Source organism: Pleurodeles waltl, chromosome 2_2 (genome assembly GCF_031143425.1).
Source record: "Pleurodeles waltl isolate 20211129_DDA chromosome 2_2, aPleWal1.hap1.20221129, whole genome shotgun sequence".
Lineage (NCBI taxonomy): Eukaryota > Metazoa > Chordata > Amphibia > Caudata > Salamandridae > Pleurodeles > Pleurodeles waltl.
Genome location: NC_090439.1, coordinates 679,607,953 through 679,680,041, shown reverse-complemented (window position 1 = coordinate 679,680,041; position 72,089 = coordinate 679,607,953).

The window sequence follows — 72,089 nt, the reverse complement described above, 5'->3', positions numbered from 1 at the left end:
GTTGAGTTGTGTTTTTATGGTCTACACAACTTTTTGGTTCTACAGAAAAACTTTCCAACAGGAAAAACACTCTATAAAGTCGATATTAACCTTTGTAAGCATTTTTGAGTTATTAGAGAGAATCGTGCCAGGATAATAATTTACAGGGCCACTGTAATTAAGTGGCATGAGAGAGCCAAATTATGCGGCAGGGTTTAGTAAATTGTGCTGCAGGTAAAGGCAAATTATGTGGCATAATGCAGGACATTTTGTAATATTACTTCATTATTTCAACATATTTAAACTTTATAACATTGTCTGGGCATTGGTTGCACCTCGTTAGTACTATTTTAATACCCAAACATAGCAATAAGATGCCCAGTTTTGCAAAGGGCCTTTCACTGCGCGACAACACTTGTTGCTGCACGATTAGTAACTTTTGAACCGTTTGAGCTACAAATACAATTTTTGGTTAAAATCTGCAGATTAAGCAGCACATGATGGAATATGTGGAAAGTGCAGCAAAATCTGTAGTTATGCGGAAATCACAGAGGCTGCACAATCACATAATTCCAGTGGCCTTGCTTAAAATATAAGAGTGTGTGCACCAGATACTAATATATGTATGTTTGCTTCTTTTGCTTCAGAAGATGGACTGTCTGTAAAGTATACAGTATGAAGGGTGCAGGTAATATGATCTTTAGCACCTCCAGACCTTGTATTTTTTTTAACAAGTAGTGTCTTTTTTGACACATGTTGCATACAATACACACTGTTCTTAGTAGATTCTTTTGAATACTGTTTGGTGTATTTCCCATGCGAATTTCACTGTTTACAAACAGGGTGGTATAGTATCAACACTGTTCATAGACTAAACACTGTTTACAGTTCTCAGAACTTTATTTCTTAATGTAGCTTCGATGTGTGTCTGAGGTATGATACAGATAAAATCAGTCCCTAGTAGGGCATTTGTGTGGGAATTGGACTTCACTATTTTAGCTTTCTTTGACCAGTTGTTTAGATAATGAACTACTTGTGCAATGAGGGTTTCCTAATATCTGTGGTTGATTGATAATGTGAACTATGCCTCCTATAAAGTTTATGACATAGGGTTAATGTTGCATATAATGCTTGCTTTCAAAACCTAAGAGAGTTGTTTTTGTGTTTGTAGAAATGGTGACTGATCTTGTTCTGAGCTTTTTTGTAACTACCGTCAGACCTGTAGTGCTATAGTAATTTGTACACCTGCATGCAGGAAAACAAAGTTTGATGATGTCATTAGTGATGCCATCAATTAGGTAATTTGAGATGTCATCAGTGATATAATTTGAGATGTCATCCGTGATGTCATAAATTAAGTCATAGAAAATGTCAGGAGTGATGTTATATGTAAGGTCATAAGCAGTGTATGGTGAGGATTCAAATTATATTAGTGGTGCTAACTATAGCTGGTGATTTTTTTTTTTTACTTCAAAACATTAACATTGTAACATATATATATATATATATATATATATATATATATACATATATATATATATATATATATATATATGTTCACTTAAAAAAACAAAGGTTGTAGGGATGCTATAGTTAGATCAACATTTTACTCACACAAAACCATAACAATTCAGCAGTTATACTTATGGTTAGCTCAAGTAACTATAACTTGTATCCTATGGTAACTATAGCTAGTGCCCCTGCCATGCACAATTTTCTCCTAAATAATTTTACTGCAACTATTACATTGATATTATCAATGATGTTATCAAAGATGTTATGAGTGTAGTAATATGTAGGGTAATTAGCAGTGCATGGTGAGGGCGTGAGTCATAGTTACCTTAGGGTGTGAGTTATAGTTACTTGAGCTAACCATAACTATAACTGCTGAATTTCTATGGTTTTGTGCAAATAAAATGTGAGCCTAACTATAAAGTCCCTGTAACCTTTGTTTTTTTCAGTGAATTTCTATTTTTTTAAACGTTAAGTAATTTTAATTACTTTGCGTTAATCCAACCACCGACACACGGTGGTGGTTGGTTGCAGGGCCTGTGCTGGGGCCTCCCCTCTACAAGTACTCTACAAGTACCAACTCAAGGCCCTGCAACCAACTTCCAATAAGCCCCAAACCCTGCGCTACGCATGATCTTCGAACATGTGCTGTGGGTGTTTGGACGCTGGCCCTGCCCTGGGCCGACCCCCTATAAGCACCAAATCCCATGGCATGCATAGCCCATTAGGCAATCAAACCTGCCCCACACACGGCCCTGGAAAAGAAAAGAAAAAGGGGCATGGTAGAAATACTCTGAACCCCTAGCCTTGGTACTGGTGTCCCCCTTGGACACTGCCACGGCAAAAAAGCTTTTTTTTTAAATGTTGTAAGGAATTCACACCGAATTCACAGCAAATCTTTAAAAAAGAAAAAAGTGTGGGCTTCCATGCCTGTTTTTAACTAAGCCCCCAGATGGAACAATATAAAAATGAAAGGAGGGGAGTACACAAGGCCACCCCTCCTGTCTCTCTTATGAGCCCCAGGGACCACCTCCTCCCGGGGACTTTATTCTTATAAAGGAAGGGGGACCCAAGGCCTCCCTCCATTGGGCTCTTTGAGCCCCAGGGACCACCACCTCCCAAGGGCTTTAATTTAAAGAAGGAGCAGAGCTGAACGCACCCCCCCCCCTCCTGGGCTTCACTATGCCACAGGGACCACCAATTCCCTGGGGACAAACAACAACAAAATGTAGGAGGACGTGGACTCCCAGGGCCAGTGAACATCACCACCTCCCTGGGATCAAATACATTATGCCACATGGTCCCCATCCCTGGGCCGATTTCAGACCTAGAGACACCATCCCCTGGGGCTCCCCACTAGCACCTGGGTGCCCTGACCCCACCCAGGGCACCCAGTGTGCACCGTTGGGGACTGCAGAGGGCGCCTCAAGGTCCTCATGGTCCCAGCCACCCCCACCTTCTGTGGGAGCCAGCACTGCTTCTCCACATGGGGCTGCTAAATATGCAAGCGACAGTAGATTGACAGATCCTGCTTGCTGGAAGCAGATTTATATTTGCTCATGATTGGAGCTGTCAGCCCTCACCAAGCAGAATAAAACAGCTATCTCCGAAGGGAGGGCACCTCAGGAGATAGCAGGAGCTGGCCCTGAGGGGTGGTGGTCCCAAGGGCAATTAATGGCTCCAGGAGAGTGTGGCCCCTTCCTTCAAATAGCACGGGCCAGCCTTGTGGATGTGGTGGCCACTGGGGCCCTAAATGGCCTGGGAGGTGGACCACGTGGCCCCCTCCCATATTCCAATATATATTTGGGCTCGGGAAGTGGTGGCCCCCCAGGCCCAGGGGGGGGTCTGCGGGCCCCCATTAGTATTTATTTAAGCCTGGGGAGAAGGTGGTCCCTGGGGCATAAAAAAGCCCATGGAAATACACTAAATTTGGCTCTTGGTCCAGAAAAAGCCCTTTTGTATTAGTCAGTGTAAATCTGTTCAGTAGTTTTCGAGATAGTAAAGAAAAAAGAAATATAGATATCTAGGACACAGCACCTCCGTAGATTCAGCAGTACCTGTGCTGATATCTAAATGGCTGCCAACACATCAACCAGGAAGTGTTGGCAGTCAGTTTGGGACTTGGACTTGAGTCTGTAAAAATAACGTAAAAATAAACAAAATGGGACAGGATAGAAATACCCTGACCCCCTCCTAAGCCACTTTTGAGCCACGGGACCACCACCTCATTGTGGCTTTACTTTCATATTGGATAGTGGCCATGCAGACCCCCCTCATAGGTGGGTATCCATAGGGGGCACAAGTTAAAGTTATATTAGGGCACAAGTTATAATTACTTGAAATAACTCTAACTATAACAGCTGAATTTCTATGGTTGTGTACACGTAAATTCAGAACCTAACTATAGAATCCCTGTAACCTTTGTTTTATTCAGTGACAATAGATAGATAGATAGATAGATAGATAGATAGATAGATAGATAGATAGATAGATAGATAGATAGATTACAAAGTGGTGATAACCATTCTGTAGTTATAGTTAGGGTGAGCAGAGAAAGAGATTTTGGTGACTTTTTTTTCCTTTGTAACTTTACACCCATTTGACGAATGTGTATGAAAATTTGCAGACTTGCTGCCCCCATTTCATTTTGGGAGTACTAAAAGTTGTGCAGCATTTGGTCCAGCGGTAACTGCAAGCAAATAAAGTAAATCTTACATTATAAGGTACTTGTTTTAGCTATATCTGGGCTACAGGAGTACAGCTGTACTACCCCAGTACATTTTGATGACAGGGGATAATCTGATTCGCTAGTGAGAACATCTAAAAAGATTAATTACAGCCAAGTTGTTTTATACAGCTCTTTTACTGTGTTATGAAATACATTTTAAAACTGAGTGTAAATAAATGGATTATCCTTGTACTTGTAATTGTACAGAGTTTGCTATAGTTGCAATCTGTATAGTTGAAAGTTTGGAGATGTAGTAATGTGTTTATTTTTATTTATGGAGAACGACCGCGTGGGACTCTAGAAAGTACTGCGGTACCGTAAAAGTTTTTTTTTTAAACTCATACTTATTGCTATATATTGATGCTCCTGTTAGGTTGGCTCCTAAAATAACGTTATATTATAACTGATTATTTTCGATTTAGATATTTTGCAGTAGGAGTTGGTGCATGTTATTGAAGATGTAATTGCCAGTTGTAGTGAAATGGACACCATCAGCATGAAAAAGGGATCTGTTTAAAAACATAGGTGGTCGCCAGGGGTAATGTAGCGTCCGTACCGCCAACAGGCTGGCGGTACGGAGGCCCTTATTTCGACAGCGGCGGTAGCACCGCGGTCGCACTGCCGGGGTCGGCAGTTTCCCGCCGTTTTAGCCCCGGCGGTGATAATCCGCCAGGGAGCGCTGCCCTGGGGATTATGACATCCCTACCGCCAGCCTGTTTCTGGAGGTTTGCACCGCCAGGAAGAGGCTGGCGGTAAGGGGTGTCCTGGGGCCCCCTAACAGGGCCCCGGCCAGCTTTTCACTGTCTGCATAGCAGACAGTGAAAAGCGCGACGGGTGCAACTGCACCCGTCGCACGGCCGCAACACCGCCGGCTCCATTAGGAGCCGGCTCCTATGTTGCGGCCTCATCCCCGCTGGGCCGGCGGGCGCAAACTTGGTTTGCGCCCGCCGGCCCAGCATGGGATGTCGTGATGGGGGCCGCAGGAGTGCGGTAATGACCCCGATAATGTTGAGCAGCTGATACATGGAGGACATGTTGTGATCTTTTAAAAATGCAGACACTGCTTTGTTGACATCTCTGCACGTTTTGACATACTTCGCAGCATTTTTCACACAGTATTTCCATTATTATTTTTTGGTACAGGTACGCTCAAAGTTACCACAATACCTTTAAAACATTACCTGAAAAAAAAAAAATGTACTCCAAAGGTATGAGAGAAAAGGTAGCCACACCTTCCGCAGGGCAAAGCAGATGATGTAAAAAGGAATGATAAGAGTAATATTAAATGTCTCCAAAGTAAAAAAACGAGTTTCCAATTACTGTCAATTCAATATTTTATTTGATTTTTGTTAAAATCATAAAAGTGCAATTACATAGAAAACATTACAAACAAAAATACATATTCCTAGATATAACTAGATCCCATAGGACCAAAGGAACAAGTGATCAGTTGAAATGGAGCATACAATATAATATGCATAACACGCATTAAACAGAATGTAATAAGAAAAGGATCCCCTAGGATCAAAGGAACAAGTGATAAGTTGAACCAGAGCATAAAATATTATATGCATAACAAGCAGTAAACAGACTGCAATAAGACATTGTAATAAACACATTAGATTACTAAAGCCTTTATGACTCACTATTTTGGAACAATACAGCTTTGTGTGGATAAAAAAACACACCTGTAGGTATATTCAGGGCAGGTCACAGAAGCAGCAATAAAATAAAATGCTACAGTCCGATGCAGTTGATTCTTGCAATATTCATTATCTAATCAGCATAAAACTATTAACAAAATATTATAAAAAGAGTTAAAATATAGGTAATCACTCATTAAAACCATCCTCATATAAAATCATATACACATCACAACATGTATAAATCAAATATCAGAACTAGCAACCAACAAAAGTGCAATTTCATAAAACAAGAGCAGATTGTAGGCATATAGCCCTCTGTATAAAGACTGCAATCAAAGAACTTAGGTTCACAATTGACAGCTTCTGCAGAAAATCCACGGCCGCTTTCCACTGCCTTAAGCCAGCTTGCTTAAGTAATGGCAAAATAAACAGAGACCATAATGAAGAATAAAATTTGCAGAAGAGGGTTAAGTGCATAGTGCTCTCTGCAGAAGGTCCATCACAGGGTCAGGCAGGCAAAGTTGCAGCAACATGTTTGGCCTTGAGTGTGCGACGAGAAAGTGAACAGTACTCAAGCGTAATCTTACTAGCAAATACCTGTGTTTTATGTTACTGATCCATAATAGATGAGGCTCAATGCCCATACAGATACTAATTTGTGCATAGGCAACGGCCATGGGCATTCTCAAAATTTTGTCCAGTCTTTCCTCTGCACATTTGGTAGAGAATAATTTAAACAATGATCTACAGAAACGGTCCCTAAAGGTCCTCAGCTTCTGAAACAGTGCATCTAGTTCCAGACACATACTGATCATATATATATATATATATATATATATATACATATATATATATAGCCCAGTCGAAGCACGTAGGCCAGGTTTTCTTTGTGGCATCTTGCACTTTATTGAATGAAATACTAAATCCCTTTTGAAAGGCAACTGGATTTGTGCCGTCTCTCAGAATTGCCTTAAGAACAGTGTGAAGATTGGGGCAGGCTTCCTGGGAGAGAACCATATATATATATATATATATATATATATATATATATATATATATATATATATATATATATATATATATATATATATATATATATATATATATATATATATATATATATATATATATAAAATCCAAGGGATTTTATGGCTTTTTTCCAAGTTCAAATAATCAGCCATAGTTGAATGATTGTATGTGGTTTCCCCCTTAGTCCATATTTTCAACCACAGTTTCCTCTCAGAATAAGCTTGTGGATGTAAAAAATGAAAATGAAAATGATCTCAAACATGCGATTACGTATTAAGAATATACATCCAAAAAGAAGCAGGTGAATTTGTCTTTCTTGTATAGTCGTACAAGGAGGGAGACTATTAGAAATATTGGGCCAGATGTAGGAAAAAGTTTTGCACTCGCAAACGGTGTGAATCGCAAAATTCGGCAGTTTGCGAGTGCAAAAAAGTGGTCTGCGATGCATGAAAGGAATTCGCAGACCACAAATAAGAAATCGCTAAAATTGCGATTTCTTGCATTGCGACCTGGTTTTGCGAGTCGCAATTTGCGATTCGCAAAATCCACATCGCAAGGCGTTGCTGCAAAAAATCGCAAATTGCGATTTTTCGCAGAATGGCATTTTGCACATGCAAAATACCATGACATGAAACCAGGTGGTAACCTGGTGCAAAATTAAAAAATGCATTTAAAATGCATTTTAAAATTGAAAATGTAAAGCACACATGCCCTTTTGGCATGTGTGCACCTTACATGTCCCCCAAAAAAATTTTGGGGTGCAGCAGAGGGGGCCTTTAGCCCCCAGCACCCTGGGCTTTTGCATTTCCAAAATTGCGATTTCTGGTTCAGAAATCGCAATTTTGGAAATGCAAAAAATTCGCAGCTATGGGCCTAGAGGCCCATAGCTGCGAATGGGGCCGGTATCGCAATTTGCGACTCGGTAATAGCATTTGCGATTTTTAAGAAATCGCTATTACCGAATCGCAAATGTGATACATGGCACTTTGCGAGTCGGAAATAGCGATTTCTTAAACATTTTTAAGAAATCGCAATTCCCGAATAGCAAAGGGCCGTGATGATACATCTGGCCCATTATCTCTAAACACTTTAAAAACTGAGTACCTGGAAATGTACTATAACAAATCTTTCTTTTCAACACCATAGTGCTAAACTGAAACAAAACACATTTAATTGTGGAGAAATCCATTGCAGTGAAAAGGAAACTATTTATTTTAACAATGAATTGCATTAACACTCTTAATTTTAAGATTAAAAATATCTAAGTTAGGCAAAAGGAAATTGAATCATTTCAATTTCTCAAAGATATTGGGTGGCTGGTGAAGTCATACATCCAGTAGTGAGCCATACTTTCACGAAGAAGGCTACCCTGCATATACTAATTGGCTTTGAGCTATAAACAATGAAGAATATTGCTATGAAGTTATTGTAAGAATCTCCAGATCCTCGGGGTCTGCGCACGTTCCCAACACGTCTACCACAAGACAGCTCCAATACTCTAATTAGAATGTCACAGAGTCTAAGAGAGCCCAAGTGGGGAAAAGGGGATTAGGAAGGGAACAGCGGGGAAGGAGACCTGTGGGAAGCAAAAGATTAAACAACACAACATCAGATTCAAAACCACATTTAGATTCATAAAAACTCTCTGTTGAATCTAGGGTTCAATGATACTTGGAACATGAAATAACACTCTATTGAGTCCAGAGTTCTATGACACTCAGAACATGAAATAACACTCTGTTGGGTCTAGAGTTCAGTGATACTTGAAACATGAAATAACACTCTGTTGAATCTAGAGTTCAGAGATACTCAGAACATGAAATAACACTCTGTTGAGTCTAGAGTTCAGTGATACTCGGAACATGAAATAACACTCTGTTGAGTCTAGAGTTCAGTGATACTCGGAACATGAAATAACACTCTGTTGAATCTAGAGTTCAGTGATACTCGGAACATGAAATACACTCTGTTGAGTTCAGCGGGGAAGGAGACCTGTGGGAAGCAAAAGATTAAACAACACAACATCAGATTCAAAACCACATTTAGATTCATAAAAACTCTCTGTTGAATCTAGGGTTCAATGATACTTGGAACATGAAATAATACTCTATTGAGTCCAGAGTTCTATGACACTCAGAACATGAAATAACACTCTGTTGGGTCTAGAGTTCAGTGATACTTGAAACATGAAATTACACTCTGTTGAATCTAGAGTTCAGAGATACGCAGAACATGAAATAACACTCTGTTGAGTCTAGAGTTCAGTGATACTCGGAACATGAAATAACACTCTGTTGAGTCTAGAGTTCAGTGATACTCGGAACATGAAATAACACTCTGTTGAATCTAGAGTTCTGTGATACTCGGAACATGAAATAATACCTAGGCTAAGGAAACATGAATGGCCTAGAACTAGACTCTAATTAGGCCTCACTAAATCTCGGTACATGGAAAAGAATCAAAAATGGTTAGTACAATGTTTGATATGGAATTTTCATGAATTGAAACTTACTGTTCTAGGAATACAAGAACCTTCAGAACAATGTCCCAGAACAAACACGGCCTCATTACATGAGGATAAAGGCAATCCAAACATTCCTTGGAAAACAATAGGAATTGTACTAAAGACCTTACATGCACATAGAATATAACATCCAGAATTCTAGCACTTTAGATTCTTAGAATGCAAGAACATGAATTGCGCACATAGCAGATTTCCACAAGAGTTTGTAAATGCCATGAAATAGTTGTGCACAATGAATAACATGAATTAAGCACAAGAAATAAATTGTGCGTCTTGCTGATTCGAATGCCACCATGTGAATGCCGTAAAATGGTAGCGCACAATGAATAACATGGATTAAGCACAAGAAATTAATGTGCGTCTTGCCGATTTGCAGGCCACAGTGTGAAATGCCAAGAAATGGTAGCGCACACTGAATATCATGAATTAAGCACAGGAAATGAATTGCGCGTCTTGTCAATTGGAATACCACCATGTGAATGCCATGAAATGGTAATGCACAATGAGTATCATGAATTAGACACAAGAAATGAATCGCGCTTCTTGCCGATTCGAAGGCCACCATGTGAATGCCAAGAAATGGTAGCGTACAACGAGTAACATGAATTGAGCACAGGAAACAAATTGCGCGCCTTGCCGATTCGAATGTAACCTTGTAAATGCCATAGAATGAAGTCCGATTGGGAGCACACTACCTAACATTCCAGTCGAGTTCGCCCCTTGCATCCTGTACATGCAGTTTGAACAATTAACGCTTCCTTGAAAAAATCTGTAGTATTTCACTAAAGTTAGTGCAGACAGTACTGTTCATCTCTAGACACGTGTTTCTCGGTTAGTGCCCTTCATCAGTAGAGACCAAAGAACAACAAAAATATCTGGGGTTGCTGGAAATGCCGCCGATATCGTCTCAGGTTTAGTACCACTCCCCAGCTCACAGGTGCGTCTCCAGAGCTCGTCAGCTCAATGGCTAGAGGGAGCCTTTTAAACATGAAGTCCGATTGGGAGCACACTGCCTAACATTCCAGTCGAGTTCGCCCCTTGCATCCTGGTACATGCAGTTTGAACAATTAACGCTTCCTTGAAAAAATCTGTAGTATTTCACTAAAGTTAGTGCAGACAGTACTGTTCATCTCTAGACACGTGTTTCTGGGTTAGTGCCCTTCATCAGTAGAGACCAAAGAACAATAAAAATATCTGGGGTTGCTGGAAATGCCGCCGATATCGTCTCAGGTTTAGTACCACTCCCCGGCTCACAGGTGCGTCTCCAGAGCTCGTCAGCTCAATGGCTCGAGGGAGCCTTTTAAACATGAAGTCCGATTGGGAGCACACTGCCTAACATTCCAGTCGAGTTCGCCCCTTGCATCCTGGTACATGCAGTTTGAACAATTAACGTTTCCTTGAAAAAATCTGTAGTATTTCACTAAAGTTAGTGCAGACAGTACTGTTCATCTCTAGACACGTGTTTCTGGGTTAGTGCCCTTCATCAGTAGAGACCAAAGAACAACAAAAATATCTGGGGTTGCTGGAAATGCCGCCGATATCGTCTCAGGTTTAGTACCACTCCCCGGCTCACAGGTGCGTCTCCAGAACTCGTCAGCTCAATGGCTCGAGGGAGCCTTTTAAACATGAAGTCCGATTGGGAGCACACTGCCTAACATTCCAGTCGAGTTCGCCCCTTGCATCCTGGTACATGCAGTTGAACAATTAACGCTTCCTTGAAAAAATCTGTAGTATTTCACTAAAGTTAGTGCAGACAGTACTGTTCATCTCTAGACACGTGTTTCTGGGTTAGTGCCCTTCATCAGTAGAGACCAAAGAACAGCAAAAGTATCTGGGGTTGCTGGAAATGACGCCGATATTGTCTCAGGTTTAGTACCACTCCCCGGCTCACAGGTGCGTCTCCAGAGCTCGCCAGCTCAATGGCTCAAGGGAGCCTTTTAAACATGAAGTCCGATTGGGAGCACACTACCTAACATTCCAGTCGAGTTCGCTCCTTGCATCCTGGTACATGCAGTTTGAACAATGCCATAAAGTGGTTGCACGCAATGAATATCTAGATTTGTACTCGAGTAAAGAATCGCACGTCTTGCAGATTCGAATGCAACCTTGTAAATGCCATATAATGGTTGCGCACAATGAATATCTAGATTTGTACTCGAGTAAAGAATTGCGCGTCTTGCTGATTCGAATGCAACCTTGTAAATGCCATTAAACAGCAAGTGCACTTTCACACTCAGAAGAGCAAAAATAGATTTATCATGCTAATTAGGCCCAGGAACTCGGAATCCTACGAGAACGGGATCAGGGGCCCAGCCCACCTCCGTCTTACCGCCCAGATCAAGAATCACCAAGCAAAGTGAAAGGGCGAGGCCTGGAAGATCAAAGTAGGCCTCCGGAACAGGAGCTCAGGAAGTTGCTGCTGCTCTGCACCGGGACCTCTGAATAGTGAGCATGTGGAGCTGGGCTGGCTCCCTTATATAAAGTCTTGGCCCAGCCCACAAACCACACCCAGGCATGCTGCAGGGCAAGCTTCTAGAAGGCCCTGGAAAGGGACCACACCCTGACACACTCTGAAAGCCTGCAGCAATACATTGCAAATTAACAGTATTTAAAAGCACCTTGAACATAAGTCTTCAGGATTAAACTCTGCAATGCAAAAGGTTAAACAACAGCATATCAGCACAATGCATAAATTACGTTATCTTGAGAGTGCTGAGTTTTTGCATTCCAGTCGCCCGTAGAGCGCGCACTGCCCAGATGTCGACAGTTATACATAGATCTGTGGTTGGCTTAGAGAATATGTGACCTGTGTTCTGGACCACACGCAATAGGATGTTCAAGAAATAAGAAGTAAACATTCTGTTTACCAGTAGAATTCCACCTCTATATGCAAAGTGACAAATAATTGTATGGAAATACTGTCAAACTTTATTACCTCTTTTAAGAAAAAAACATTTACAGGGTGAAATTAAAACTTTGCAAACCTTGCCCATTTAGCAATCTTACACAGTGCAAGGGCATACTTTAGGATACCTTAAAAATTATAAGTACAATTTCACTCTTCAATACATTAAAATGCTTTCAATACATCATTCCAGAATCTGAAAACTTTATATTTAGTGAAAGACCCAGCAATACAATTGGAGCTAATTAATGATGCATTACTACAATATAATGCAGAGAAGGTGTTGGAAAGTGGATTATTGGTAAAGGCAGGTAAGTACCTAAACTTAGCAATAGGTCACTAACCCCCACTAGTGGATTATGATGAAGGCAGGTAAGTTCCTAAACTTAGCAATAGGCCACTAACCCCTACTAGGCCCAGTTAGGTCTCAAAAAATTAATCCCGGCTTAATCCTTTGACGCTTGGCAATGAGCAGTTAGGCTTAATTTAGGAGACAGGTGTGTAAAGCATTTAAAAATCACAAAACAGCAAAACATTACACTAAAACAACCAAAATCTAATAAAAGGAACCAGAGATATGAATTTTTAAAGTATAAATATTTTTTAGCACATAGAAATTAAAATCGCCAATCTGGACATCTGGTCACTCTCGACCTGGGCAATGTCAAAATCAAAATTTGAGGCCGACCGCAATGGAGCCCTGCTCGGCAATAGTGAGCAGGAGGCCTCAGTCAAAGTTTTACCTTTGGACTAATGCCCAGATTCAAGAGGGCCTAGCGACTCCTTGTGCCACATTAGGGTAATTTGTTATGATGCTAATGTGGCCCTACTAGGCCAAATTCGAAGCGCCATATTTGCAAAGTGGCACAATACATGTATTGCGCCACATTGAACCCCCTTGTGCCACATTATGACTGCTCCAGGCATAATGTTTGCAAGGGAGCATTCCCCTGTTAATGGGACCGCAAAAATGGCACAGTGAAATCTAAGAGATTCCACTGCGCCATTTGTAGGGGCTATTTTTAACGCATGTGCAGAGCCTACCATTGTTTCCAGTGGGCCCCTATGTGCTCTGCAAGATTAGCACCAAAATTGTGGCGTTAATCCTGCACAGTGCATCAATAGCATCAAAGATTTTGACGCTATTGCCCCTACCCTGCGCCATGGTGCCCCATAAATTAAATATGGCACACACATGGTGGAGGTAGGGGGGGCGCTAAGAGGTACAAAAAAGGTGGTGCTGCATTGGATGTGTTGCCACTTTTCTTAAAGTTGTGCCTTAGTCTTTTTCTTTAAGATTTTCTCACCGGGACAGAGTCACAAGTCAGATCCTACCTCTCTGGAGCCCTCTCCAGATATGTGCTGCAGGAGACTTTGGGGATGAATTCTATGTTCCGACTTAAATGATTTTTCATGATGGAAATCTTTGTCCTGGATGAACTTGAAATTGAAGCCGACCCCCCTGGAGCCATCTTTGGATACGCTGCACGGAAAGCCTTGGTCATCTTTTTATGTTCAGACTTAGAAACCTTTTGGAGCTTTTTCTCTACGACATCGGACGACCCTCTACAGCAAGCTGATTTCTAGTCGACGTCATCGGATTGCCATTCCACGAGCCCCCGGTTAGATCCTGGAAGTCTGAGGCTCCGGAGCTTTTCAGCAGGAAAAAACCTGCAAGTTAGGCCGGGTCGCATTCAACGTAAGCCGGCTTGACTCACAACTTCGGGTCGGTCTACTTATGTAGCTTTTTTCCAAGGTTGCTCTAAACTTCTGGATCTTCTTCCAGAAGGTATTTGAAGGTCCTTTAGGAGTCACCAACTCACCCCATGTTTCCAGAAGCTCTGAGTTGCTCCTTGAGGGTTAGAAATCCAACTCCCAGAATGCACTTGGCTCAAATTAAAAAATGACCGCTGGTCACTAGTCAGCTGGTCCATTTTTTCAGGGCTTGATGCATGGGACTCTGGTCAGCTATTTTCTACCTGTGGCAAAAAGGGAGTTCCTTCTTGAAGACAGGCAAAGTCCTTTTAGTGGTGAAGCCCTAGTGTGCAGCTGGTGCAGTCCTTTAGAGGGCAGTGTCCAGGTGCAGGTCAGGGGTCCAGCAGGGCAGTCCTTCTTCTTCTCATCTTGTTCCTTGTAGGATTTGAAATGGGGTGCAGCTCTGCCAGTTTAATCCTTGCTCCTGGGGGTGGCAATCAGGGGGGTCTCTGTCCAATCATGTGCAGGCCACCACTCTCTTGAGTGACCACTTCCTGGGAAGTGTGACAAAAATCAATCCCAGGGAGCAACAATCTCCAAAAATCCAAGATGGCAAAAATCAAATCTCAACGGTTAAGTTTGGCTGAGCCCACCCAATGGTGTGGCTAAGTTTCCCTTGGCATACTTCTTTCTAGCCATCTCTTACTCTAATTCGGGGGCACCTGGCTGTCTGGTTTTGCAGGAAATGGGGGAGGTCCACTTGGTGGCCCAAATGTCCTTCCCTCCTTTGAAGTACAGTTTGGCTACTCTCCCCCATCCTGTTTCACCATGTGCTGAGGCAGTTCTCTTCCCCTAGTCACTTCCTTTTTGTTCAGCCCAGACTACTTCACAGGTCATCAGGCAGCCTGGCCAATCAGAGAAGGACACTTCAGAGCTGAAACTGGTAACTTTCAGAAAGAGTTCTAGAACTCTTTCTCGGTGCAAGTTATATCAAATGCAACAGTGGCAAGTTGTTGGATTTATTGTAGCTTTTAATTTGGTACCACACATGCCACATTTAGCTCCTTTCTATGGAAAATAAGACTTTATTATTTTAAAATAAAGTCTCTCCATGTTAGCCTAAGGAGCCCATTCACTACAATGGGGGAAAATAAATGTACGTATTTTTCCCTCACCAGGGCTTATCAAACATCTTTCATAATGTTCCTGCTTATAGTTACACTGCACCCAACCTTGGGGTCACCTAGAGCACACCTTAGGTGTGTCTTATATGTAAAACAATAAGGTAGCTTAAGACTTTAGAAGTACTTTTAATTCCAAAGTCGAATTTGGGGTTAACTTTAACTTAAAATCAGCAAGGCAGGCCTGCCTTTAAAATGATACGAGGCACCTCAGCAGTGTACCTATTGGTGCACTAGCTATGCTGTGGTCCATTAACCAACATGCCCTACCATATACTAAGAACTTGTAGGTAGGTTGATACAGCCAATTATAATTAGCCTAATTAGCATAATCCATTTTACACAGAACACCAGCCCTGAGACTGGTTAGCAGTACCCAGGGCACAGTCAAAAGTCAGTAACCACCAGTGTCACTCCAAAATGTTTGGGGCTAAACAGTGCAAAAAAGGAGGACTTTCCTACAGAAGGCCCCATCAATTACAAACTATAACAAATCAAAATACTTTGGTGGTGACTGTCAGGATCGCGTCTCCACAGATATTGTACACACGAAAACTACAGAAGATAATACAATTATGAACTTCCCACAGTATAATTGGGATATTTTGCTATTTCAAGAACCACTACAGCAATTTCAAATAAAGTCTGCATTTGCTTTAAATGCACACATTATGGAAAACAAAATATAGAAGCTAGTAGTAGTTTGGATAAAACTTGCTATGTATCTTATTGTGGAAAACAGATATGATGTCTTTTCGGATCAAATGGTATGTTATTGTTGCCTTGGGAAACTCGACAATAAATGTATTCATGGTCAGCTTGGAATAATTTTGACATTTACCTATACCCCTGAGTTACAAAAATTTAATATATAGAATTTATCCTAATTCAAACCTTATATTCTTTTCAAATGATTATTAGAATGCAATCAAAATCAGGCAAATTTAATGCACAGATGTTAGTGCATGCATTAAAAGGAAAGGTGGTTTTCCTACATTAGATTTTAAGAAACGTATTGGAACTGAGGGAGCATAGTGCAAATTATAAGTATTTTTAGTTGTGTTAGTTAATGGAGTTCCCACATAAGATAAGAAAATTGGCAAGAATTGATGAGCATTTCAAAAATACAAGATGACATTTGATACTTGTTACAAAAATACCTACAACTTCCAGAGGATACAAATGTGGGGCACTTTTAAAAAATGAATACAGAACAGTCAGGAGAAATAAATCAGCACTACAATTTACTCACACATTGCGTTCTAAAGATTTAATGGGTAATGCCTTAGAATTCTATCGAATGCGAGATGCTGCAGGAAATCCTGTTAGTATTTGGAAAAGATCTTTAGAGGATCGATGATATCTAGTTTTATTTCCAACTGGAAAACGAGGGTGATATCATGATCGTCTGAATTCAATTTCTGCATCGGAATATCACTCTACAAGACTATGGGCCTGATTACGACCTTGGCGGAGGGGGTTACTCAGTCACAAACGTGACGGATATCTTCCCTGCTGTATTACTAGTTCCATTATATCCTATGGAACTTGTAATATGGCAGAGGGGATATCCGTCATGTTTGTGATGAAGTAACCCCCTCCGCCAAGGTCGTAATCATGCCCTATATTTTGAAAATCCACGTATTAGGCAAAATATACCTCATGTTTTCACTTTACTATAAGAAAGTGAATTATCTGTTACCTCTTATGCTGTTGTCCATATCACGCAAACTGGAACAGAGTTTAATAACATAAGAGATGAAGATTTCTTACATAAAGTTGAAAGTAACAGTGAGAACCTAGAATATAACTGAATTAATATCACAGCATGTCAAAGAGTTACAAATGAATACTGGGTCAGAAGACACAGAGAACTCAAATACATGTTAAGGAATTTGGGTGAACCTATTTGGTTTCTCACTTTAGGCTGTGCCAAATACCTATGTGATGATTTACACACTTTCCTACTAGAGGCTAACAACAATTTGCCAAATGTGTCTATGAAAACACTGGGGGAATTATGTTCTTTAGATCCAGCAAATATATGCAGATTTTATAATCACAAATTCCAAACCATGCTTCAGTTTTTAACAAATAACTCCCCCCCCCAAGGAGAGGTGGTTAATTTCTTCTTGCGGAAAGAGTAGCAAGCAAGAGGTGCACCTCATATTCATATGCTATTATTGATAAAGAATGCACCAAAATTTTTAAACAACTCTGATTCTGTTCTTCAGTTTATAGACCAATATGTTACTGGTGAAACACCCAAAAAAGACAAAAAGCAAACAACTGTTTGACAAAGTACTAACATTTAAAAGTCATAAATGTAGAAAATACTGCTTAAGGAAATTTTGAAACGGATCAAAAGTGTACACTAAGGCCCTCATTACAACCCTGGCGGTCGGTGATAAAGCGGCGGTAATACTGCCAACAGGCCGGCTGTAAAAAAAATGGAATTATGGCCACGGCGGAAACTGCCAAAACATACAGCCACTTTAACACTCCGACCGCCACAGCGGTAGCAACAAACACCGCAGCGGTAACCGCCAACAGCCAGACGGAAGACAATGTTCCGCCCACTGTATTATGAGACACCAATCCGCCACCTTTTCCGGGGCGGTACCAATGCCATCAAAAGCACGCGGAAACAGTACACAGAAGGGAAACGACTCACCTCTCGAACTGCACATATTTTCAATGCTGGTCTATCGCCTCCTACACCAGGAACACAAACTGCGGCAAAGACGACCACGGTGAGTACCGCACCTAGCACACAAGGGAGGGGGGAGGAAAAAGAGAGTGACACACACACGCAACACCCCCACCCCCAACACCATACACACAAACAGATGCAACAACAAAACATATACACCCCGTAACCCTCAGGAATAAGGCTAGGACAAAAGGAATTGATTAGAGTGAGTGTAATATTACAAATTTAGATAAATACGTCCTTAAACCACTAAACACTATGTACAATATATACAAATGGAGGGACAATGCCTACTCCAAAATGTCCATGGCCCACAGGGCCATAACACATAGGCAAAGGCCACACTTCACTCCTGCCTCAATACAGAGAGAACACTGCAGGGGCATCAGGTCGACAACACACAGGCATCTCAGGGGGAAGGGGAATGGGAGGGGCACCTAAGCCAGAAGATGGTACAACGCCACTGCTCCTGGAGGGGGGTACATGCCCTCTACGATGTCCTAGGAGTGCAAGGCCACAGTCTCTCAAGAGGGTGGTTTGCCCACTGCTTGGTCCCGGGGAACGCAAGGCCACAGTCCCTCAAGTGGGTGGTTTGCCCACTGCTTGGTCCTGGGGTGTGCAAGGATACAATCTCTCTAGTGGATGGTTTGCCCACTGCTTGGTCCTGGGGAGTGCAAGCCCACAGTCTCTCTAGCGGGTGGTTTGCCCACTGCTTGGTCCTGGGGAGTGCAAAGCCACAGTCTCTCTAGTGGATGGCTTCTCCACCGGTTCTGGAGGGGGCCTTGTGCCCAGTGTGCTTCATCCTGGCAAGGAGGGGGTGAGTGGATGCCTTCTCCCACTGGTTCTGGAGGGGGTTTATGCTCAGTGTGCTTCATCCTGGCAAGGAGGGGGGTGAGTGGATACCTTCTTCCACTGGTTCTGGAGGGGGCCTTGTGCCCAGTGTGCTTCATCGTGGCAAGGAGGGGTGAGTGGATGCCTTCTTCCACTGGTTCTGGAGGGGCTTTGTGCCCAGTGTGCTTCATCCTGGCAAGGAGGGGGTGAGTGGATGCCTTCATCCACTGGTTCTGGAGGGGGCTTTGTGCCCATTGTGCTTCATCCTAGCAAGGAGGGGGTGAGTGGATGCCTTCTTCCACTGGTTCTGGAGGGGGTCTTGTGCCCAGTGTGCTTCATCCTGGCAAGGAGGGGGTGAGTGGATGTCTTCTTCCACTGGTTCTGGAGGGGGGCTTTGTGCCCAGTGTGCTTCCTCCTGGCAAGGAGGAGGTGAGTGGATGCCTTCTTCTACTGGTTCTGGAGGGGGCCATGTGCCCTGTGATGCTGATCCTGGATGATGCAAGGTCACAGTCTCTCACCTGGGTGTCACACCTACAGGTGTCGCAGGGGCCAGGACGCACTACAGCCCATGTAGTCACGACTACACACTGCTCGCCGGTGGTAACAGCTTCTCAGTGGATGGCAGTTGCGGCGCTGGTGGCGGTGTTGTGTGGTACTGAAAATTCTGGACCCGTGTTATAAACATCGTCAAATCACAACGATTTTGGTATCAGCAGACCGAGAATGATTACAATAGTATGCACAAGCATCGTATTCATATTCGGGTAACGAAATCACCCGAATATCAGAGTTTCCGTCTTGAACCCTCGTGTTCCATTTACACAACAGCCATTTTGTGATTGCCCTCACATAGGCCAATGTCTAATGCTGAAAATGAGTCTGAAGGACACATACACCTTTGCTGACTCCTCTGTGACCTGGGCAAGCTGACTCCACTGCCTGAAGCCAAACCTGTTCGGCCAGTTTCTTTCCCAGTGGCCGAATGAGATTAGTATCAAGGCACAACACAACATAAAACCTTTCATCACACACAAACCATGCCTAATCTTACACACACCTGTCCCTGTTTCTTTCTTTATGACTTGCTTTACAAGGAGGAGGTGCCCGTTTATATTGGGGGTCCGTCGATATCTGATGAAAGTACTAAGCCTTGCCGGGTAATTGATTGAGGGCTGGACAAACTGAAATATGGGCTTGTCATCATAAACCTGCTATTTCTTTGTAGTGAAAATATGTGAATGATCAACTGTAAAATAAGGAATGTTTGCCCAAAGCATAATATTCTGTATAAAAGAGAAGGTTAGCTTTGCAAGAGCAGCAGTCTCCTGAGAATATACACTGTGTTGTACTTCTAGATACCTGTTACTGGCTGCAGCCAATAAACAAGATCTTTGACTTCACCAAGAAGACTCTGTGTTTCTGTAGTCTGAAACAGGAAGGACTCGAAGTCTTAGGGTGTGTTCCCTGGCACCACTGGGTTCTGAAAAACCCAGTACTTCAGTTGGTGCCCAACGTGGGACGATTTCAGCGGTACCGGTCCAAGCCAGAGGTTTGTGAGGAGCTTCGTGTGAAAATTCTGGAGGAAGGCCACCACTTCATCGACCCCTGTATGTCGACGTGGTCCGAAAGTCTTTGCTGCGAGGTTCCCCGCTTCCCGACGGCTACGAAGGACTGCTGCCCTGACTATCGCCCTGTTTTGGACCCTTGATGATTTGGTAGAGCGAAACGATAAACGAGTCTTCTGGTGACGTCATTGATACCTCAGTTAAGTATAAGTGGAGCGTCTCCCAGTCCTTAGTTTGGTTCTTAGTTTGGTATCCCCTTGGGATCTTTGATTTGGAACTTGCAAGTACCAAAGCCGAGGGATTCGTGTATTCACGAGACTATCGTATTCGATAATCCTTTGAAGTTTGAAGCTAGACTAGAGAGCGAAGATGCCTGGTCTTAGCAGATATGGAAATTTGTTTTGTCTTGGTTATAATAGGGATTCCCGATTGGAGGACTCGTGTCCGGTTCCTCCGATTGGAACTCCAACTTATGAACTATATGTGAAACATGGCATAGGCCCCCTCACATATAATGAAGTATGGATCCGATAAACCAGGAAAGATGGTGTTTTAAAATGGCCCCAATATGGTAGTTTTGACACAGAGATTCTGAATAATCTGGAGGTTAAACTTTTCAAGAAGAAAGCCCGGCCGGCGATGTTTGACTCTTTCCGCCTATGGCGTAAGGAAGCCAAACAGAAGGAAATTAAATTAGCAAAGAGAAATAAGAGGGAAGAGGGTATCTCGATAATGCAAGCTGCCATTCAGTTTAAAGATGATGAAGAAGAACAGATGAATGAGCAGTTGCACAGGCAACGTAAATTGGTGACCGATAAATGTTATCCAGTTCTTCCGCTTCTTCAGCAAGATGCAGCAAAAGAACTTGAGAAAGAATGCTACAGCACCTCCGCAACCTTTAGCTGTGCAACCTCCGGTTATTGTGCCTCAGGTTCTTCCACAGCCGCCAGCTCCTCTTCAGTTGGCTCCTACTACTATGGCGCAGCCCCTTCAAGGGCCGCCGACTTCGCTACCTGCTCCATCTGTACCTTCTGCGACTTTATGTACTACATCGACTGCCTCTTCTGGTGTTCTCCCTGATACTGCCTCTGCGTCTGCTTCTGCGTCTGCCTTGCCTCTCTCTGTTTTTCCTCCTGTTCTTTCATCAACTTCTCCTTCTGTCCGACAGAGAATGACAGATACTGTTGCCAGCCTTATATTTCCTCTCTTTGGGTCGTCTGGTGTGACCCCAGATTCGGAGCGTAAGCAGTCGCGTAGTCAACTGCCTAATTCTCAAGAGAAAGAAATGTTGGACCGTATGGCGCGTAAATGGGTTGTTTACCCTTTAAGATACGATGTAGAGTCTGTTATGGATGTCTTCCGTCAATGGGGAGCACCAAAACAAAGATACGTTTTTGAGAAAATGTGTGCTTTCCTTTGTGAGGAATTGGAAGATAATGATTTGGAAACAAATCCGCCTGATTTGTGCCGAGTACGGTTTGAGTTTGCAAAGGGCACGATTGTGGGTCCCGATGTTGAGACAGCAGTTGCGACGTTGTTGTCCTTTAGGAATAATGATCCTTCTCAGTCATTGTTCCAACATAACTCTTCTGTTAAAAAAAAGGTGCGACAGTACCCAATGAGAGAAGTCCCTCCGGTATGGAAGGACGCTGTTGAGGCTGATGATGCTAATCACATTGATGCTGTCCCAGCTCATTTTCAGCGTGTTTGGGTACATGTTCCGTGGAAGCGAGCTGAAGTTTTAGCCCTTAAGCAGACTTTGCCTGATCCCCGTAAAAACCCTGCAGGGTATTATAAGGAATTATCACAGACTGCAGACTCATGCATTATGAATTTAGCCGACATAGACATGTTATTTGGGAATGTTGTTCCACAGCCTTTGTGGGGATTGATTCGCCATACAGATCATGCACAAGAGTTAGGTGACTCATGGGCTAATATTAGTGCTGCAAATGATAGACAAGTTGGTGGTGCCAAACCTGAGCCTTTGGTAGCAGAACTGCCTGCTAGGATCATTACTTACATGAAGACTTTAATGCCTGCGATGCGTGTGAATTGGGATAAATTGTCTGCGTGTAAGCAGAAGAAAGATGAAACAGTGTCTGATTTCTTTACCAGGTTTGAGGAAACGTTTATCGACCACAGTGGTCAAGATATGAGTACAGAAGGTGGTCAACGGTTGTTCGTCGACAAGTTTGTGCACAATTTGCTTGCCGAGCTGTGTAAGAAATTGAAGGATTCAGAGAGTTCTTGGGCCGTTTCCTCTTCAGCACAAATATTGGCTACTGCACAGTACTACGAAAATAGGGATAAAGATGAGAAGGATAGAGCAGACAAGAAAACTAAAGAATTAAAGACGAAGGTTCTTTTACAACAGGCGTATCCGCCACGTGGTGGTCAGAGTAACTATCAGCAACCTCAACAGTTCCAGAGAAACTCGCAAAGGTTCGAGTTTTCTCAACCACGTGTTCCTGTAGGTCCCAATCAGTGTTCATATTGTAAAGAAGAGGGTCATTTCACGTATAGTTGTCCTATTTTGTTACAGCGTACGAATGGTGCTTCTGGCACAAGAGGTCGAGGTGTTCAACAAGCTCCTAGAGGTAGAGGACGTGGAAGTTTCCCCCAGAACACGCGTTCCTTTCCGTCTCAAAACTCAATGAATAGTTTTGACCAGCAACATAACGCGTCTGGTAGGATGGCTCAGTATTATGCTGACGACTACTATGCAGAAGATGAGAACTTGGGAGGTAATAATTGCTAGGACAGCCATAGACGAAGAGAGGGAGTTTTTTTTAGTTCCAGTGGATCAGAATGGACCTTATGTTAAGGTGATTACCTCAGGTGTGTCGGAGCCTTTTCTGTTGGATACTGGTGCTACAAAGAGTTCTATTATGCACTCAAAACTCCCTGGCGCACCTTTGTCTGGCGAAATGAATGTTTCAGTAGGTTTTTCTGGCGCCCCGGTTAGAAACCCGATTTCTAGTCCTATGTCCCTTTCTGTTGGACCTTGTGAATTGGAAGCATCCCTTATTCTGACGACAGGTTGTGGTGAAAACTTGTTAGGATTGGATTTGTTGAAAAGATTGTATGCGACATTATGTTGTTCTCCTTCGGGAGTACAACTTACACTGGGTAGGAAACTGGTCTCTCCAATGTATTTGTCGAAGGATAAACTTCCGACCAAATTGTCGTTTCTTCCTGATACCATTTGGGCTACTGGTCCTAATGACGTGGGTCTGTTGGAAATACCGCCTTATGTTGTGACATTGAAAGCCAATGTTAAATTACCACGCATTCAACAATACAAGATCTCTAGTGAAGGTGAAAAGGCGTTGCTAGCGATCATTTATGATTTAATTGAAAAAGATGTAATTGAAGAGACAAGAGGCAACGTTTGTAATAGTCCTGTTCTGCCTGTTTTGAAACGTACTGACCCCTCTAAGCCACCTGTTTACAGGCTCGTGATTGATCTTAGAGAGGTAAATAAAATAGTTGTGCCACAGTTTCCAGTTGTTCCTGATATCACTGCCATATTGACTATGATTCCAGCTTCCGCCACCTGGTTCTCGGTGATTGACTTAAAGAATGCTTTCTTCAGCATCCCGATTGCAGAGGAGAGCAGGGATATTTTTGGATTCAGTTTAGGAGGCCGAAGTTTCCGCTTTAAACGTGCTCCTCAAGGCTACTGTGAAAGTCCATCAATATATAGTCAGGCTTTAAAAACACAGCTGGATGCAATTGTTTTACCTGACTGCGCTACCCTTATTCAGTACGTCGATGATTTGCTAGTCGCTACAGATACTGAAGAGATTTGTAAAGAAGCCACCTTGTCGTTGTTGCGTCATTTATCTGATTTACATCACAAAGTGTCCCTTTCAAAACTGCAATATTGTCGACAAGAAGTGACCTACTTAGGTCATCTCTTATCGAAGGAGGGAAGGAAACTGACCTCAGAAAGAATTCAGGCAATTGCAAAATTGAGTGTGCCAAGGACACAGAGAGAAGTACGTGCTTTCTTGGGCATTACATCATACTGCAGACAATGGATACCGAATTTTTCTTTGCTGGCCAAACCTTTGGTAGCATTGACCTATAAAGATACACCGAACCCCGTTCCGTGGTCTGAAGACTGTCAGAAAAGTTTTTCCGAATTGCGTAATGCATTGTGTTCGGCTCCTGTGTTGGGTACCCCCGACTACAGTAAGCCCTTTACACTGTATGTCCATGAGAAAGAGGGTTGTGCATTGTCAGTGCTGACACAGTCTTTTGGAGACAAGCAGCGCCCATGCGCATATTTTTCGTCAACTTTGGATCCGGTAGCTAAAGCATTGCCGAGTTGCTTGAGAGCCACAGCGGCCGCAGCTGTTTCTATTCGACAGTCTGCTGGGTTAGTAATGAATAATATGTTGATTGTGATGGTTCCACATGCAGTGGACACGTTGTCAAACAGGACCAAGACACAGCATTTAACTAGTGCTCGATTGTCAGGTTACGAGTTGACACTGTTAGCGAGTCATGTGCACATAAAGAGGTGCAATATGTTGAATCCAGCCACGTTATTGCCGATTTCAGTAGAAACAGATGATGATGAACAACATGATTGTTTTCTTAGGACAGAAGAAGAAATGAAAGGGAGAGTAGATCTTAAAGATACTCCTCTTGTAGAGTGTGATGGTACCTTATGGGTGGATGGTTCATGCTTCAAGCTTCCCAATGGTGATACGACTGCAGCATATGCTGTCACAACTTTGCATACGATTGTTGAAGCTGCACGTATACCACATAATTCAGCTCAAGCAGCAGAGCTGATTGCACTTACGAGAGCGTGTGTGTTATCGAAAGGAATGAAAGTGACCATATATACCGACAGCCAGTATGCATTTGGTGTGGCCCATAGTTTTGGACGATTGTGGAAAGAACGTGGGTTCCTGACTTCGCTTGGAGCTCAAATTCAGCATGGTCAGTTGGTGAATGAGCTTCTTGAGTCACTGACCTTGCCATTACAAGTTGCGATTGTGAAATGCAGTGCACACAAGAAGGTTACTGATGATGTCGGTCGTGGCAATGCATTTGCTGACGAAATCGCAAAAGAAACAGCAAAAGATGTGACGAATCGAATGTATGTTGCAGGCCCCGCAAGATGGGTTGGTGACGTTGGAATATGTGAAGATACGATAGAGGGTGTGAAGTCTATTCAAGCTGAAGCTTCAGAGAAAGAGTTGAGTGTGTGGAAAGAAAGTATGGGTAAATTGGATGAAAATGGTTGTTGGGTTGACTTGTCAGAACATCAGCGATGGTTGTTACCCGATGCGTATGTGCTTGCAGTGGTGACAATGGCTCATGGAATGGCCCATATCAGTGTGAAAGCGATTTGTAAGTTGTTGGCTCCAGTATGGCAAAATGCTGGAATTCCTAAATGTGCAGAGAATGTGGTCAAGAATTGCATGGTGTGTCTGAAATACAATCCTGGTAGGGGAACCCCAACTCCAGCTGGTCGTTTTGCACCTCCAATGTATCCATTCGAGGTTTTGCAGCTAGATTTCATCCACATGGAAAGGTGCAACAATCTGAAATACGTACTCGTTGTTGTTTGTGCTTTTTCAAGATGGGTAGAAGCATATCCCTTAAAAGACAACACTGCCTTATCCACAGCTAAAGCCCTTGCCAAAGAATTCTTCCCTAGGTTTGGAATGCCGAGAATGGTCTGGAGTGATAATGGGAGTGAATTTGTGGGTCGAGTGATGAAAAAAGTATGTGAGGGGCTAGGTATCCAGCAAAGATTCCACGCTGCAAATCACCCCCAATCAGCTGGACTAGTAGAGTGCTATAATGGCACGCTAAAACTGAAGTTGGCAAAGATACAAGCGAGCTCTGGCCTTAAATGGCCTGACGCTCTGCCTCTAGCACTCCTATCAACAAGAATGACTGTGCATTCGCGAGTGGGACTTAGTCCCTATGAAATCGTGTTTGGCCGCCCGGCCAACATATGGGGAGTGCCAAGACCAACAAAATTCAGTGAGATCGTACACCCTGTACTGCTTGATTATTTGTATGAATTGACGGCTAAATTGTGTGTTCTACACCAACAGGTTCACGATACTCTGCCTCAGGTCTCTGAAGCTCCAGGACATCTTATCGGTCCTGGATCATGGGTGCTGGTCAAGAACTTCCAGCGGACAAAGAATGACCAGCCCCGTTGGACCGGCCCTTACCTCGTCCTTCTCTCAACAAGATCAGCTGTTCGAGTGGAAGGGAAAAAGAACTGGATCCACGGCGTACACTGCAAGAAGGTCCCTTTTCCTCTACCGCACGACCGGTGGGTCCAGGAGGGGATCGCTGAGACTGAGACTGTGCCTCGGTTTTATGCCATTTAGCGATGCACGTGTAAAAGGAACAATTTCTGAACAAGAAAGTGACAATAATTTGCAAGAAGCTGTGCCACCGTCAATTCGATTGAACACTACAGAGCCTGAACTCTTGTTCCAGAACCAGACAGTTCCTGGAAAAAGCCGTTATAATTTGAGACCAAGAACTAAGGACAAATTATTTTTTTCCCGTTCGTTTGCTATTTTTTTTAAAGTGCAGCTCTCTCATCTGAGAAACTTTCTTATTTTTGTTTTTTTCTTTTCGAACCGCCATCCGGGTTCAGCTGTAGGGTCGTGGTTGCCCAAGTCTTTGGAGTGCAGCTGAAGACGTTAGGTCGACAGTTCTGGTCAGTCTAAGGGAGTTGCCCTGGACTGACAGAAGCATTCCCTAGCATAGAACACCCTACCACCACGAGCAGCATTTAGAGAGGATGGAGTTTTTCAAGAATGAGAGACCTGCCAGACAGATGGACTTTAAAGCCAGAATGGGTATAATAATGACAAAGAAACGATTTTTGATATTATGTTTTTTCATGTTGCTTAGTGTAATGACGTTTTTAATAGGATATGTTTTATTCTCTTTTCAAGTGACATTTGCACCCATTACTCAGCCCATACCTCCTTCTACTGTTTCCTCGCATTCTTTTCACCCCCTGCCTGAACACGAGTCTGCCAGAAGATTAGAGTTTGCCAACAATTCATTCATTCAGCTTCTACACCAACACCAATTAGTAGTGAACACAACTAACTGTTGGGTGTGTGGTCTTATGCCTCATACTACTGATAAAGGTATCCCTTATCTGGTCCTGCCTTTCAGCCATAATGGTTCTGTGTGGGCATATAGAACGGTGTTCATATACGCGTATGAAGCCAACCCCCTACGTTCTGTGAAAGATAATCCTAAGAATAGTGCTCTAGCTAAGGGTATAGTAGATATGATTAGGGAAGATATTTCCTATGAGACTATCCCGAGAGATGAGACACTAGCATATATTGGATGGAACATAACAGGATATGGAGTTACTCTGAGTGGGAACCAGAGAGCAAAGAGATCCTCCCCGATTTGGATTGTACCCCATCAGGGTCACCTATGTCTGCAAGGTAATGGCAAGAATCCCAGAGCTCAGTTAGGGAAAAGTATCTGCACTGAAACATATGTTTTTGCGTCTCAGACTTCTCCTTCGTTCTTAGCAGCTAAGGGTACCTATTTCATCTGCCATAACAGAGCCTATACATGGTTGCCCCCTGACTTCTCAGGCACATGTTTTGTTTCGTTCCTGTTACCTCCCACCTACACGGCCGCGGCAGATTACCATAAGACAAGGATAGTTCGAGGTGTCATAAGTAAAGAAGACACTTCAGTACAAGAATTTGGAGATTTCGCAAAGGGTTTTCTGCCGTTTTGGGGCCCTATGGTTAACAGCAGGAACATAAGGCAATTGACAAGGGTGGTTGAATCCACGGTAGTTGAAACCGCCGGTGCCCTTAGTAATTTGACTGCTGAGCTCCAGTCGGATCGCCTTATGACTCTTCAGAACAGGGTCGCATTAGACGTCATACTTGCAGACCGAGGTGGGGTATGTAAAGTGATCCAATCAAGTTGCTGTGTTTTCATCCCAGATAACGCTCCAACAGTCTACCAGGCCATTTCCAAACTGCATAAGATCTCCGAGTCTATTCACGTGGATAAAGGAGATTGGTCATTGATGGGATGGTTCTGGGAGCTGATATCCGCCTGGGGATGGAAGACTCTGGTAGTCATTGGGATGATCTTAGCCATTCTTTTCCTGTCCAGTCTGTGTGTACAGTGTGCTCCTGCAATATGTGGCCTCTGTGCTACATCGTGTGTAAGGAAACCTGTATCAAGGGACGAGCTAAGTAATAGGATGATGCTACAGCAACATCTCAACGACTTTATGAATACAGACCTGGACTCAGATTAGCGTGAGTATAGGTTATTGCCTATGTAAGGGCAAAAGGAGGGTCTGTGGTACTGAAAATTCTGGACCCGTGTTATAAACATCGTCGAATCACAACGATTTTGGTATCAGCAGACCGAGAATGATTACAATAGTATGCACAAGCATCGTATTCATATTCGGGTAACAAAATCACCCGAATATCAGAGTTTCCGTCTTGAACCCTCGTGTTCCATTTACACGACAGCCATTTTGTGATTGCCCTCACATAGGCCAATGTCTAATGCTGAAAACTAGTCTGAAGGACACATACACCTTTGCTGACTCCTCTGTGACCTGGGCAAGCTGACTCCACTGCCTGAAGCCAAACCTGTTCGGACAGTTTCTTTCCCAGTGGCCGAATGAGATTAGTATCAAGGCACAACACATCATAAAACCTTTCATCACACACAAACCATGCCTAATCTTACACACACCTGTCCCTGTTTCTTTCTTTATGACTTGCTTTACAAGGAGGAGGTGCCCGTTTATATTGGGGGTCCGTCGATATCTGATGAAAGTACTAAGCCTTGTCGGGTAATTGATTGAGGGCTGGACAAACTGAAATATGGGCTTGTCATCATAAACCTGCTATTTCTTTGTAGTGAAAATATGTGAATGATCAACTGTAAAATAAGGAATGTTTGCCCAAAGCATAATATTTTGTATAAAAGAGAAGGTTAGCTTTGCAAGAGCAGCAGTCTCCTGAGAATATACACTGTGTTGTACTTCTAGGATACCTGTTACTGGCTGCAGCCAATAAACAAGATCTTTGACTTCACCAAGAAGACTCTGTGTTTCTGTAGTCTGAAACAGGAAGGACTCGAAGTCTTAGGGTGTGTTCCCTGGCACCACTGGGTTCTGAAAAACCCAGTACTTCAGTTGTCAGTGGTGGGGGGAGGCTCCAGCTCTTCCTCTGCAGCCTGGGACAGCTGCCCACTGGGGCTGCTGCTGCTGGCAGTGGTGCTGCTGGCGGTGCAGGTGCAGTGCTGGTGGTGGTGCTGATGGCGGTGCAGGTGGCGGTGCTCTCAGTGGTGGGGGGAGGCTCCAGCCCTTCCCCAGCAGCCTCGGATGACTGAAGTGTCCTGGCTGGTGTTGTTTACCCAGATGCTGCTCCAGCCCCAGGCACCAGATCCATCCTGCCTGCGGCACAGTTCCTTTTACATTGGCCTTGGCAGCTGTTGTCCCCGTGCTGCCCTTGGCAGATGGTGGTGCCTCCTTACTTCTGCCAGCTGGTGTTCCCTTCCTGCCCTTGCTGGCTGGTGGTGCCTCCTTCCCCTTGCTGGCTGGTGTCCCCTTCTTGCCCTTGCTAGCTGGCTGCCCCTTCTTGCCCTTGGCAGGTGGTGCAGGCACACTGGTTGTGCTAATGGGTGCCTCCTTGGAGCCTCTCACACCTGCAGTAGCTGCGGAATCTACAGTGGCCATGGACTGGGTGGCTGAGGTGCTGGGCTGGGTTCTGCCCACCCTGGCCCGAAGTGAAGGACGGGGAGGGGCAGGGAACACATCAAGGGTGGTGAGGAAAAGCCTTTTAGGGACACCGGGGCTGGAAGAGGGTGAAGGTTTGGGAGTGGTAGAAGAGGTAGTGGTTGTAGGAGGTGTCTGTCTCCTGTGTTTGGGTGCAGGTTCATTGGCTGGATGCTGTTGGGAGGTGGATGGCTGTTGGGTGTCTGAGTGCTTGTGTTTGTGTAGTTTGGGAGGATGGGGCAAAGACACAGTCAGAGAGGACACAGGGGAGGTGTGCATGGATGTGGGGGTGGTGACTGCCAGTGAGGGATTTGCTGTGATAGGTGTGCCGGTGATGGAGGTAGTGGATGAGGATGTAGTGCATGCAGGTGTGAGTGGAGACGCAACTGGGAGGGAGGTGAATGACGAGGAGGAGGGGGACACAGCGGAGGCAGTGGATGTTAGTGTGTCTGCATCTGATGGTGCTTGTGTGAGTGCCTGTGGGATGAAGTGTGGTCCTTGTGTTTGCCTGAGCCACTTCTGTGTGTTGATTTGGGTGCATGCAGGTCTGAAGGTGTGCTTGGGATAGGCTGGGGTTGAGGGGAATGGGACTGGGTAGAGGATGTTGGAGGGGGAGGCTAGAGACTGGGACAATGGCAGCCATGAGTGAGTTGGCCAGAGCCTGGAATGCTCTGTGTTGGGCTGCCACACCAGAGTGAATGCCCTCCAGGTATGAATTTGTTTGTTGCAAATGCTCTGCTAGACACTGGATGACATTCAGTATGGTTGACTGCCCAACAGAGAGGGATCTCAGGAGGTCAATAGCCCCCTCACTGAGGGCAGCAGGGCTGACTGGGGCAGGGCCTGAGGTGCCTGGGGCGAAGGAGATGCCCACTCTCCTGGGTGAGCGGGCACGGGAAACTCGCTGAGGGGGTGCTGGTACAGGGGTGGCGGCTGTACCTGTAGGACAGGGTGACAAAACAAAAAAGGGGGGGAGAGACAGAAGATACACTTGGTCAATGGCAGCAACAACACTACTGTTGGCGTACACAACTCACAGGGAACAGCCCTATGCACTAGGCCATGCACTACCAGTTACAATGCTAGTCACCAGGCCATGGGATACAATGCCTAAAGCAATTAGTTGCACACCTAAAACCCATAGGACCCTGCCCAGTAGTAGATGCCCACTAGCAGTATTGGGGTTGGAGTGCATCTGAGCTTGCCCATCATGGAACCTACCCTGCTATGTTCCCCCTGGCCTAGGGGCACCCACTGACCCTCATCCCCCACCCAGGTAACATCTTAACGCGCGCAAATTCATGATTCTGAATCTGTACTCACCCCCTTGTGGCTGCTGTGATGCCTTCAAGCGCCCATCCAACTCCGGATAGGCCACCGTCAGGATGCAGAACATCACAGGGGTCAGGGTACGACGGGCACCCCTTCCTTGTTGGGAGGCCAGCCACAGCTGGTCCTCCGCCGTCTTCCTTTCCCAGTGGCGCAGGTCCGCCCACTGTTTACGACAGTGGGTGCTCCGCCTGTCAAAGACCCCCAGGGTCCGCACTTCCTTGGCGATGGCATGCCAAATACCCTTTTTCTGATGGGCGCTGAACTGCAGAAAAAGATACATAAGAAGGTATTATTCATACCGTCCGGACTATTATACTCATGGCCCACCATATCCCTCCCATCCCCTTACGCACAGACATTGCCCACCGAACATGCAGCACTCTGCCCAGGGCCCCTCAGCGCCCCCTACACAAGGCTTACACACACAGCACTCCATACATTCACGACCCACGCATCGTGTTCACAGTGTACTTACCTGTTGGTCTGGAGGACCATAAAGTAAACGGTACTGGCGTATGACCCCATCCACCAGTCTCTCCAACTCCTCCGAAGTGAAGGCAGGGGCACTTTCCCCAGACACTCAAGTCATGGTCACTTCCAGACACAGGCCACAGCAGCACTTGCAGTGTAGGTCCTCTCCTGTTGAAGGTCAGGTAGCAAGTGAGTGAACAGATAGAAAATGGGAGTCACGTCCGCGGTGGTGCATACCTTCACCGCCGGCATACATCACCATTGGCTCCTGGAACCCATAAGCCCCAATGATGTGTTGCACGGTGGTCGCCGACCTCCTCCAGCAACGGCGCACAACGTCAGCGGAATTACCTCATTTCCACTTGTCCTTCCTCGCAGGTCAGGCGGCCGCCATTTGAGGGGGGCACAGGCCATGATACCTAACTGCGCGACAGCAGACATAGGCACATCAACGGACCTATACGTTCACACTGAGTTTCTGTAAAAAAGCAAGGCATATTAATCTGAGTATATGTTTGAATATGACCATCTGCTCACCGTTTTTCACCCTAGAGTTCAATCGCTCAGGATGAACAGGAGATGGAGACATACCCCCGTGTACAGACCCCTGGTGGACTTGGCGACAATGGAGGACAGGCACATTATCCTAACCTACAGACTTGATAGGGCCACAATCTAAGTGCTGTGTGCCCAATTGGAGCCAGACCTGATTTCAGCTATCCACCACCCCACAGGTATCCCCCCTCTAGTGCAGGTCCTGTCAGTGCTCCATTTCTCGGCAAGTGGTTCCTTCCAAGCTACAGTGGCCATGGCATCAGGGATGTCACATTCTATGTTTTCAAACGTGCTGACCAGAGTGTTGTCTGCCCTGATGAAACACATGCGCAGCTACATTGTATTCCCCCAGGCGGAGTATTTGGCCACAGTGAAGGCTAACTTCTATGCAATGGGACCTATCCCCAACATCATTGGTGCTACTGATGGTACACATATTGCCTTTGTCCCACCCCTGAGAAATGAACAGGTGTTCAGAAATCGAAAGATCTTTCACTTTCTGAATAGTGTGCAGATAGTGTGCCTAGCAGACCAGTACATCTCCCATGTCAATGCAAAGTATCCTGGCTCTGTGCATGATGCCTTTATCTTGAGGAACAGCAGCATCCCATATGTGATGTCTCAACTCCAGAGGCACAGGGTGTGGCTAATAGGTGAGCCCATGGTCCCCACCCAGTGTCTGTTGGAATATGGCTGTTGGCCCCAAGGGTGAGTGTCTGGCTAACTGGTATCCCTCGGTATTTACAAGTGACTCTGGTTAACCCAACCTCTCATGGCTACTGACCCCAGTGAGGAATGCCAGGACAAGGGCAGAGGAACGTTACAATGAGGCACCATGGGCGAACAAGGAGGATCATTGAGCGCACCTTTGAACTCCTCAAGGCCAGATTCTGGTGCCTCCATCTGACAGGTGGATCCCTGTGCTACTTACCCAAGAAGGTGTGCCAGATCATCATCGCATGTTGCATGTTGCACAACCTGGCCTTGAGATGCCAGGTGCCTTTTCTGCAGGAGGATGAGGCAGGAGAAGGGCGTGTGGCAGCAGTGGAGCCTGTGGACAGTGACAAAGAGGAGGCAGAGGAAGAGGATGTGGACAACAGAACTACTACAATTCAACAGTACTTCCAGTGACACACAGGTAAGACACTGTAACTTCACTTTCCATTGAGGTTTTGTGTTGGACATTGTACATGGCAGCCTGATTTTCCAAAATCTATGGCCACTTACTCTACTCTTTGGCATCTCTATTTTCAGATATCTGTGCCCCACTCTGGCTCCTGGTGTGTTTACTGCTGCCCACTACAGGTCATACCTATGTATATATAACTGTACATTTGAATTGCAATGTTTACAGCTTGTTAAACTAATAAATTGTTCAATCAATTGACAGACTCCATACTTATTTATGTGATAATATGTATAGGGGGTATTGCAATGGGCTGGGTTGATGGTGGAGGAATGTCCAGGATAGAGTCCAGTCTATTGCTATCACAGATGCATTGTACAAGGGGGCACAGGGAGTGGGGCAATGACAGTTCAAGGTGGACAGGGTGACATAGTGGGACACAAGGGTGACATTCAGGGGAGTCTTATTTCCTGGTAGGGGTCTTGGCACTGCTCTCTTACTTCTGCCTGGATCGCAGGGACCTTTTGCGTGATGATACTCCTTCTGCAGGGGGAGGAGTGCTGTGGCCTGTGGCCTGTTGTTCCTGTGGCAGGGCCCCCTGCCCACTATCGTCGGCGGAGGGCTGTTCATCGGTGTGGCTAATATCAGGGGCCCGTTGATGTGCCATTGCCTCCCTCATGGTGTTGGCCATGTCTGCCAGCACCACTGTGTCTGTGCCCCCTCTCCTTCCAAAGTACACAAATGTAAGCATCCGACACCCAACAGCCATCCACCTCACAACAGCTTCCAGCCCATGCATCTGCACCCAAACACAGCAGACAGACACCTCCTACAACCACTCCCTCTACCTCATCTCCCAGACCATCTCCCTCTTCCCACCCCAATGTCCCTAAGAAGCTTTTCCTCTCCACCCTTGGCCTCTTTCCTAGCCCTCCCCCACCGTCCTTCACGTCGGGGGGGAGTGGTCAGAACCCAGGCGAGCACCTCAGCCACCCAGTCCACGACCACAGTAGTGTCGACAGCTACTGCAGGTGGGAAAGGATCCCGGGAACCAGCCAGCAGCAGTGAAAGTGTGCCTGCACCAGGTGCGTCAAGGAAGGGCAAGGAGGCACCACCAGCTGCGAAAAGGAAGGAGGCACCACCAGCTGCGAGAGGGAAGGGCAAGGGGCTTGCACCTGCAGGCAGGAAGGACAGGAGGCCTGGTGATGGGACTCATTCGGAGCCCCCACCATCAACCATGGCGGTTCAGCAGTCCGAGGCTGCAGGGGATGGGCTGGAGCCTCCCCCCACCACTGGCAGCACCGCCACCAGCACCACTGCCAGCAGCAGCAGCCCCAGTTGGCAGCCGTCCAAGGCTGCAGGGGAAGGGCTGGAGCCTCCCCCCACCACTGCCAGCACAGCCACCAGCACCGCCACTAGCACCACTGCCAGAAGCCCCAGTGGGCAGCTGTCTGAGGCTGCAGGGGATGGGGTGAAGCCTCACCCCACCCCACCACTGCCAGCTTCGCCACCAGCCCCGCCACTGCCACCACTGAGCAGCCGTCACCGCAGTGGGCAGTGTGTAGTCCAGCCTCCATGGGCTGTAGTGCGTCCTGGACCCTGCAAATCCTGTAGGTGTGATACCCAGGTGAGAGACTGTGACCTTGCACTCCCAAAGATCTGCATCACTGGGCACAATGCCCCCTCCAGAACCAATGGAAGACGCCATCCACTCACCTCTTCCTTCCCCAGAATGAAGCACATTGGGTACAATGCCCCCTCCAGAACCAGTGGAGAAGCCATTCACTAGAGAGACTGTGGCCTTGCACTCCCCAGGACAAGTCAGTGGGCAAGTCACCCACTTGAGAGACTGTGGCCTTGCACTCCCCAGGACCAAGCAGTGGGCAAATCACCCACTTGAGAGACTGTGGCCTTGCACTCCCCAGGACCAAGCAGTGGGCAAATCACCCTCTTGAGAGACTGTGGCCTTGCACTCCCCAGGACCAAGCAGTGGGCAGATCACCCATTTGAGAGACTGTGGCCTTGCACTCCCCAGGACAAAGCAGTGGGCAAGTCACCCACTTGAGAGACCGTGGCCTTGCACTCCCAGGACCAAGCACAGGGCATGTTGCCCCCTCCAGAGCATGTGGGCAAGTCACCCACTTGAGAGACTGTGGCCTTGCACTCCCCAGGACAAAGGGATGGGCATGTTGCCCCCTCCAGGACCAGAGGCCTTGTACCATCTTACGGCTGTAGTGCCCCCCATTCCCCGTCCCCCTGAGGTGTCTGTCTATTTTCAACCTGATGCCCCTGCAGTGTTCTCTCCGTGTTGTCGCAGGAGTGAGGTTGGGCCTTGGACTTTGTGATGTGGCCCTGTGGCCCACGGACATTGAGGACTGGGCAGTGCCCCTGCATTGTAAATATGTATATACTTTTTGATTTGGATGCACGCATTAATAATGTATTTATCTTATTACACTCTTTCTACTCTAATTTGGTTGTCCTTGCATTATTCCTGAGGGATACGGGATGAATATGTGATGTTATTGCATCTGGTTGTGTGAGTGGTGTTGAGGGTGGGGGTGTTGCGTGTTGCATGTATGTGTCACTCTCTTTTTCCTCCCCCTCTCCCCTGTGTGCTAGGCGGCAGTACTCACCGTGGTCATCTTCGCCGGCATTACTGTGGGCAGTACTTTGTCTTCCGTCTGGCTGTTGGCAGTTTCCGGCGTGGTGCCTCTTGATTTCGCCATGGCGGTCGTTGTGTTAAAGTGGCTGTCTGTCTGAGCGGTTTCCGCCGTGGTCATAATTTCATATTTCTAACCGCCGGCCTGTTGGCGGTATTACCGCCACTTTATCACCGACCGCCAGGGTTGTAATGAGGGCCTATATTTCTTGTTGCTCTTACAGCTTTTTAAACCATGGTGAAAAGAGGAAGAATTGATTGGAACATTCATATCTTATGAGAAAGCTTTTTATGACTACAAACTGAATTTCACAATACCAGAGTTTAAGATTTATTTAGGTGTTGGAGCAAGAAATTTTAAAAAGAAAAAAATACAAGAGGAAAATAATATGTGATACTAGAAGTACAAATAAAGGGGCTCATTATGAACCCTGGTGGTTCAGACCCCCATGCCGGCGGGGGCAAAGACTGGCACGGCGGTCTGAACCACCATATAATGAAATGACCACCAGCATGAACACAGCGGTAATCACCGCCGTGTTCATGATGACCCTCAAAGTGTCTAATAGAAGTAGTGCAGACCCACTTGGTGCCACAAATATTGACAATGAAGGAACAATTGCTATGGGTGAGGTAGAAGTTGCGATGGCAGAAATGAGTGAGGAAGGAGAAACCTTTGAGTAGGTTATCACAATTAAATTGTGATTGACGTGCAATATTTGAGGAAATTAAAGGAAGGGTTGATCATGGACTACAACATGAACGTTGTTCATGTACACGTTCTGATTGTGAGCCTATATTAAAATATATATCAGGTCAAGCTGGTACAAGTAAGAGTTTCCCTATAAAAGTGATAACAGCTTACCTTCAACAACTTACCAATTTAACCTTATCTTGTGTAGTTACAGCTCCAGCTGGTTTAGCCACACATACTATTGAAGGAATAACATTACATCTACTACTATTACTATCACTGGAGCACAATAATAAACTTGAATATTTAAAACTAATAATAATACATCTACAGAACGCTGCAGAGTTCTGAGAGACCTACAGATTTTGATTACAGATGAGGTTAGTAACTTGATGCTGGTTTCTGTGCACTTACGTATGAGAGAAACACTGAAGACAGAACATGATAATCTGTTTTTGGCAATCTACTTCAACTTACTCTTGTTAAAGAAGACCCGGTTTTAGAACTGTGACAGCTAAAGAAACAAAAAACTGCCTAGGCAATATAGGTATTGATTAAACATGATTACATCTCTCATAGAGTAAACTGACACAAAATATGACACAAACAGATGGTGTGGTATATGGGAAGATTTTGAAAGATATTAGGGTAGGGATTGTTTCAGACACTGCCAAAAAGAAACTTCAGAGAAGAAGGATATCAATTTTATTTCCAAATTTGCAAAAGTGCCATTGAAGTCATGCATTCACTTTTTTTTACAGTCAGTACCTGTTGGTTGTTTGACGCCAACCCTAAATTAATGCAATGATTTAAATATGAAAATATTAGAAATGGAAAATTAGGAAATTGTACATTTACCTTGCAAGTATTCATTTTAAAGTCATAGAGCAAATATTCCTATAACTAAAACACCCTCTACAACATTATTACAGATTGAGAAATCAGTGTCACAAACAGCCAGATTAGAAAAAGGGATCTTTATATGCAAAAATTGTTGTGTAACTTTATGATGCAATTTAGGTGTAGAATAAGGACTTGTGAATGGAGCAATTTGAAATATAGTAAAATGTATACAACTTAAAAGTCATGATGAAATAGAATATGTTATTGTGAAATTTGACAATATTAACAACACCAAACACATTGCAAAATCAATGGCAAGATGTTTATTAATCAAAGACATATACTTGAAGAGAACAATTTCTTTTATATTTAACTTATGCTGTGATAAAACATAAATCACATGGTTTAAACTATTGTCATGCATTAACATTGGCTCAAATGTTTTTAAAGAGAGCATGCCCTATGTTGCTTTGCCCCGTGTGAAAACATTACAAGGATTATATATTAATGATGTGGATGACACCAAAAAATGCAGACCTTTCTTGTGTATATAAATATAATTGTTTAAGACAAATATATACTACCTAACCAGAAGAATATCCAGCAGTTTGTAAACCTAAAATATATATGAAAATAAAATAAGGTTTCAGAAAAGATGATGCTTTACAAAATGTTAAGTCGTGTAAAAGAAAGAAGGAAACCCATACTGGAATTCAAGAATATGAGTTTTGTAGCAGTAATGGGATTAACTGCTACAGTAATGTTATTATTAATTTGTTATTATATTTACCTTTATTTAAAGACTTAGGTGGTCATTCCAAGTTTGGCGGTCTTTACTGAAGGCCGTCGTGCAAGCGGCCGCCGAAAGACCGCCAGTGATGGCAGTGTGAAGACCACCGCATTATGAGTCGCCTACACAACACTGCCCAAAATACACCCAAAAAACAACACCGTCGGCCAAAACGATGGCGTGAAGGAGGTGGGTGCACTACCAGCACTGCCACGCCGAAACATCCCGCCCCCCAAAAAACGATTCACAAATCAGCACCGCGGTCCCAACATGGCGGTAATCCATTGGCGGTCCAAACTGCTGCATGAAAAAAGGCACCACCACCAAAACACTGCACCACATTGGACAATACCATTACCTAACCCCTGAGACAGATACAAACACCTTTCCACAGCACCACAAAACATACCCCCACACATACCCAGAACCCTTTGCAACAAGAAACTTTGACAGAGCGAGGCAAGAGCACACTAGAAGGAGGTACTGCACCTAGATATCACAGGTACCATCACACTGAACACACATCACACAACACACCACTGCACAGAAACACCACAAACTACACACATATACCACTACCCAAACTCACACCAACAAACAGCACATCCAGCATCCCTGCACAACATACACTCCCACCCACAACCCAACATCCATGGCACCACGATTCACAGATGAGGAGCTGCGGGTAATGGGTGACAAAATCATCAGAGTGGAGCTGCAACTGTTTGGAGCACAGGTCCAGCTAACATCAATTGCCCGGAAGAACGGCTTATGGTAGAGGATAGTCGTTAGGGTGAATGCAGTGGGGAATCGTCCACGCACAAGGGAGGACTTAGGAAGAAGTGGAATGACCTATGGAGGAAGGTACAGGCCATGGCTTCCAGGCACCAAATCGCCGTCATGAGGACTGGTGGTGGGCCCCTACCGCCTACCCCAGAATTGTCATTGTGGGAGAAGGTCCTGGCCATTCTACATCCAGAAGAGCTGATGGGAATACCTAGTGGACTGGACACTGGTAAATCAACTGCACTCCCCGGCCAACATATCCCTGTGCACAGCATGTACCCCCACCAAACTCTCACCCCCTCACACCACTCTAATGCACTCTAATGTGCACAAGCCCACCGTGGATCCAATACTCACCCTTGCATGCCACAGCCCCGTACTGACACCATTTCCTCACAGGCCCACCTAGTGTATGGATGCCCCACACTGCAACAAGTACCATAATTACCACAATGCAACACTCCCTATCCTTCCATGACTGCTAAATCTACTTCACATCTCTGCAATTGCACGTTAAAGCAAGTCACTCCCCATCACCAATAAGTATAAGGAATGCACATCAGTACATGGCAATGACAATAGCAAGATAAACATTAACTATTCTCAAAAATAGGCCTATTGCAACATTCCATTGATGGTAACACAAGCAGTGGCCTAGTAACTGTCAATGCCAGTACTGCCCTGCAAATCCAGTCAATGATGGCATACAACCATGTGTGTCACTGCTACAATACCATCATCTGACACAATACCTCTCATTCCACAGGTTTCCCAAGTACTGCCACACAGCAGAGGAGGCCAGTGACAGAAAGCCCAAGCCTGGAAGCAGGACCAATAGGGGAGGACTCCCCTGGACGTCTGGATATGGACGACAAACCTGGCCCATCAGGCATGAGTAGTTAGACCACCACCATCAGCCTCACCCTGCCCACAACTAAAACCACCTCCCCTGTGGCAGCCAGTGCACAGCAGAGCCCACCTTCCCATAGCAGTGTCCCAAGGTCACATCAAACATCAGTGTGCCCCGCAGGACATGGGCAGGAGTCAGCGGTGCACACAGAAGACAATGACAGTCCTGCTGTCAGTGGGAGGGGGCACACTGCACCAGGGGCACAGGAACAGGGGGCAAGGGCCAGTGGGAGGGCAATTGTGGGCCAAGGGAAGAGGCAGGTACAGGACACCACTGGCCAGGAGGCTGTCTTCAGAGTCCTGGGAGCCTACCAGCAAACCCAGGACAAGATGGGCCAGATACTCACCATCTTGCAGGACATCCAAAGGCTGCAGGGGGAATACCACCATGAGGCCATGCAGCAGTTGCAGGCACTCAGTGCCACCATTGTCTCCATATTAGGGGAGTTCAAGGAATTGAACAATATCCTGCAGACATCCTCCACCCAACAGCAGGCCCCACCCAGGAGTCAGGCAACATCACTGCCATCAACATAAGCACCTGCTACTGGAATGGAGGACCAGCAGGAGGACACACAGCCCACCAGCACCCCTACCCCTGCAGCTGAGGGACCCCTCCATAAAAGAGGTCGCCCATCCAGACATACTACAGGACCTGAAGCCAAGACCAATTCCCCCACCAGGAAGTGATCCCTCTTTTAAACTCTCACCCTTGTTTGCCACTGTTAAACCCTGTTGGCTGTCCAAATCCAAGTTCACATCATACCGGGCAAATGGATCCTGTGAGACAAACAGCTGTACTACCCACTCTGATCAGCACCTAGACCATTACCCCACACCTCTGGACTGTGATGTCATACATTTAATAGACACAAATTAACACAAGTTGTGGTGCACGTCTCCTCATTGTATGTAGTGGCAATCCTGTTTCCAAGCAGCAAATATATACACATGTCGGCACCACAATATTGTTGAAGTGACAGATGTAGTGGGACACTCCAGCAGGTGTGCAAGTACATCCAAATCGTAATGATATCTAGTGTCAATGATGGCAACAGTCAATGCAGTAATCAGCTTGCAGACAGATATGTGACCTGAAGAGAAAAAATGAAATGGAATCAGGGACAATGTTGTAAGGCATGTGGACCATAGTCATACATTCACAGCATTTGAACACATTCACAGGATGACTGGCCCAGAAGCTATGTTACCACATATGTAAGGGCCTGCATAGGCACTCACACATGTGTATGACAGGAAAGATGTAACATAGGTAACATTCTCTGAGTAGTCAGGAACTGGTACTTGCCACACAGCAGCTGACAATGCAGCATGACATGCCTACACAGCAGGACAAGACTGATAAGTCCCCCTTACATTTACCCAAACAGGCTGACTGAGGACTTTCAACCTTTGGTAGAACTATAAAGCTGTACCGCAATGGCACCAGCATTCCACACATGTCCTAAGTAGCAGTGCACTTCCACTACCTCTTATGGTAAGTCAGCTGCCTTCCAGGGTCGGAAACCAAGATGGAATGCTGTAGTCCCCACACACAACTTGATGCATGCAAATACTGGCTACAAACTGGCTTCAACAATACATCTTCCATGTGTAGATGACATACAAATCGGACATACCTGTACATCATTCAAAGTAGTGAGGAATCAGGTCAGTCCTGTTGTCATATGCCTCATCCTCGTCTGCCTCCCCCTCAGCTTCAGAGTCACCGGCCCCAAACACTGCTCCAGCATCAATGCCCCCCTCCTCCAAAAGTGGGATGTGCCTTCTGAGCGCCAGATTATGGAGCATGCAGCATGCAACAATGATCTTGCAGACTTTCCCTGGTCCACCGGACAGATGGAGAAAACAAAATCTAGCTTTCAAGAGACCGAAAGTCCACTCAATCACTCCCCTCATCTGACCAGGTGCCTCATTGTACCTGTTCTCCCCTCCTGTAGTTGGATACCTCAAGGGTGTCAGGAGCCAAGGTAGGTTGGGGTATCCAGAGTCACCTGTGTAGAAAAGGGAACATGACTATAGGTAACAATGCTAGGCAGAGTGCAGACAGTGTTTGGTGGGGTACAAACATCTGACATTGAGAGCATTACACATACCTATGAGTCAGGCCCTTTCTCCCTGTAGCTGCGACATCATTGCAGGGACACTGCTGTTCCTCAGGATGTAGGAATCATGTACTGATACTGGGAATTTTGTGTTTACAGGTGTTATGTACTCGTCTGCAAGACACACCACTTGTACATTCAGCTAATATGTACTCTTCCGGTTTTTGTAGACCTGTTCATTGGTCCTTGGAGGTACCAAGGCGATTTGAGTCCCATCAATGGCCCCAATTACATGTGGGACATCTGATATGTTGTAGAAGGCTGATTTTACAGTGGACAATTCAGGATATTGTGGGAACCTAATGTACCTGTGCACATGCTTGAGTAGGGCATCCAGCACATCCTGCAGCACCTTACTGAACTGGGGCTGTGACATCCCTGCAGCCAGTCCCACAGTAACCTGAAAAGAGCCATTTGCCAGAAAATGCAGGACTGACAACACCTAGGCTGTTGGAGGAATGGCATGGTGATTTCTCAAACCCAGCAGGGGGTCTGGCTTCAACTGGATGACCAGTTCCCTGATGCACAAATGGCTCAGTTGATAGGTCACGATGATGTGGCGCTCTTCCATGGTATCAAGATCTATGAGTGGCCGGTTAACTGGTGTATTCCTCATCACTCCATTGTGGTGATATCTGGGCGAGGACACAAACAACAATCTGGGAACCTCTCACAATGTAGAGCACCAAGTATGACATACCACAGTCACAACGTTTTGTTGATGCAAGTTGGCTGTCATGTTGTGGGAAGACACATTACTCCACACTCCATTTCTAACTGGATGATGGCACATAACCCCTGTGACAATGGGCGTATACAGGACATGTAAACATACGCCTTCCATGTGTTCCACTATACGGATCAACTGTAGTGACAAGTGTGGTGATGTCACCAGACACTCACTACATATGTCATTATCCACAATGTGTGACCTAATGCATCATTTTGTGACGACATGCAGGTAATTATGCAGTGTGAACCCAGGACAGTCATGTTACATACTAATCTGGCATCCGCATGTCCGGCATGCACTGGACAGCTGGAAGTGACCTCGTTCTGCCAGCAGAAGTCGTCATGGTGGAAGGCGGTCTGAACCGCGTGCAACTCCTCTTTAGTTAACATTGACGTCTATAGGAGACTGGGACCAATGACGATCACCGCCGGCGGTGACGGTCATGACCGCTGCAGGCGAAACCGCCATTTTGTATGGGCCAGCTCACTTGACTCCTGGCATTCGGGCAAGACAGACCTCCACTTCGTGTGCTGCCGTGTCCGATATCTTGGAGCAACAATGGCATGCACTGCAGGGGATAGGGCCCCAGCCTTCACTACAGACAAACTGGAGAAACTGGTGGAGGGGGTCCTACCCCTGTATGAGCGGTTGTATTGTACTCCAGGGCAACAGGTCAGTACAACATCCTTTGTCCCACATGTCGAGTGGTATTTGACGATGTATGTGTGTGCACATTGACATGTCATGATTGATCAATTGTTTTGCATGCACATGATATGTGTGGTATATTGGCAGGGTGCATGGTCTGTGTTTGTAGTGTGTCACCAAAGGTTTCCACTGTATTGGTATTATTACATCATTTCCCCCATTTTCGGGATGTTTCCCATGCATGTATGCATTAGCATCATCTTGTGAAGGAGGAAGGGCACCTGCGAGTGGGGATGCAGCAGCCCATGGGAGCCAGGAGGCTGGTACCAGCGAAGATTAGTGGACCAGTGGGAAAGAGGGCGAGGGGAGCACCACGAGGGAGATTGGAGCAACCACCAAATCTGATACAGATTCCTCCTCTGAAGGCAGCTCCTTGGTGGTGGTGGACCCATCAGGGACCTCCCCAGCACCATCCATGTCTCCCACCCCTTTACCAGCACCGCCCTCCTTGTAGCACCCCACCCAATTGCCCATGCCCGCTCATCCAGGAGGGTGGGCATCTCCTACACCAGAGGCACCTCTGCCCCTGCCCCAGTCAGCCCTGATGCTCTCAATGAAGAGGCTATTGACCTCCTGAGGTCCATCTCTGTGGGGCAGACAGCCATTGTGAATGCCATCCAGGGACTGGCATCCCAGATGCAGCAGTTCAATGCGTTCCTGGAAGGCATTTATGGTGCCTTGCCTAGCCTACAGGGATCGTTTCAGGCTCTGGCGTCCTTGTTGACAGCAGCTAGTGTCCCTTCATCTTCCATCCTCCCTCAGACTACCTGTTCCCAATCCACAACCCCTCTCCCTACACCCGTCCGAAGCACACCTACAGACCAGCATACACCCACTACAACAGACAAGGTGTGCAAAGACAGACATGGACATCACAAACGTTCCCACAGGGATGCACACACACAACACACATCTATATACACGACAACAGACACTTCCCTCTCCACCTCCTCCCTTGCAGTCACATCTCCACTCACATCTGCCAAAACTGCATCATCACACACTGGTCCTGCTAGCAATCCTGTCATATCCTCAATCATCACAACAGCAGACTCACAGACACACACCTCACACACCACGTCTGCACTCACCACAACTACTGCCTCTGCCACCTGCAGCACATCCACCTCACTTGCACACACCACCGCAACATTCACTCAGACATCTCCCATTCCCTCTCCCTGCATCTCTACCCCTTCTCCTCCCAATGAATGCACACCCACCCACTCAGACACCCAACATTCACCCACCACACACATGCGCACATTGCACATACCAGCATCCCTATAAAGTACATCAACACGTCAGACGAGCACTCTCTCTACGTCCACTCCCAACCATCAGTCATGTGACTGCCCCATGTACCTAAGAAAGTTTTCCTTGCCGCCCTTGACCTCTTACCTACCCCTCTCCCACCCGGTGTTCCCTGTAAACGTCATGTCCCCTTGCCCTTCCCAGGCCCTTCCACCTCCCATTCCTCTGGTGCCCCCCCCGGTGTTTCCCCTGCTTCTCCACCCAGCAAAAAATCCACCTCTCCCAGTGCCAAAGTCACCCCTCCCAAGCCCAAACTGAAACATTTCCCTTCCAAATCCAAGCCACCCCATCACCTCCACATACATGAGGTGCCTGCCTGTCCCATTGATGCCCCTATGACGTGGAGGCCTATTTGCTGTCAGGAGTCAAGTTGGGGCCATGTCATATGGACAATTTGTCCTCCATTTCTGATATTGGACTTGCCATTTGGCACATCTTGTATATAGTTTATATTTATATTTTGTTGTACAATACAACTGCCCACATTTCTGTGGTTGGCAAGTTGAGGTGCTTGTCCTGGTTTCCTTCCACATGGTAGTGTGACATCTGTGTGCAACGGTGTGTGAGGTCTGTGTATGTGTTGTGTCTGTGCTGTTGCATGCGCTGGGTAGATGGGTTGTGCCATGGGCATGCTGTAATGTGTCTGACTGCTTGCTTGTGGGATTGCATGGGGTGTAGTGTGCATCCGTGTGTATGGTGCTGCATGTGCAGTTTTCCTTGTTTGTTGGCTGTACGTGATGTGTCACCTGTGTCATTGTTTGGATGTATGTTCACTGCTATTGATTGTGTGTCATTGCTACATGGTGTATGTGTATGTGTGGTGTTGCACAACGTGCCTGTCTATACCTGAGTTGAGGTGTTTGTGGTCTACTTGTCGTTGTGTGGTTATGGGATGTGTTGGTGGTGTTGGTGGTGTTGGTGTGTGTTGTGCTGTATGTTTGGCACATATCTGCTTGGCTTTGTGTGTGTATTGGGTACTTGGCATTGACGTGTTTTGTGTGTGCCTGTGTGTGGCATTCGCTGTTTGTGCAAGGAATGTGTGTTATGTGTGGGAGTGTATCACTGCCATTTCCTCCACTCTGTGCTAGGCGTACTTATGGTTGTCATCTTCATCATTTTTGGTGGCCCTGAAGGTGTATGGCGAGATACAACGCTGGGAAGACTAGCAGATCGTTTGCAATGGCGGCCGCGTCTCTGTGCCTGGAGGTGGGTCTCTCCTTTTGTACTTTCTGTTTCCGCCAGGTTTTCGCTGTGGCCAGCTAGCCCCGGATATCCTGACGGTGTGGTGACTCGGAATATGGTGGGCGGGACATTGGCTTCCACTAGCCTGTAGTTGGCTTCCGCCGCCAGATGCTGCTCGTCTGCAGTGGCAGTGAATTGTCTGTGTTGCGTTGGGTTCACTGCCTTACTCGTTATATGGTGGTGTGCATCGCCACCTTGGCTGCAGTCAAAGCACTGCTGCCAGCATGGCGGTCTGGTTACCACCAAACTCAGAATGAGGGCTTTAGGGTCCAATTATGAATTTGGTGGTCTGACTGTCAGACCGCCAATACAGCAGTCGGGAGGATGCTTCAAAGCCGGTGACCTCCCTACAGCCATATTATGATGCTCCCGGCAGGGACAGACAGCGCAGACAGTGTGGCTGCATTGGCTTCGGCTCTAAGGCAGAGCCGAGGCCAATGCTGCTGCACTGTCTGCACTGCCAGCACAGTCAGAATGCACACTGTTGCCCTTGCAGACAGGGCAATTCTGACAGTGCTGACAGGGGGGCTAACGCACTGCCCATTACATTGGCAGTGTAGGGGCCCCCTGTGTACTCTTGTCTGCATTTCCACCAACCTTTTCATGGTGGTTTCCCTGCCATGAAAAGGTCGTAGGGAAGGAAAGTCATGATCAGCATGGCAGTGCCGACATTGGCACCGTTGTAATTGACCACGGCTTTCTGCACCACTGCAACCGCGGGATCTGTGATCCTGGCGATTGCAGCGGTCTTGTGGAGGTCCGACCACCACCTTCATAATCTGGCGGTCGGACCGCTACCATGGCTACATCAGTCCTAGGACAGCCCTACTCATAATCAGGCCCTTAGTTTTGGAAAACACGGTTGTCATTTTGTAAAACTGTAAGTAATTTGCATTCAGAACTTCGTACAACAAACAACTGTGCCTATCTACAAGCGATGTCAGAGATATAGTCAGTGGTTGTAGTGGAACTGTTTCTCATCCAAAGAGCAACAGGATGCCCAGGAACTTTGTGTCTATTCTTGAAATATTAGGAAATGAAACATTTTCTCATCCTGATCTTTTTGCGACAATTGACTATTGAGAACATGAATGTTTCCAATGCTTATATGCTATGATTTCTATATCTTCCTTTTCCTGGTTATAATCTGTTTCATTTAAGAAATTGATATATGAAGCTTTGCACTCTAACTTGTGTACAAACTGAGTAAGCATTTATGTGTTATAATACAAAGAAGTGCTGCAGATAATCAAAAGATTCAAATCATAATAACCGATTTCACAGCTCCTGAGATTTCAATTTCTGAACGCACTTTTACTTGTGCAGCAAAACTTTTGCAAAATGGAGAACACACATCTTGTGGTCATTACACCATATATTTAAGAACCAATACAGTATGGACTGAACGTGATGACACAGAGTTAACATTTAAACACAGATTGCATAAAAACTTAATGGAGTGTTACATTCTTATACTAACTTCTAATTTTTTATTGTAGGAAGTGCAGTGAACATTTTTTAAATATGAAGTGCATATACTACAAACTACCTACATTAGGTATTGCATTATGTGGCCTCGATTGGTTGATGACTTATGAAGAAATGTACTGCTTTAGGTAAATAATGTAGTTACATGCAACATTTTATAAGGGCTTTTTAAATGTGTGTTTTCCCCAGTGTTGAATAATGATTAAATGTAAGTGCTAATCTGCACCCTGGTGTATCATAAATGATGGCAAAAATTAGTAACACTGCTGTTACTATCATCTGAACAACACTATATAAAAAATGTTTATTATAATATGTTTGTATATTAAACATGTTTAACTAACTTTTTACAGCACAATGAAAGCAAAACCAGTATGTCATTACAAAGTGTAGTGAATCCTAGTTTGTTTTAGCGGGATAACAGGAGTTAGTTTAGCCGTAGGCTTGTAAACTCGTGCCCCCGTCACCCAGTGACTTTTAACCTACTTAGCTTGCTCTGTCATAGTCCATTTAATTATTTATTTCCTTTAAAATGGCGGCCTTGTTTATAGTTAGGCCACTTGTTATGGGTTCTATTATCAGTGTCATTGCGCCAAGGCGTCAAGATCAAGCACGAAAGACAAACATACAGTAGGCATTCACACTTAGGGATTTTCCCTCTCTATACTTTCGAGGGATTGTTGATATTAATTGCCGTCCCAAGCATGCCTGTTATCTATTGTTATGAATAACACTTATGTCAGGGGACCTTGTAGATCTGTATAAATACAACACACTTTTAGACAGATAATCAGAGGGATTCCGACCAGAGGGCATCGCCACCATCGCTGATACCGATGCTGCAGTCATCTTGACACTGATCCAGTCTTCGTTTCCCTGCGGAGTCTGAGATAGAGACCTCATTCCAAGGTAACGAGGGTTGGGGGCTCCTCTCATGGACACGGTTTTGGCAGATTAGGTTTAACGAACCCAGCTCTTCCTTTTTAGGTAGGAGGTTAGACCTACTCTCCTTAGGGTATTAGGGCTTATTCCATCTTTTACATATACATATATTTCTTTCATATATTGCATAATGGTGGGGGTCTTTATAACAATGACTCTCCTCTTTACAATACTGTTGCTTGGTATATTCATTATCCTAATCATTGCAGTTCATGCAACTTATCACAAATTGCAGTTATGTTGAATAAAAACTATTATAACTTTACTGCATCTGTGTTATTGCCTTTGTTTGTATGAGACATAATAAATCTGTGAGAAAAGGGTCATTTCCGTTTAACCACGACAACCCTGAGATATTGTATTTTGAGTCCATGCGTAAGCGACTGCTACAAATCACCTTTTACTATTGTGTTTTCGGTGAGGTACTGCTAGTAAGCCGGTAAGGTTTGGACAACAGTTACAAATAGTTGTAGGAAGAGACTTAGGGCCTCATTCTGACCCTGGCCGGCGGCGGTAGCCGCCGGCCTGGCGGGGCCCGCCAGAATCCCGCTGCGCGGTCAAAAGACCGCCGCGGGTATTCTGGGTTTCCCGCTGGGCTGGCGGGCGACCGCCAGAAGGCCGCCCGCCAGCCCAGCGGGAAACACCCTTCCATGAGGATGCCGGCTCCGAATGGAGCCGGCGGAGTGGAAGGGGTGCGACGGGTGCAGTTGCACCCGTCGCGATTTTCAGTGTCTGCATGGCAGACACTGAAAATCTTTGTGGGGCCCTGTTACGGGGGCCCCTGCAGTGCCCATGCCATTGGCATGGGCACTGCAGGGGCCCCTAGGGGCCCCACGACACCCCATACCGCCATTCTCTTCCCGGCGGCCAAAACCGCCAGGAACAGGATGGCGGTATGGGGGTCGGAATCCGCATGGCGGCGCAGCTAGCTGCGCCGCCATGGAGGATTCCCCAGGGAAGCGGGAAACCGGCGGTACACCGCCGGTTTTCCGTTTCTGACCGCGGCTGTACCGCCGCGGTCAGAATGCCCATGGGAGCACCGCCAGCCTGTTGGCGGTGCTCCCGCGGTCGTTGGCCCTGGCGGATTTTACCACCAGGGTCAGAATGACCCCCTTAGTCACCTACAAACGAAAGTACTGTCATCCTGAGACCAGCAGTCTTGCTCAGAGCAAGAGTCCAAACTACGACAAAAGTAAGCATAAGTTTTCTTAAATTGAGTATTTTTTATGGAGGCTTAACAATCACTTACCTTCTAATTTACTCTTCAGTTGCATCCACTTACTTGCAGTAATTGTAACAGAGAAGTTTGCAATGGTACACAGCTCTTTATTTAAATGAAATTGAAAATAGTTCTAGCAAGAACAGTTTTTCTTATCTTTTATTTGATTATTTTCCTTTTTTTGTGAATGAACTGCAAGTCAAGGGGACCAATGAAAATCCAAAACACAAATGCACCCAACAGGGTATGAAGGGATGCCCTGCAAAAATGGAAATATCTATATTTTGCTATCCATCGATGTACTAAGTGTAGAAATATTTTCATGTCCATTTTCTTTCTAATATTGATTCTCTACTTTTATTTATGCTTTCAAATGGCTTGTTTAATGTTGTACAAAATAGATGTGATTCTTGTGAGTTATAATTATTTCCATTTTTCTGTAGTGTTTTTAAGGGATATGTAAATATAAAAGATACAAGACGGTATGTAATAAAGTATTGAAGAAGCGACTTAAATAAAAAGATGTAACTATGATATTTCTACTGTTTGTGTAGTTTAAAGTTGTTGTAGAATTGTAGTAATCCCTAACTATCAAGGAAGAAAAGTTGGCCCCTGAATAGAATAAATGACGGGTGGCCGATCCGAGAATCTAGACCAAAATAAGAACAGAAATCACTTACACCAAATACTTACAACTGCATACATCTACTGATAAGTGTATGTTTAAACATGTATGTTGAGCCCAACATGTCATATACATACACTTAATGTATTTAATAGTCACCTTTTATTTGTGTTTCTAACAACATTATTTCTTTTAGTCCACACACTTCTTTTATGTACAATAAAAATTGCTTAACAGTCTACCAACATATACTCAGAAAATATTTCTACAAGACTATACAGACCCTTCTTAACACATCATAGTATTAAAAACTCAACCCCTAGCAATAACTATTATGTAACCTTTGTTTTTTGGTGAAGATATATATATTGCTTGATGTTTGTTACTTGTTTTTATTTCATTTGGGTTCGTCGGAGGTCAAGCCAAGATGCTTAGGTGCTATCTGAGTTATTCACTGGTTGTCAAATTTGTGTGCGTGTGTGTTTAGTGAATATACATTGGTTAGTGGTGTATTGACTTGGTGTCTATTTGATGGCTTATCTAGACAGGCAAGGGTGTGATGATGATGTTGGTCGATGTAGCTATTCTGATTACCCCTAAGCGGTGCACGGGTTCAGTGTTGCATGTGTGTTTGTGTGTGTGCATGTATGTGTGTGCGCGAGTGCGTGCGTGTGGTATTCTGCATAGTATGATGTATTGGGAGTTTGGGTAAATGATTATACAAATGCTTTTCCAATAGTGGGAGTGCTCAGCCTCTGAAGCACTGTCATCTTTTATGCAGTTTGAATGTGGCCTGGGATTTAGTTGAAAGTGTGGAAGGAACCCCCTACGTTCCAGTGTTTCATTTTTTTGCTATGTTCTTTTAAGGTTTTCCATACATACATTAATGCATGAGGCAGAAGAGTCACCAGGCGTGTGGAGTGAGTGGGCTATCTTGAGAGCCAAGTAGATAGGGTCTCATGGGGCTTTTCCAATTAAATTTTGACTGGGGCCTCATGGAACACTCAGAAGCAAGGAATTTGATGTTTTGGCAGGCCAAAATAAGGAAAATGTGTTGTAAACAAAGAGGGAGTTGATGAATATTCACTTCACACTGTTCCTTTCCCATGCATTTTCACATCAAGGGAGTTTCTTTACTTTTTCGATTGACAAGTGGCAAAGATCTCTCCACGTCATTGCAACACTAGACTAACGCTCCAATAACGTGCCAAGATGAGGCATTTTCGTCTGTCTTGTAGGCAGCAGGTAGCATAAAACCACCATTTAGCATTCAACACCTTACATTGGGCAATAGGAAAGAGCGACATTTGGGATTCCAAAAGAGAACATGCTCCTTATCCACTTAACTGCACTGCACTGAAAGGATTGTTCTAAAGGATAAAAAAAGTAAAATAAATGTAAAGATGGCCAGCTGCAGAGCACTGAATCAGGCCTGCTTCTTCCAAAAAAGGCATCTGGAAAGCATGCAACACAATAGCAGAATTAAGAGGGAGATACTGGCAAATCTGTTCAGGCTTCAAAGTATGAGCTGTCAACTTTCACATTGACCTCTACACACAGTCGACCCTTTGTTGTCTGTGTTTATAGGAGTGATTTGAGTCACTGAACTCGGGGTTTCCATTCGCATTTCCTACACATTGCTCTGCAGCTCTCTGCTGCTCCTATCACACGAAACAGTACTTCCCTGTGTCTCTGCTCCACTGTTATGTCCCTGCATATGATATTATGTTAATGGCCGATGTGTGTACACAGAACTCAGTAGGAACGGGTTCATTTTCATAAATGGTCCCTTGTTCGCAGTTTGCAAAGAGGGTTCTCAGCAGCTCCGTGCCACAGTGGGATGGGAAGGGGATAATGGAGAGCTTGTCTCGGCTGTACAAACCTCAGCTAGGTTTGCCAGTGGGCTCTTTGTACGAATCGGAGAGCAAAGAGACAGTTTTCTAAAATGGTTCATTCATAGTTTTTCATTGCAATGTGGGAAAAGCAAGGAGGCAGGGTTACAGGGCCTGTCATTACCAGGTTACTGGCTCGAATCTGATACAGGGTGCTCGACATTGAAAGCCATTGTTATTTCGGTTCTCGTTCACTTGTACATCTGGAATTATAAAGGTTTTCTTATTTTTTTTAAGTTTAAAAATGTTATTATTATAAAGTATAAATATGGTAAATCCCCATAAAGCCAAAGATTATGAAGATTAATCATCAACACTGATTTGCCTTGACACTCCTTGTCTAAGTTTAGAGAAAAAGTAGTAAAGAGCAAAGTGACAACCAATCGATATCTTATTTTGTCTTACAAACAACAGGGCCTTATTTTAAGCGCCATTCTGATTGCTTGGCTCATGATCTTTAGTGGGATATTAGACTCACAAGGTACACATAAAGTCCATTCAATGTATTTAAAAAATATATATTATTTAAGTTGCTAAAAGGGTTGGTGTTAAAATGTATAACAGGAACAAAGTCTCTCATTCGGGATTTCCATCATCTTGCAACATCCAGATAGAAGGACAATGCATGCTTTGCCTGTGCCACCCAGTTATCCCTTGTGTTTATTGGACTAACATATGCCCTATTACATTTAATGACGTGGCAAGGGTGAAGTGTGCCCTAATGCAAGCAAGAAAAAATAGACCTATTGCCCCTGGTTTAATAGTAAAAAACAACTGCAGTTTGGGTAAAGTGGGCCCATTCTGTGCCCCTGTGCTACTGCACGTGCTGCACTATTGAAAGCTACGTCCCTGATATTTACTTCAAGTCAGGACTCCTGGAATATATAAAGCATTCAGAAAGATCTGCTCCAGGTAGCTATTGGGCTACAAAGCCTGCTATGGTAATACCTACATAGCCATCTCTCCAACAATGACTGTCAGCTTGACACTTTCCACCTTATAGTATTACTTATGCACCTTCCTGGATTGAATTATTTACTGTGGTATTCACTGTGGTCCCCATGCGATCCATTGCCCTTGTTTACCACAACTTAGTGAACTCAAAAACACACCAATCTCCATTTTAAACAAGGCATTAAAAAAAGCAGAGGGCATGTACTTTTGGCACAGGGCATCGAGTCTACACACATCCCAGTGGCGGAGAAATGCGTGCCTGAATGAAACTTGTGTATAGTTTGTTGGGAGAGTGCACCTGGATTGTGGTGGGGTGAAACATACTGCATTGGTGCTATTGTGCCACTTTTCTCCACTTGCCTCTCGTTTACCCCTTTGTTTCCCAGTGGTCATAGTAACGAGTCGCGGTGTTTGCTTGCATATGGTGTTAGCTCTGAAACACTACCCCTCCCCCACACTCGGCCCTCTCTCCGCTCTGCCCTTCTGATATCCCTCCACGCTCTTTAAGCTGCATGAGCGAGCACAGTTATGCAAGGTACAGTAGCTCCTAATTACATCTCTTCCATTCCCTTCCCCCCCGGGGGCAGGCTATTCTGAGAAATAGCAGGCAGGCACACCTGGCACCGTGAGATAGGGAAACTCACCATGGATACCGCGGCTGGAATCCCCAGCCTGACGGGTGCGTGTGGGAATAAACACGGGCCACGGGAAGGCTGCCCGCCGCAGATGTGCGGCTGCTCGCCAGGCCGGCGGGGGCGGCTGCGCCCCCAGCCCGCGTGTGGAGCCGCCTGGGAGCGCCAGAGGGTTAGACTGCGGCCTGCTGTGCAGTGAGTCAGTGCGGAGCAGCTGTGCGCACACAGCATGTTCTGCTTGGGCATGAAAGCCCCGTCCCGCTGAGTCACTTTTAGGTGGGGGTTCGGAGGCGGCCCCGCTGGCCTAGAGGCAGCCGGTGGAGGTTGGAGGGGGGCTGGGCTCTGAGTCAGGAGCGTCCAGGCTCTCCTCGGCTCAGGCCTCTCCCACCTGACTCGCCTCGTGTGATCTAGCGTATTATTTTTGGCCTCACCGCTGTGCCCTCCTCGAGTTACAAAAAAAACACATTTGCCAGCGTAAAGCACTTCAAGCTACCCTTTGCGTGTCAGCGCAATGTCATAATCAAGTCAGGAAAGGTTGCCAGCTATCTGGTCTTGGTGGGCTTTTCTCATTGTAAAAAAAAAAATGTTCCTGAGAGAAGCAGCTGGACTTGTCCCGCGGTGCCAATGTCAACTCTGCGGGCGCGAGCCACAAGGTTTGAAAGTGTTAAAAGGCACGGCTCGTTCCCTTGGTGCCGGCTACTGCCTCGGCGCTGATGGGAGAACACGGCTGATTCGAGGGCAGCCCGTCCTTAACAGTGTGAGCTGCCAGACAAGAGGTCAATAAACCCAGCCGCCTATGGCAGAACTCATTTCTTTTATATACCCGGCAATCTCATTTAAGGTTTTAAAAGAGGCAGAGGCCTGGCTCAAGGCAAGAAGCACTGGTGAGCTGCGACACACGAGACAAACAACGAGTAGGCTAACCCCTTAAGAACCTTCCTTTCACGCTGGGTGGCGAATATTAAGTTGTTTCTTACAGTGCTGCAAGCCTCAGTTTTTGCCATAGCACCCGCCTTCAGTCTCACAAACTACACTTTTGTTTAAGTCTGCGATTGCATCATTTTAAATGGGAAGGGTACACTAATTTACCAGATTACATTAAACCATGTTGGCATCACACAAAAAGTAAAATTAATGCTTAAAAAATAATGCTTTGCTTTCCATGCTCCCTCTTTTAAATCTGTTTCCATAATGTATTAAGAAGCCCAGTGTACCTACATTTCAGAATGTGTAAATATTAGAAGGCACATTTTTCAAGCCTAGGACTATCATGTCTCCTCTTTTCCCTTCTCAAGGATCCCTGCAATAATGCCACTTAACCCCTTTGCTGATAAACCCCCCCCACCCACCCCTTTGCTAAATCTTTTTTTCTATTTGGGGTAGTTCTTGCTTAGGCCTCATAACTTTTCGTCCACATAAGCTATCCATTCCAAATTTGCGTCATTTTTTCCAACATCGTGGGGATTCTAAAGGTACCCAGGGTTTTGTGGATGCCCCAGGAGGAGACTGAGAAATTAGCCAAGATCTAAAATTTTGGGCTTTTTTGTGAAAAATGGGAAAAAGTGCTGCAGAAGAAAGCAGCTGGTATTTTCCCTGCAAATGGTATCAACTAAGGCTTTGGGGTGCTAAAATCACCATATTCCCAGCTTTCAGGGACTGGCATACCAGAATCAGAAAAAAACATTTTTCAACACAGTTCTGGCATTTTACTGGGACATACCCCATTTCTCCTATTTTTTGTGCTTTCAACCTCCTTCCAGTTAGTGATCTAGGAAAGCTATACATTTCTGAAAAGTAGACAAAATTATTAATTCAGCAATGGGTCGGTCATTTGTATTGATCCTTCAAGCTTTCTTATAGAAAATAACACTTGAAATGAAAAAAAATATTAAAATTGAGTTGAAAAAACAGCTATTTGTGTTAAGTTTTCGTCTACTTTTTTCAAGTATGGCAGATTTTCAAAAGCAATATACAGTTACATCCGCTAGACTCATGGCTTGTGGGTTCTCCAAGAACCCTAGCTACCCAGAGCCAATAACTGAGCTGCACCTTGCAATGTTCTTTCATTGTGTACCAGTTATACAGCAGTTCATTTGGTAAAATATCAAGAGTGAAAAGTAGGTATCAAGGAAACCTATGTATTTCCAAAATGGGCACTACACATAAAGTTTAAAAGCAGTGGTTATTTGCACATTTCTGAATTTGGGGATACCCATACTAGCATGTAAATTAGGGGGCATTTCTCAAAATGACTTCTTTCTTCCACGCTGTCTTACATTTGGAAGGTGCAAATGCAGAGAAAGACAATTGGTAATAACACTTGTTCTGGTATTCCCTGTTCCCCCGAGTCTCCAGATAAAAATGGCACCACACTTGTGTGGGTAAGCCTAGTGCCTGTGACAGGAAACAGCCCAACACAACATGGACACATCACATTTTTCCACTGAAAACAGACTCATTTTTTGTAATATGCCTAGCTGTGGATTTTGGGCTCTAGCTAAGCTGGCACTTAGGGAGACCTAGCAAACCTGTACATTTGAGACAATTGGACACTTGGGCGAATCTAGGATGAGGTGATTTGTTGGCCCTCACAAGGTTCTGTTACCCATAATCCACGGCACACCTTAAAAGTTGTCTAAAAAACATTTTCCTCATATTTCTGTGATGCAGAGTTCTGGAATCTGAGAGGAGCCACAAACTTCCTTCCACCCAGCATTCCCCCAAGTCTCCCAATATAAATGGTAACTCACTTTTGTGGGTAGGTCTAGTGCCCGTGACAGGAAACGCCCCAAAACGAAATGTGGACACATCACATTTTTCCACTGAAAACGGATTCATTTTTTGCAATGTGCCTAGCTGTGGATTTTGGGCTCTAGCTAAGTCGGCACCTAAGGACACTGAGCAAACCTGTACATTTCTGAAAACTAGAGACTTAGGGGAATCCAGGATGAGGTTACCTGTGTGGCTCGCACCACATTTGTTTACCCAGAATCCCTTGTAAAACTCAAAATTTGTCTAAAAACAAATTTTCCTCACATTTCTGTAATGGAAAGTTTTGGATTTTGAGGATAGCCACAAACCTCCTTCCACCCAGGATTCCCCCAAGTCTCCCCATAAAAATGGTACCTCACTTGTGTGTACAGGTCTAGTGCCCGCAACAGGAAACAGCCCAAAATGCAATGTGGACGCATCATATTTTTCCACTGAAAACTGACTCATTTTTTGCAATGTGCTTATCTGTGGATTTTGTGCTCTAGCTCAGCCAGCACCTAGGAAAACTTAGCAAATCTGTACATTTATGAAAACTAGACACCTAGGGGAATCCAGGATGGGGGCAACTTGTGTACCTCACACCACATTTTTTGTACCCAGAATTTCTTGCAAACCTCAAAAGTTGCCTAAAACACATTTTGGCTACATTTCTGTGATGGAAAGTTCTGGAATGTGATGGAACTACAAATTTCCTACCAGTGAGCTTTCCCTAGGTCTCCCAATAAAAAAGATACCTCACTTGTGTAGGTGGGCCAGGTGCCTGCGACAGGGAACGGCCAAAAACATGTAGAAATAGCATCAAAGCATGTTCATAAGCAAAGTTTTTTTAATATGTTTTTAGGCTGACTTCGCTTTGGGCACCCACACAAGTGAGGTATCATTTTTATCAGGAGACCAAAGGGTACACTCAGCCATAGGAAATTTGTAGTTTTTTCTGTTCTTGAAGAATATGGCACAGAAATGCAAGGAAAATGTCTAATTGTAGTCACATTTTGAAATTTGCAGGCCATTGCGGGTAAGAAAACTTGTTGGGTCCATGAGAAGCACACCACTCTGTACTGTCTTGGGTACCTGGCTTCTGAACATATCTAGAGTTGGTAGATTTTCCCTGGACAAGAAGCGAGCACGCTACCAAGTTTTTCACTTCTGTGGTGTCCCAAAAACTCAAATTGTGAATAAAATGCCCATAGGTTTTGTTAAAAAGACCCCTCACTCACCAACCTAGTTGGTGGCATGCTTCATCATTGGGGCCCAACCCGAGACTCCAAGCGTGTCAGGGGTGTGCTTCGACACCTGATTACAGTGAAGTAGGGGTTTTTCGTGAGTTGAATTCCCAACTGAGAGGAGGAGTGCAATGAAATGGTCTTGTGATTGGCCAGCTAAAAACTGTGATTTTCATAATTTTAGTGTTTGGGACATCACAGAAGTAAGAGACTTGGTAGCGTGCTCCCTCTTTGTGGTTGTTCATAGTAATTTGGTAAGGTGAGCAAGCTGTCTCCTCTCACTCTCTTTACTGGTACACTTACATACTGGTTTGATTTGGCACAGAAAAATGAAATGCTTTGTTAATAATTGATAAGTCAAAAAACTGAACTACTGACTCGCAGCTTGTAAACTGTAAAGCTACGACAAGACACCAACCGCTTTACAAGCCATTTAAACTCCTTTCATACTTGACACACACAAGATCATTCACACTGCCAGCCGCGGGCCCAGCACATTGCAACATTCACAAGAGGCAATGTACGCCCTGGTAGAGAAAGACAGAAAAGACAATTATTTCTGCACAGCCGTATATTCATCAAGCACATACACATACTGGTTGGATTTGGCACAATGGTGAGCCATGGTTCAATAGATTAAATTTTATTAACAAGAGATTTCACAAAAATAAAATTCAAGATTTATAACTGAAATGTCAAAAAACTGAACCAATGACTCACAGCTTGTGAGTTGTAAAGCTGCATCATGGCACCAACCGCTTTACAGTCTATTCACACACCTTTCATACGTGACACACACAAGACCATTCACGGCACCAGCCGCGGGCCCAGGACATTACACCACTCACATCAACAGACAGCGCCATTCAAATGCCCATCACTTTCATACCCCCCCATGCCTCACACATCAATCACACTGGTTGATGGAGTATATGGACTGGTGTTTGGCTAGTAGTGTGTGTAGTGACCAGCAGCAAGTCATTGCTCACACACTGCCAGCCATGCGCCAATCCATGCACGCCACCAGGCAAGCACCAGTTCATGCACACCACCAACCAAGCAACAGTCCACGTACACAGTTAGCCAAGCCCCAGTCCATGCACAGAGTCAGCCAAGCGCCAGTCTACTCACACAACCATCACATTTTTTTAAGCAAAAAACACAAACCAGTTAAAAGTAAATACAAAACTACAAACACAATAGCTCTAACTAAATACATCACACTAATGACAACCGTGAAACTGAACAAATAATATAAAACAATACAGACCATGCAGTTCATTTTTACACTCACGGTTGCTCCCAAAAACTCTTTTGCAAGTGGTATAATCTAAAGCAAGTGGGCACACACAGCCCATGTTTAGAAGGACACTCAGGTCAGTGCATACGACTCTCCTTCTGCATTCCTCTTCGCATACAGACTCTACATCTCTTAGAGGGATTGTTTTTTTTGGGCGTGGAGGACTGTGATCAGCAAAGTGGCGATCTTTCAATCTAGCCACATCCTCCCCCCACTCCAAATCTAGGAACATTTACCTGTTCTAATACAACAAGGCTGCTTACCACAGTTTCCTGAAACTGAAAAAACATCATCTTTGACTCTGAAAAACAATCTTTCAATCAATCAGTCAGTCTTTTTTAGAGCGTGCTATTATTTATTTTTATTTATTTATTTATTGGATTTATATAGCGCACAGCTACCCGTAGGGTCTTAAGGTGCCATTGAAGACAACAAAAGCATTGAAGGTTGCTAGATTAAACAAATATCCAATTTCTTTTACCAAATGTAAGCCTTACAAACAGTACTGTAAGGTTCTAACCTCTGATCTACACTATCTACACCACCCATGTGCTTATTGTAGTCTAAAATCACACAGGTTTGCACACTTCAGCAACCTGACACCAAACAGTCACAGGTGAAGTCACCATGGATGGTAGTCAGCATGTAGACATCCCTCCCTCTGCAAATTTCACAGCTAGCAGTTCATTACTACGTAAGGCACACACTGTCCCCTCTCAAGTGTTTTATAAACAAGCTCCTTTGGATAACCTTTATGGTTAGAGCGGACTGTGCCGCAAGCAACACTGACCGCTTTGAACTATCCCCTGAACAGTTGCACACCAGTGTAGAAGTTATCTATGTATAAATGGTGACCTTTATTAAAAAGTCCTCTACCAAGTTCCCACAAAATGTTCTTACTAGCTCCAAAAGTGGAGGGACAACCACGGGGATCAATAGTGGAACCCCTACAAGTGTACACCTGGGAAGTCTAGACATAACCTGTACTGCTCTCAGACAGCATATGCATCTTAATTCCATAACGTGCCCTCTTGCTAGTAATGTACTGCTGGAAAACCAAATGACCCTTAAACAAGACCAAAGACTCATCCATAACTATTTCTTTTCATGGAACATAGATCTCTTTAAATCGATCCGCAAAGTGATCAAGTACAGGTTGAATCTTCACAATCAGGGTGATCTCCTGGTAACGCTGAAGCATTATCATCAGAAGGCAGCATCCGAAGCAGAAGCAAATAGCGATCATGACTCATGATTGCAGGAAACATGGCAGTTGCCATCAAGGGACTAGCAGACCAGTATGAAGACAGCAACGGCTTCCTTATCAAGTCCATCAAAAAAGTGAAACCCAAGAAGTTCTTCAACCAATCCAGATTTGTGGGAGCCCACTGAGTAGCTCTAGAGCGGGGTCTAAGTCTGGCACTGTTGCTTCTCAAATACTGTTCAGGATACAAATAAGTCTGCTGAATAATTTCATCCAAACATCATCCATAAACAACTAAAAGAAATTTAAAGGCAAAAAGTTTTCAGTATTCACTCTATTCCCTGTGACACCAATAGAGGCAGGCAACGCTGACTGCACCATGTTTGGGGCAAACCAGATTTCAGCACTTCTAATGTGAAGTCTTACAGCCCCAAGCTACAATCCAGATGCCTCTTGCCGCACTATTGGCACACCAGTGCCTTAATTTAAAACAGGTACTTACTCCACACTGAGAGTGGCTTCATCGTCAGAGGATTCCTCTTGGAAAGAAAATTCACTGCCAGAATCTTGCACTTCCTTCTCTGCCTCAGATATAGAGTCCGTCTCATAATCATGGTCAGAGGAAGATTCGAAAAGCATACCAACAACTACCTACTGAGCAGTAATCCTGTAGCTAACCATAATTCCCACTAATAACAATAACTTCAAATATGTCAACAACATCCAACACTGTGTAAAAAAAAGTAATAAAAAAAGTGTGGCTTTAAAACAAAGAACTATGGCTCATGTTTAAGAAAAAGTGCTGCATCATTGATGATGCGCCACTTTTCTTGCACTCCCCTACTGGCACCTAAAGACACCATGGTTGTGCAGTATTTATTATACGGTGCAACATGGTGGTCGTTAGCACATTAGCATCAACATTATTTACACTATTGTGGTACTTTGCTACGTTAGCGTCAAACATTTTGACGCTAGTGCAGCAAAGTGCAAAGGAGGCCCATTGATTTCAATGGGCCTGTCATTTTAATGCTGGATAGGCATTAAAAATTATGCCAAAAATAGCACAGTGAAATCTTTGACATTTCACGGCCCCATTTTTGCGGGCCTTCTGGCGTCGGAAAGCCTCCCATTGCATACATTATGCCTGGCGCAGGCATAATGTGGTGCAAGGGGTTACAAAGTGGTGCAATGCATGCATTGCACAACTTTGTAAATATGGAGCAACACAAAGCCACTTTAGGACCGCCTTAGCTTAAAAAAATGACGCCATGACGGTACTAAGGTGGATCTAGGGACTCTTAAATATGCCCCTATTTACTCAAAAACAACACCACTCACTTGCCAGAGACAGCTAGACTCACCAGCACCTGCTCTGCACAGACACAGCAAGCACTAACAACATCCCCCTAAAAAGGAAAACAAAAATAAAATTACACATAAGACAACACAATACACAAATCCAAGGAGAATTTCTCACACAATAAAACATAAGCTAAATATTCTGCTATTATTAGACCATTTACAAAAATCTCATTCATGCATGGCCACGATATTCATTTGGAGTAAACAGTACAAAAAAGTTTTTCTTACCAAACACATGCAACTACGCAAATTGCAGGTCTACCACTTCAAAAAATGCAAGCAGGATTCACAGCAAAGGAATCAACAATTTTGAGCTAAAATAAAAAGGAGAAATAAAATATTATGATCGCAAATGCAAATAATGTGCCAGTCCACAAACACCCTCCACCAAACATTCAGAAACTTTCCCTAATGTCTAGTGGTTTTCTGCACCCCTTGGGGGCAGATGAGCCTAAAAGTAAAAAAAAAAAAAAGGTTGATCTGCCCTCAAGGGGGACAGAAACAGCCAAATACTCCCCAGCCCCCCCAAAAAATCCCTGGTGGCCTAGTGGTTTCTGCCTGTGGGGAGGCTACAGGGCCCCTTTGCATAGATTATGAGAATGCCCCAGAAAGGTGATGGTCCCCAGAGCAGCGGGAGGGGACCAGGAGGCCTCCTCCTGCATACTACAAGAGCCCTGGGGAAGTGGCAATCCCCAGGGCAGCGAAGGGAGCACATACACCAGCTTCTGTTCTTGAACTGTTATCAGCCAACCCCCTTTTTCCTTCAATTTCTCTTTTTCAATCTTTGTCACACACCCACTCAGTCCCTTAAGCACCCACTCACAGACCCGCTCACACACCCACTCACAGACCTACTCAGACACTCACACACCCACTCCCAGACCCTCTGAAACACTCATTAACCTACTTACAGACCCACACAGACACTGACAAACCCACTAAGACACAGATTCACCCACTCTCACACTCAATCTCACAGCCATTCTCACCCCCAGATACACCCTCTCACACCTATTCTCACACCCAGAGGGACAGGCCACGGCCACCTCCTGCCACGTACAGCCAAAGGGCCTTGTGCAGCATGGGGTTGGGTGGTTAAGGGGGTTTGGCCTCAGGGTCTGGCCACAGCCCTGGCCTTGCAGCCAATACCCGCCGCTCTGCCGAAGGCCGTGCATGGCCTTCAGCCATGCATGGCACAAAGTTGTGTGCTTATAACGGGTTGTCCTCAGGGCCTGGCTGCAGGCCAGGCCCTGCAGCCAGCTGCTGCTGTGCATGGCCAAAGACTGTGTACGGCGGTGGTTGGATTAACGTATAGTATTGACAATTACTATATGTTAAAAAAACAAAGAAATTCACTGAAAACAAAACAAAGGTTACAGGGATGTTATAGTTGGAATATAGAATTAAAAAGAACCATAGAAATTGCCTTAAAAAAAACATAAGTTACCGGGACGTTATAGTTAGGTTCACATTTAAAATGTACAAAACCATAGAAATTCACTGTGACAGATTGAGTTATCTCAAGTAACTATAACTCATGCCCTAAGGTAAGTCGTGCCAGTGCCATTCACTGCTAATTACCCCACAAATTATGGCACTCATTACGGGGTGATCTGTCTGGGGGGGGGGCAGAGAAAAAGGGGGAGTCCCAAAACATGTTTTCCACATTAATTTTTCCGTAGGGATTTTAAACAGCGATAGTGCCAAAACTACTGGACGGAATTACACCAAATTTGGCAGAAAGGTAGACCTTTGTAAACCTTTTTTTGTTTTGGTGTAAATTCTTTCAGTAGTTTTTGAGAAAATAAGGGGAAAACTAATTTTTATGTATAGGGACGTGAAGGATTCGCAACCCATCCTGATCTCGTGCTGAGAGCTGATTGGCTGACAACACTTCATCAAGGAAACTATTGAAGTGTTTTCTCCCAGAAAAAAGGTAAAAAAATAAAGAAAAGGTCCAGAGTACAAACACCCTGACCCCTTAGTTCTGGTGCTGGGGACCCCCATGGATAAAAAGCATTATAAAAAATGTTTGCCGTGTAGTCACGATGGGGCTGCAATTCTGCAGAATGTTTTTTTAAAAACAAAGCGCGGGCTCCCACACTCCGTGATTTTAAAGCCCTTGGGTGCTCAAGTCCCGGGGGCATTTGCAGAATAATGGGAGCGCAACCTCCCCAGGGCTATAAATAACATGCGGGGCCATGAGCCCCTCGCTGCCCCGGGGCACGCGACCTCCCCAGGACTTTAAATAAATATGCGGGGCACCCCCCCGCTGCCCTGGAGATCACCACCTCCCTGGGGCTGTTGATATTTATGCCCAAGGGATCACTGCTAATTACCCGACACATTACGGCACTCATGACATCTTTGATAATATAATTGATACTACCAATGTAATATTTGCCGTAACATTTTTGAGGAAAAAACTGTGCATGGTGGGGGCGCGAGTTATAGTTACCTTAGGGCATGAATTATAGTTACTTGAGGTAACTATAACTATAACTCATGAATTTCTATGGTTTTGTATGTTTAAAAAGTGAGCCTAACTATAATGTACCTGTAACCTTTTGTTTTTTAAGTGAATTTCAATGGATTTTTTAAATTCTATTTTCTAACTATAACATCCCTGTAACCTTTGTTTTTTTCAGTGAATATATATATATATGTATATACATATATAGTTAGGTTCTGAATTTACTCGGACAAAACCATAGAAATTCAGTAGTTATAGTTAGAGTTCTTTCATGTAACTTTAACTTGCGCCCTAAGCTAACTATAAATCAAGCCTTTGCCATGCACAGTTTTCTTATCAATAATGTTATTGCAAACATTGCAGTGATATCAAAGATGGCATACAAGATCTCATCAATGACATACTATGTGGAGTAATTATCTGTGCATGGCGAAGGCATGAGTTATAGTTACCTTCGGGCGCCAACTTTACAGCCAAGCCCTTATAACCACCCAACCCCGCAACATGCATGACCTTTGGCCATGGGCAGCACAGGTTGGCCACAGGCTCTGTCTCTGTTAATGGATATGTGAGTGGGTGCGTGAGTGTCTGAGTGAGTCTGAAAGTGGGTGTGTGAGTCTATGAGTGGGTCTGAGTGGGTGCATGAGTGTCTGAGTGGATATGTGAGTGGGCGCCTAAGCCTCTGAGTGCATGTATGAATGAATGAATTAGTGTATGGATGAGTCTCTTTTTTCTTTCAAATTTTGCCATAATTGTAACTATTTTGCGAATAATTCACAGAAACGCATGAAAATTCATGAATTTTCGCAAATCTTGTTCACCGTGAGGAAAAATGATATTGAATCAATAATATGTCCCTAAAACACACCTATTTCATACCCCTGGGTTCGGGGTACCTTCACCCTGTCCCCTTATGCCACTTTCAGTTAGAATTTTCATCTCTGTGGACTGTGTCCCATTAAATAAAATGCCAGTTGCAACTTTCTAGTCAGGTTTCGGTCAGCCAATTGCAACGCTTCTTTTTGCACAGGTATTTGCGAAAATTTGCAAGTTTTGTGAACTATTTGCAGCCAGAGATATACAAAGTTATTTGCCCTTAAATATCTCCCAAACTACTGAACTGATTTACACCAAATAACAAGAAGCACAATCTGTGTACTGGCAGCTAGATTTCTGCCAAAATTGGTGTAATTCCGGGCAGTGGTTCGGGCTGTAGACATGTTGACAGGTCCAGTTTGAATTAACATGGGAAGCACAATGTTTTTGAGCCCTCCCTTTTCACAGCCTCTGCTTGATGGATCACCCTGAAACTTCCTGTGTGCAACAAAAATCACCGGGCCACTTTTTTTGGGAACATTTAGCAAAAATGCATGAAATGGTGTAAAAGATATAGGCAAGTCAAAAAATGCATTTTCTATGGAAGCATGGTCCTAATTATAACTACCCACTGGTGACTGCCAGTAGGTTTTATATATATTAAATAGTTAGGATTCTGAGAGGTAGATGTTCCTCAGAATTTAGATCGGTAATACATTTGCCACGGTTTGACAAACCTCCACCAAACTTTGCAGACCTATTCCTTTTTCCAAATTGTCTGATGATGCACAGTTTCATGGTGATTAGTTAGAGTACTGCAAAGATAAAGGGACGGGTCCCAAAACAAGTTCTTCCACCACTGCATTTTTCATGGACTTTTTAAATGTGACATAGCTACAAATTGGCTTTTGATCAAATTTGGCAGGAATATAGTTTGTGGTGTGGAAAGGGTCTTTTTGTTAGTAGATCTAAATACGTTCAGTAGATTTTTTAAAGTAATAATTAGTGATATATTGGGCCACGGTATACCACTGTACTTTTGGGGCACACCACAGCATCTTGTGATGATGAAACAAAATATAATTGGTTAATGAAAGCCCTTGTAAAATAAAAGGCAGCTAAATTATTTTGCCCATACTTTGGATGTGTTGTGTGTTTTATTGTAGTATATACATTATTAATGTTGTTTCAGTGTTGATTAAGAAATTAGGCAGTTTAGAAAACTTTGTAGAGGTAGGGAAAAGTAGTTTTATTGATTTATAATATTGTTTTAAAACATTTACGGAGTACGGTGGTAGTCTGGTAAAAGTATCTAGAAAGTACTGCAATACTTAGTAAAATAAAAAAAAAACTTATAAACAAGAACATTAAATTAGGCACAATACAGGGTGCTTTAAAAAAAGCCTTTTAAACTAAACATATTTAAATATGTTTGTCAAGCCAAGTTTTTAGGTTTGACATGAAAAGATAGTTTCTATAGACTTTAAAATGTACAACATCAGGATGAAACAGTACTGTAGTGGAATATTTTCTATTCAGATGAAAAATGGAAGACATTTCATGATATCAAAGAAATGCGGAAATTGCTTTGTTGACATGACTTCAAATCTTTTCAAACTACACAGTATTTAGAGTAGACTACTTCCACTTTTGTCTCTGACAAATATTAGAGAACAAAACATTTGTGTTCAGGAAAATAGCCATTAAGATGTAGAATGTCTCCTTAATTTCAATATCCAGTCTAACTCCAGTTAAGTGTCCTATATCATTGCCACTACAGTGGATAACCATAAGGTGGGGATGATCGCATTCTCTAACAGAGGAAGTAGACGGAGTACCTGGTTCCATTTCAGACCTCTTTTATTAATCCATGTTATTTAAGCTCATTTCAAACTTAAATCATTTTCATCTGTTTTCTTGGCATGCTCTCTGGCCCAAAAAATGAAACTGTGCCCAACAAATCAAACCCTATCCATCTTGTCCATATACTCACATACAAAAATAAGGGAAACAGAGGAAGATAAACAAATATACATAGGGTTACATGACTGGCTTTTAGGAAAGTACATATTATCAACAAGTTAATATTGAAAGGACGACAATTATTGGTGTAAATATAATTTTGTCTATTAATATTAATGTAGCACAATACTACCACAAACTCAATTGAGGTAAGAAAATAAACTACTCTGCAGCAATGAAGTTTAGCAAGTGTTTGAAAGCCCTTTGAGACACACATTTATGGTCATGCTACAATAAAAACCAATAGAAAACTAGATAGGAAATGAAATTAAGAAGTAAATCACTATGTGATTGGCTATTAACTCAAAGTATGCTATAAACACAGCCTAATGCTACTAAATAACACCAACACCCTGAGAGACCCTACTGACTACTGGAAAGGAATATAGCTGTATTTCTTCTTCAGAAACATTACTGAGAGATTGAAAATTATACCTCATTACCTCCATCCCTACACACACCACTGCACTGTACACCATGCTACTCTTCACAACTCTGCTCTATAACATGCCACTCCATTCTATGACAAGCCACTTCACTCTTTGACATACAACTCCACTTGATTCCACTGTACAACACCCTATTCCATGCTCCTCCACTCTACATCACTCTACTGTACTGTACAACAGTCTACAACACTCCACTCCCCTCTACGAAAAGGCACTTCACTCTGTGACATGCCACTCCACTCTATGACACTCCATTATACAGCATTGTACTCCACTATATGTGTCTCCATTTTATGGCACTCTACGACACCCCACTACACTGCACAATATGCCGCTCCACTCCATGCCACACTACTCCACTCTACAACACTCTACGGTATGCCACTCAACTCTATGGCATGCTACTCCACTCTATGACATGCCACTCCACTACATGACACACCATTCCACTCCACAACACTCCACCTGATTCCATGACACTCCACTCTACAACAACCCATTCCAGGTCATGCCACTCTGTGAGATGCCACTCCACTCTACGCCACTCCACTTTACACACTTCCGTTCTAAGACACTCTGCAACACTCTACTCTACTATATGACGCGCCACTCCACTTTAGACACTCTCCTGTACAACACAACTGCACTCTATGCCCCTCCACTCTGTGCCACTCTCCTCCACTCTATGACACTATGATATGCCATTCAACTGCACTTTATGACTCTATGGCAAGCCACTCCACTCTACAAACTCCACACCACAATACTCCATGCCATTCCACTATATGACATGCCATTTCACTATACAGGATGCCACTCCACTCCATGAGATGCCACTCAACTTTATGCCACTCCACTCTATGACCCTCCACTCTAATTTTAAGACACTCTACGACACATCAGTCTATGACATGCCACTCACCTCTATTGCATGACATGGCACTCCACTCTACTCTACAACATTCCACTCCTTTCTATGCCAGTCCACTCTATGGCACTCTATTCCATTCTACAACACTCTATGCTCCTGCACTTTATGAGACTGTACTCCACGGCACTCTATGAAACTCTACTCCACTATATACCATTCTACAATATTCTACTCTACTCTACAACACTCTATACTCCTCATCTCTAGGACACTCTACTGCACTCTTTGCCATTGTACGAAACTGTATTCCAATTTATGGCACTCTACAACATACAAGACTTTATTTCACTCTACACAGTCTACAAAACTCCACTGTACAATTCTCTACGACATTCTCCTCCAGTATACTCTCTGCCACTCCTCTGTATGCCACTCTATCTTGTGCCACTCCACTCTATAGCTTTCTACTCATTCTGTGTCACTCAACAATACTCCACCCGATGACAGTCGCCTCTATGACACTCCACTCTACAATACTGCACTCCACTCCCTGATATGCCACTTCACTGTACAACACTCTAATTCACTCTATGCCTGTCCAGTCTATGCCACTCTACTCCACTCTGCTTCACTTCACTCTATGACATGCCACTACACTCTCTGACACACCACTCCACTCTATGACACACCACGCTGCTCTATGACAGAATAGAATCCTTGAACTTCTTCCTCCGCTCCACCTCCTATTCATCCTTTTGCATCCTCTGCTCCACCTCTTCTTTTTCCTCCTGAAGCAGGACAGGTTCTTGTTCATCAGATGTTGCAGTTCTACCAAATCTCAAAGGTGGCTTGCAAAGACAAGATTTTTCCTCTGGAAAAGAGTATAACCTTCACATTTGAAGATCTAAGTGCAAATGGGAAAAGGGTGCAAACTTCCTGTTTTCTACAATAAACAGAATTCTGAACCAATGAAATGCGGTTTAATAAAAGCAAAATTATCTCAATCCTTTCTCATTACCAATATACTTCACAAACAAAAGGTATAGTTTCAACATTAACACATCTATAGTTTAAAAAAGCATCTATCCATGAGGCCTTAACTTCATAAATTAAATAAATAATAATCATTTGGTGTAAATATCATGTTAGACATTTGTAGAGGTGCAGCAAAAGCACCACGCTACCAAAAAAAGGTAATACCATGATGAAGAACATTGCATGGTTAAAAACAACTTTTTTCTTACAAAAAAAGAAACAAAGCATTCAAAGTCAATGAAAAAACAAAGGTTAAAAATTAGCAATAGTTTGGAAAACTTCATTATTTTTATAGAATAACAATGTAAACTACACAAACCTTAAAAATTAAAAAGTTGTTGTCGTAACTTTATAGTTATAACTTAAAGTTATAATTTACACCCTGCCTTAAAAATGTTAGAGTTCAAAACACTTAAATGTAAAAGGAACAGTTACAACCTAACCCCGCCCAATACTAGCGTAACTATTGTTTGAAAAGTAAAGTTAAAACAAACATTCTTTATCCAACAAAGAAAAAAAACACCAGCTGACCCACATCTCGATTTAACTTACACAAAGATAAAAAAGCAGCTTGTTAAAAGGATAGCAACTACGTAAGTATAAAATGTGAATAATGAAAATGCATATACAAATGTTGACTGTAAATCAAATACATTTTAAAAGTAATAAATATATATGTCTAACATTCGCAGATACAATGATAGAAATAGCTACTTACATCAACCTCTAGAAGGGCAAAAATTATTATCATACATGGGATATATATTCAGCCAGGAGAGCACAGATAATATACATTGGAAATGTACAAAATGCTATGCTAATGCTTGTTATGGGAGAACTACATTTAGAAATTATATTGTAAAGTTAGAGAGCACAACCACCCCAAATATACCAGTCATAGAAGTAAAAGGTGTGTTCCAAGATCTGACAGACACAAGCATTACCTCCCAGTAACCCATAGCAAGAATTCTAAACATATAGTTGGAATAGTTCCTGACCACACCGTGGCAAATGCCAGGGATTCCTAATTTAAAAAGAGTAACAACACAAGCCAACAAAGCCTAAAGAGGAACGCCTGCTGCCGCCAGAAGATACCAACTGTTAGACATTCCCCAAAATCTAACAACTACACATACCAAAAAACCTTTCTTCTTGCAAGACAATAACAATAATGACAGGAGAATAATAATATATTCAGCAGAAAGTCACCTCCTCAGACAGAGCCATACCCAAACATGGATGATGGATGGCATTTTTAAGTCAGCCCTACACCATTTGCACACATATACACCATACTTAATGAATATCATAAAGTAACACACCCCTTAATTTATGCTGTGCTTCCTAACAAGCAAAGTGCTATCTACTACGAACTACCAAAACCAATTAAAATAAGAACTAATACTGCTTAACCTAAACAAATCCTAATAAACTTCGAGCAGGCAATGATGCAAACAATTTAGAAAATTTACCTCAACACAGCCACAAAAGGCTGCTATTACACTTTCAACCAACCCATTTAAAGATATCTCTAAAAATCAGTGTAGACTATGAAATGAACCTCAAATTTGCTTGCAAAAAATGAATAGCGTTAACATATGTACAAGTAACAGAAGTAGCTAACCACTACAAAGGTCTCATAGAATCCCTCTACTACCAGTCCTACGAGCAAAAACTTAGGGACTGATTAAGAGTTTGGCAGTCTTTTCACAGCAGCGTCCGGAACCACGATCGCTGACTAGGCAGTCTGCCAGCTGAATTACGATGTTGGTAGTTTGCTGAACTAGAGACCACCGGAGTCCTGCCGACACCACCAGCCATTCACCAACTGCCTTGATGGCAGCTGGGAAAAAGCAGCTCTCAGAGGGAGGTATAGACAAGGGCACTGCCATCCACTTTACAATGTGCTTTTCCATCGAGCCAACTGGGGCAGGGAGACACCTGGCTTGAGATGGCAGAATTGAAATAAATGGGGTGCTAGTTTCCTCATTTCCTTCCATTCCCTTCAGTCTCTTGTGTGGACCCCTTTGTCCAGGCTTCCCCCCTTCACAGCAGCAATGTCACCCAAAAAAATACAGGTAAGTACATTTTGAGTTTGTTTGTGGTTGACTGGCCTACACATATATGGTCAAGTCTCCAACAATGGAATGGTAAATGTACAAAGTAAGTTTACATGTGTCATGCATATGTGCCCCTTTGGTCAAAATGTACATACCTGCATCAACACAAATATATACCTTGTATTGCTGACTGCATCCCCCTGCCTGTCCACCGCCGTCAGGAACACCGTTGTTGGGTCAGCTGTAACATTGTAATATGGCGGGCAGGAGACCATCGACTCAATGATCTTTTTGGGACTGCTGCCTTAGCAGTATGGCGGTCCAACCACCAAACTTGTAATCAGACCCTAACTCCACAAAT